The sequence below is a fragment of the Wolffia australiana genome, chromosome 3 (genome assembly GCF_029677425.1).
Source record: "Wolffia australiana isolate 7733 chromosome 3, ASM2967742v1".
In the NCBI taxonomy this organism is placed as follows: Eukaryota; Viridiplantae; Streptophyta; class Magnoliopsida; order Alismatales; family Araceae; genus Wolffia; species Wolffia australiana.
In genome coordinates this window covers 18,450,290-18,511,237 of record NC_135837.1, presented here as the reverse complement: position 1 = coordinate 18,511,237, position 60,948 = coordinate 18,450,290, and the positions used below count along the sequence as shown (strand labels likewise).

Here is a 60,948-nt window from a genome sequence, read left to right as displayed (position 1 = left end):
CTGATTTTGGTATTTCCTAACATTAGATTTATATAGAAAGTAATTTTAAGTTTGAATACTTTTTTTGTAATTTGTGACATTGAAATCATTTAGGTATTAATTGTATATGTCATTGTAAATTTTCTCAGAATTATTTCAAGTTTATATTTGAAAATGGGTTTTGTGCTATTAATAATGAACACTATGTGTGACCATCAAATTATTTTGATGGTATACAATCATTGATTTCAGACAATGACTACATGCATTAATCAGTGCAAAATGTGCTAATATTTCATTCAAAATTTTTATGTCATAAAACCACAATCATGGAATGGCATTTATTTTTTAATGTGCAAAGACATGGTGTGAGGAGAAAAAGGAGAGTAAAAATTGATGTGATTTCTAAATTGTGGTGGCACAAAATAATTTGGAATAAAAATTGTCATAAATTCTCCAAAGCTGAACGTATGTTTTGATGCAAGGTGATATTTCATTGCCCAAGATGACAAAATGTGTTCACCAAACACATCAACATTTCATGCATGAAACGCCAAATTAGTGTGTGTTTTCTTCAGAAGACGTTTCAAGGACACATGTTAAACCACAAAATACATATATCTGATGGCATAAAACTCAAGAAAGATAACTCAAATTAATGTTTTTAACGATGTCAATCCCTAGAACAATATGGCGGCAATGCTAATGAGGATAGATAAAAAATAAAGATACAGAACAACCCAAATTTCACCAGTGTCTATTGTTGATAACTGATAATCAATAACAAGGATTTAGCTGAAGTTTTGAGGGAAGCTTTATCCTTCTCTTTCATATGATAAATTGATGTCGGACGTCTTCAAGACGTCGTCCGGTCGACACCGAGGGTAGCAGCTTGATAGCGAATCAGGATCTTGATCGGACAACGACAATCTGCGTCGTCCAAAAATGCAAATGGACAGGTATAAATGATGACGTGAATGCGAGAAATCCTACGTGTAGTACGTGCGAGTGCCGAGATGCAGTGTTGCCGTTCCAGAGATTGACGGGATCGCTATTGGTGAGGTCAAACGGACCTCCCGAACCTCGCCCGAGAGGGTCGAGGGCAAGTACGTCGCCGAACGGGAATATCCCGCTAGTATGCTCACACTTGTCGGGCTCGCCCGACTCCTACCAGCCAGGTAAGACTCTCGTTGAAGTCGTCGTCGTTTTCACAACCTGTCTCACTCTCACCTACATCTAACACGAGCGCGGAGGAGGCAAATTGAAAGTATACTGAAGAAAGTAAGAGACATAAAGAGCAGCAGAGTTGAGGGGTACCTTCGTCGCGCTGGCGACGGATATCTCGTAATAATGGGATCCGGAGAAAACAGTTGGGACACGGACGTCAGTTGGGGATGCGGATGGCAGCGAGGTGTCAGCGGGGCAGCCGGGATGGTTGAGCGGGTGCTGGGTGCAGGGCGAGCGTCGACGTCGGCATACAGGTAGGCCGGGCGCGGACGAGGGCGATCGGTGGTGAGGCGCGGTGGTTGGGCCAAGCAAGGGAGCGGCGCGGCCGCAATGCACTGCGCGGGCACCGGGCGCGGGTCGGCCTGGCGGCACGGCATAATGCTGCAGGCGCTGGGCGCGGCTGCAACGGGGTGGGCGCGTAGAAGCGTGCACTCTCAGTCGTGGACGCGCGCGGCTGCACTGGCGTGCAGGATGACGGCCGAGGGGCGAAGTCGCGTGAGCAACGGCATCGGCGCGCGCAGACAGCAACTCGCACAGCGCGCGCAGACGGCAGCTCGCGCGGAGCGTGGAAGCGGTGGCCGCGGCGTGAGGGGAACGGCGAGCGACGGAGTGTTGAGTTGCCGTGCAGCAGCGTGCGCAGAATCGGCGAGAGAAGGTGTGAGAGTGGCGGGTGATGGCGCGAGGCTGGCGGCGGCGGCGTGAGAACGATGAGCGGTGGCGGGGGAATGGCGAGCGGCAGCTTGGGAACGGCAGGCAGCGGTGAGAGATGGCGAGCGGCGGCATGGGTACGGCGAGTGTCGGCCGTTATCCTTCTTCTCCTCCTTCCTCCCTTCTTCTTCTTCTTCTTCTCTCTCTCTTCTCCTTCTTCTTCTTCTTCTTCTTCTTCTTCCTTCTTCTTCCTTCTTCTTCTTCTTCTTTCTTCTTCTTTCTCTCCTCCACGAACGTGACTCTTCAACTTCTAAACGTTATAATTCATAGAAATATCAAGAGTGGTCTGGGGGGGCGCCCACCCCTCCCTTATATAGGAAGGATGAAATGGGCCCCTTAAACTACAAAGGGAAAAAGAAAATAAAAGGGCTTGTAAGGCCCACTAGGTATATGGGAGGGGAAGATATCCTCATATGGGTTCTTCCCCTCACTACAACGACAAAATGATAAAGACGAAAAGCGATGAACAGAAAATAAGAAACGAATAAGTCAAACGATCCAAAGGTGGTGTGTCATCACGCCGAATATCTGAACCCAGGGTTGCGCGTTGATGCTGCAGCTCATCGTGTCGGCTGGACACGTGTCGGTGGCAGGCTCGATGACGGTGCTGGCTCCTCGAGTGACGGCCCTGCGGTGTCGGACGGTGCCGCGCCATCATATATGTCCTGAAATAAATAAGAGGACATGCAAAAAAAATTAAACTATTTTTAAATTTCTCATAATTGGGGCAGGCCAAGTGAAGCACGGGGAGTTTGAGATCTATCAAGGTACTCATAATATTCTTAAATGATGGAAGAGAAGAATTACAAAATACTAGGATCGCTCCTTCACCACTACATCACCTTTATCATGGTGAGACAAAGGACCTATGTTCTGCTTCCTTTCCTTGCATTTGTTTCTCAATCACCTATCTAGCTTATAACATCCATTTATTCAACAAAAATCATATTTAAAGTATTTTCCACATACTGTGGCCTTTCAATATGAATAATCTTATCATCCCATGTTTTCCAATTACCATACCTATTTTATTTACACTTATACACATATACCTATCGATATATATCTTTATCCCTTTTTCATCCTTCATCATTTCTACACTTTATTATCTAAAAATACTAATCCACAACCACATCCACAACCTCCTATCTTTCATATCTCATATTATCTAAAAATACTAATCCACAACCTCCTATCTTTCCTATCTCATATTATCTAAAAATACTAACAATAATCTTCTAATCTCACTATTAATATACTCTCTACTTCTTATCTTACAATTACTCTTTGTTACCTTCTTAATCATGACTAAAATAGTACTAATTCCAATCATCGTTCAATGTGGAGATGACCTAAATCATCAATAAAAAGTCATATTTCAGTGATTGAAGGTTTATGAATATCATTGAATAGACTCAAATATTATGGACAATATAACATCTGAGTAATGAACCCTAAAATAAGGCATAAATTATATATTTTTAAGACAATTTTAGAATCATTTTATGAGTGTTATATTCAATTTTAGAATTAGTTAATGCTCCCTCTAGTATGTCACTTAATTAAAAATTTTGGTTGTTAAGTGGGCAGCTAGGGCTGAGCCAGGGCGCATCAGCACCCAAGCTAGGCGCAAGCAGGTGAGCACACGACACTTAAGCCTGACCGTAACAGGCAAGTGGCAGTGCTTGGCGCAAGCCCCAAAAATCCAATAAGGACACCAAGGAGCCTACTGGTAGCCCACAAAGGCTCACCAAAGTCAAGCATGTGCAAGCGAAAGAGGGTATATATCATTTTATTTCATAGTTTAAGTGGATTTATATAGCAATCGTGTTTCTAACATTTTCTAATATGGGATTATATCTCATTGTTTCTTTCAGTTCTGCGATGGGCCGAGCCGAGAACTAACAAAGGGATTGTGGCCCAACGGGTCGCAATATTTATAAAAATTAAAAAAGACCTATGATTGGGCTTCAAACCACTTCGGCCTGAAGCCCATTTCATATCAATCGTCCAATTAGGGTTCGCCCGTCCCGATATCCGTCCGATATCCGATATCGGACAACCGATATCCGATATCCGGACTAAAGAGGGTCGGTATAGGATCTCGGATATCGGATATCGGCCGATATCCGTCCCTTAGGTGGTGGATGGATATTGATATCGGATATCGGAGGGGTAGGGACGTGGCAGATCTCGGATACCAGATATCGGTTTTGATATCCGGATATCGAAAATCGATATCCGGCGAATTTTTTGTACAGTTTTTGCTATCACATACCGGAAAATTTTAAATTCCGGGGAAAGTATAAGTACGGGCGGCCCACTTTTTAATTGAAACGCATTTGAGCCGCCTCGTGGCCCATTAATAACGATGTTAACATTTCAAAATGACCTTAAGGAGTGTGGTTGTAATTAATAGAAATAATAATAATATTGTATTAATTGAATCAAAAAGTAAATACAATTTTCATTTACGTGAACAAACTCACGTGTTGTAGTTAGTGTATTTGGCAGTGTAGATGTAGATAACAAAAATATTTATAAATGTGTTGTACTGAACAGAAACAGTAAAAAATATTATTAAATTGTTTTAATTGAATTAAGAAGTAAGAACAATTTTTATTTTAAGTAAACAAAATTACGTGATGTACTTAATAAAAATATTAATAAATATTTGTTAATTGAATTAAGAAGTAAAAACAATTTTTATTTTAAGCTAACAGAATTACGGGTTGCAGTTAATAAAAATACTAAGAATTTTAATGTTATCTTGGGAAAATTCATGGCATTTGATATTTAGTTAGTGGAATTAATAAATTAATGGAGTTTTCACTTTAAGAGAAGTAAGTCGCGTGTTGTAGTTAGTGTATTAAGGAGTGTGGATGTAGTTAACAGAAATATTTATTAACGTGTTGTACTGAACAGAAACAGTAAAAAATATTATTAAATTGTTTTAATTGAATTAAGAAGTAAGAACAATTTTTATTTTAAGTAAACAGAATTACGTGATGTACTTAATAAAAATATTAATAAATATTTGTTAATTGAATTAAGAAGTAAAAACAATTTTTATTTTAAGCTAACAGAATTACGGGTTGCAGTTAATAAAAATAATAATAAATTTTTGTTAACTGAATTAAAGATTAAATACAAATTTCATTTACGTGAACAAAGTTCTGTGTTGTAGTTAGTGTATTTGGGAGCATAGATGTAGGTAACAAAAATATTAACTAACGTGTTGTAGTTATAAGAAACAGTAAAAAATAGTAATAAATAATTCTTAATTGAATTAAGAAGTGAAAACAATTTTTATTTTAAGCTAACAGAATTACGTGATGTATTTCATAAAAATAATAATAAATTTGCGTTAACTGAATTAAAGAGTAAATACAAATTTCATTTACGTGAACAAAGTCCCGTGTTTTAGTTAGTGTTTTTGGGAGCGTAGTCAGTGTATATGGGAGCGTAGTTAGTGTATTTGGGAGCGTAGAAGTCACGTGTTGTAGTTAGTGTATTGAGGAGTGCAGATTCAGTTATTAAGAGTAACGAACATATTAAGTTAATTGAGTTTATGGTGTTTCATACGTAGTTAATTGAATTAAGAACTGGAAACGATTTTCATTTCAAGCGAACAAACTCACAGGTTGTAGTTAATTTTCATTTATGGCGTTTGATAGTTAGTGAATGGGATGAAGAAATTAATGGCAAGTGCATTCAACTGTATTGTCGTAGTAAATTCGGGATATTTAATTACATGACTGGCCAGTGCATTAAAACTCTACTAATACAAAAGACACCATACAGTAGTGTTCGCCGGTATCCGGTTTTTCGATATTCGGTCAAAAAATTTACGGGTAGGCTATGAATGCAGCCATGTCAAAAAAACATAAGCCCAACGTCTCTGTCAAAGATTTCTGCTCACCTGATCGTCACCTGCGTTGCATAAGAGAAGTGATAAGTAGTGATAAATATGTATAAATAACATTTGGTTGAGTTATGTGACATGTACCTCGAGAACAGCTAACCCCACCATCTTCATCGTCCTCAATATCCTCGCCTAGCTCGACGTCATTGTACCAACGTTTGTTGTCCGCACGGAGCCAACACTTCACGGTGATGAGTGTTTCAATGCTTATCGGCGAGAGTCGGGAACGCTTGTACGTGACAATAGCGTTGCCAACTGAGAACATGCGCTCAGCGGGGGCGCTCGTCGCACATACGGATAACAAGTCTCTCTCGACGGCTGCAAGCAAGGGGAAACGCTTCGCCCCCGTCGTTGCCCACCAAGACAGTGGAGTGTAGACACCCTCGTTCGGCACAGTCTCCGCAAGGAACTGGTTGAACTCATCCCAGGCCGACCGCGTTGTCAACGGTGCCGGTTCCACGTGTCGCATAGTGGTGCTAAGCCACCCAACCAACTCTGCACCTCCTCGCCGCCCCTTCTGAGCGGCCATTCTCGAAACACGGCTCGACCTATCACCGGGCAACAACGACTGTACGTACGCGATAGTCGCCTCTCGAACCGCCGGGTGGAGCATTGACCCTTTGTGGATTGGGTCCATCAACGCTGCGGCAGTGATCGCCTCATTCGCCCACAATATCTCTGTGTACTGTTTAAGTTTGGAAAGCATCGCTCTACACGCCTGTGCCATATTCGACCGATCTCCTTCGTGCAAACGTCGAACAGATGTGAAGAATGTGCCATCTTCAATTTGCTCTACCACTTCCTCCATGTGAACCCTCAGGCCGTCAATGAGATGTAGGACATCGCAAATCGCTAGCGTCACGGACTTGCAGACATGGTCTGTGGATACGGCAAAACGGCCAAGGATGCGACAGAACTGTCCCACCAATTCCCACTCGTCCTTCGACAGCTTCGAGGACGTCGCCTTCCAGCTGAAAGTCGTCGAGACTTCGTCCAGCACATCACGCTTCTCTATGGCGGCCGTCAGCATATCGTACGTGCTATTCCATCGGGTGGGGCAGTCTAGGACAACCATGTTGGTGTCCTCAACTTCGGGGTCGTCTTCACATGCTTGGGTGTACAGTTCTCGTCGTTGCGTAGAGCTTCGAATACTCCGCACTAAGTTGCGTACTTTCGCAATTGTGTCACCCAGACATATTGGCTTCCGCGGCCCGTCAACCTCATCGGATACTGAGTAGACATCTACGAGTTCATTGTCCTGGTCGCTGTCATACTGCTCTGCGCTCATCATCACATCGCCTTCTTCAGGTTCCACGCTCTGGGCCGAAGGAATGTTGAAGCTTTTCAACGCCGCTTGCACGATAATGTTTAAAATATGTGCGACACAAGGGACGTGCCTCCTGGCAGTAAACGTCGGGTTCACGCTCCTGACCTTCCGCGCCAACAAAGCCAACATCTTCTTGTTCGCCGTCGCATTGTCCGTAGTAACAGCATAGACCTGCATTATTACGTTAGACAAGAAAACTAGCAAGTTCTACTAATAGAATGATCAACACGCTGAGTTCTGACCTTCGTCTGCAAACAGAACTCATCTAGTGCTTGGAGAACAATGGACGCCATGTTCCCCCCGTCGTGCTTGCCGATGATTTCACGAATGGCAAGAACCCGCTCTCTGTACGTCCACGTGTCATCCACCCAGTGGACGGTGATGCCTAGCAACCCGGTCCCGTTGTCCGCAGTCCACGCGTCTATAGTTAGTGATACTCGGGCCACGGTCTCCCAAAGCTTCCTCACACCAATCTTCATTTGGCCGTGCATTTGGATGGTCTACCTCTTTATGACCTTCGCACTTGGAGGATCCAGGTCTATAAGCGTAGCATACCGCCACATATCCTTGAATGTGACATTGTCAACGATGCTCCATGGAGAATCTGTTAGGCATATGAACCGCGCAATGCAGTTCTTCGTCTCGTCTGGGGTGTGCCCCTTGATCGGCCCCCGTCGACTTGGCTCTCCCTGTTGCCTGCTCTGCATTCTGTCGGTGATGCGTGTCTGACCACGTTCTTCGGGGACTTCGCCCTTCAGTTCAGCATGACGATCTGGATGGCATGATTTGAAGTGGCGCTAAAACACATTTGTGCTTCTGTCCGCCTGCCTCTTACTGTGCGGGTTCAACTCCCGGCACAGTAAGCATATATAGTACCCATCTTTCGTCAGCTCGAAGTAGTCGATGATGAGGGAACGATTCGTACGAGGCCGACTCTGTACGACACGGGAAGTTCCCTCCTCTGTACGTTTGGGACGTACGACTCCTGACCCAGCTCTTTCTTGGGCTGGGTCACCGCCTCCAGTTGGATTCATCTTTCTGCACAATTTCAAGTTAACCTACATGTTTTGGACCAATTAAATTCAAATCTAGATACATTAATAATCAATCGAAACAGTGGAAGTACAGAAAACTTGGCATAATCAAAATCACGACCTCCATCTTCATCATCGTAATTAACATATTCCCCACAATTTCAACGTTTGTTTTCAGAATCGTGAAGTGATAAAATATGGACGAAAAGTAGATCTAAGTTAACCATAAAAATCACATTGCCTAGACTGACACCTAAACACCAAATCAACAATAAAATCCATAGTGTAATAAAGGATTTTAGGTGAAGAAATACCGTTGAAGAGCTCTTCTTCAGTTGTAATAATGCCCATATGTGGGTCTTCTACTCTGCCGGTCCTCAATCAGACAAGCTCGTCTTCAATTAAGAGAGGGAGAAGAAAAAATGGAGTTATGAAATTGAGAGAGGGAGAAGAGAAATAGAGATATGAAACTGAGAGAGAGAGAAGATAAATAGAGTTATGAAATTAAGAGATGGAGAAGTAAAATGGTGATATGAAATTGAGAGAGGGAGAAGTAAACTAGAGATATGAATTTGAGAGAGGGAGAAGTAAACTAGAGATATGAATTTGAGAGAGGGAGAAGAGAAATAGAGATATGAAATTGAGAGAGGGAGAGCAGTAATAGAGTTATGAAATTAAGAGATGGGGAAGAAATAGTGAGATGTTATTGAAAGAGGAAGCAGTAAAATAGAGATATGAAATTGAGAGAGGAGAGGAGAAATGGAGTTATCAAAATGAGGAGGAGAACAAAATGGAGTTATGAAATTAGTTGATGGAGAAGTTAAAAGGAGATATGAATTTGAGAGAGGGAGAAGAGAAATAGAGATATGAAATTGAGAGAGGGAGAGCAGTAATAGAGTTATGAAATTAAGAGATGGGGAAAAAAATAGTGATACGATATTGAAAGAGGAAGAAGTAAAATAGAGACATAAAATTGAGAGAGGGAGAAGAGAAATGGAGTTATAAAATTGAGAGAGGGAGAAGGAAAATGTAGTTATGAAATTAATAGATGGAGAAGTTAAATGGAGATATGAATTTGAGAGAGGGAGGAGAAATAGAGATATGAAATTGAGAGAGGGAGAAGTAAAATAGAGATATGAAACTGAGAGAGAGAGAAGAGAAATAGAGTTATGAAATTAAGAGATGAAGAAGTAAAATGGTGGTATGAAATTGAGAGAGGGAGAAGTAAACTAGAGATATGAATTTGAGAGAGGGAGAAGTAAACTAGAGATATGAATTTGAGAGAGGGAGAAGAGAAATAGAGATATGAAATTGAGAGAGGGAGAGCAGTAACAGAGTTATGAAATTAAGAGATGGGGGAAAAAATAGTGATATGATATTGAAAGAGGAAGAAGTAAAATAGAGATATGAAATTGAGAGAGGGAGAGGAGAAATGGAGTTATAAAATTGAGCGAGGGAGAACAAAAATGGAGTTATGAAATTAGTAGATGGAGAAGTTAAAAGGAGATATGAATTTGAGAGAGGGAGAGAGAAATAGAGATATGAAATTGAGAGAGGGAGAGCAGTAATAGAGTTCTGAAATTAAGAGATGGGGAAAAAAATAGTGATACGATATTGAAAGAGGAAGAAGTAAAATAGAGACATAAAATTGAGAGAGGGAGAAGAGAAATGGAGTTATAAAATTGAGAGAGGGAGAAGGAAAATGTAGTTATGAAATTAATAGATGGAGAAGTTAAAAGGAGATGAATTTGAGAGAGGGAGAAGAGAAATAGAGATATGAAATTGAGAGAGGGAGAGCAGTAATAGAGTTATGAAATTAAGAGATGGGGAAAAAAATAGCGATATGATATTGAAAGAGGAAGATGTAAAATAGAGATATGAAATTGAGAGAGGGAGAAGAAAAATGGAGTTATGAATTTGAGAGAGGGAGAAGAGAAATAGGGATATGAAATTGAGAGAGGGAGAGGAGTAATAGAGTTATGAAATTAAGAGATGGGGGAAAAATAGTGATATGATTTTGAAAGAGGGAGAAGTAAAATAGAGATATGAAATTGAGAGAGGGAGAAGAGAAATGGAGTTATGAAATTGAGAGAGGGAGAAGGAAAATGTAGTTATGAAATTAATAGATGGAGAAGTTAAAAGGAGATGAATTTGAGAGAGGGAGAAGAGAAATAGAGATATGAAATTGAGAGAGGGAGAGCAGTAATAGAGTTATGAAATTAAGAGATGGGGAAAAAATAGTGATATGATATTGAAAGAGGAAGATGTAAAATAGAGATATGAAATTGAGAGAGGGAGAAGAGAAATGGAGTTATGAAATTAATCGATGGAGAAGTAAAATGGAGATATGAATTTGAGAGATGGAGAAGTTAAATGTAGATATGAATTTGAGAGAGGGAGAAGAGAAATAGGGATATGAAATTGAGAGAGGGAGAGGAGTAATAGAGTTATGAAATTAAGAGATGGGGGAAAAATAGTGATATGATTTTGAAAGAGGGAGAAGTAAAATAGAGATATGAAATTGAGTGAGGGAGAAGAGAAATGGAGTTATGAAATTGAGAGAGGGAGAAGGAAAATGTAGTTATGAAATTAATAGATGGAGAAGTTAAAAGGAGATATGAATTTGAGAGAGGGAGAAGAGAAAGAGAGATATGAAATTGAGAGAGGGAGAGCAGTAATAGAGTTATGAAATTAAGAGATGGGGAAAAAATAGTGATATGATATTGAAAGCGGAAGATGTAAAATAGAGATATCAAATTGAGAGAGGGAGAAGAGAAATGGAGTTATGAAATTAATCGATGGAGAAGTAAAATGGAGATATGAATTTGAGAGATGGAGAAGTTAAATGGAGATGTGAATTTGAGAGAGGGAGAAGAGAAATAGGGATATGAAATTGAGAGAGGGAGAGGAGTAATAGAGTTATGAAATTAAGAGATGGGGGAAAAAATAGGGAGATGATATTGAAAGAGGGAGAAGAGAAATAGAGATATGAAATTGAGAGAGGGAGAAGAGAAATGGAGTTATGAAATTGAGAGAGGGAGAAGGAAAATGTAGTTATGAAATTAATAGATGGAGAAGTGAAATGGAGATATGAATTTGAGAGAGGGAGAAGAGAAATAGAGATATGAAATTGAGAGAGGGAGAAGTAAAATAGAGATATGAAACTGAGAGAGAGAGAAGAGAAATAGAGTGATGAAATTAAGAGATGGAGAAGTAAAATGGTGATATGAAATTGAGAGAGGGAGAAGTAAACTAGAGATATGAATTTGAGAGAGGGAGAAGAGAAATAGAGATATGAAATTGAGAGAGGGAGAGGAGTAATAGAGTTATGAAATTAAGAGGGGGAAAAAAATAGTGATATGATATTGAAAGAGGAAGATGTAAAATATAGATATGAAATTGAGAGAGGGAGAAGAGAAATGGAGTTATGAAATTAATAGATGGAGAAGTAAAATGGAGATATGAAATTGAGAGAGGGAGAAGTAAAATAGGGATATGAAATTGAGAGAGGGAGAAGTAAAATAGAGATAGGAAATTGACAGAGATATGAAATTGAGAGAGGGAGAAAAAAAATAGAGATATGAAATTGAGAGAGGGAGAAGAAAAATAGATCTACGAAATTGAGAAAGGGAGAAGTAAAATAGAGATATGAAAGTGAGGGAGGGAGAAGAAAAATGGAGTTATGAAATTGATGGAGGGAGAAGTAAAATAGGGATATGAAATTGAGAGAGGGAGAAGAAAAATAGAGATAGGAAATTGACAGAGATATGAAATTGAGAGAGGGAGAACAAAAATAGAGATATGAAATTGAGAGAGGGAGAAGAAAAATAGAGCTACGAAATTGAGAAAGGGAGAAGTAAAATAGAGATATGAAAGTGAGAGAGGGAGAGGACAAAGAGAGATAGAAAATTGAGAGAGGACGAAGATAACGGGAGAGAAAAGATAGAGAAAAAGAGGAAGCTGAGAGGAAAGATAGAGAGAGAGCTGAAAATCGACTTACCCCTGTTGCCTTCTGCCGCCGTTGCCCGCCGTTGCTCGCCGTTGCCCGCCGGTGCTCGCCGATGCCCGCTCCCGCCGTTGCCAGAAAACAAGGTTCAAAACTTTAAAAATTCGAAATACGTAACTTATATGAAATTTCATAAAAGAACTAACTTATATGAAATGTTTATGAAATTCGATGCGGATATCGAAAACCGGTATCCGCATCCGATATCCGATACCGTCATCTGTCCCCCTGAGACGGGAGACGGATCACGGTATCGGACGGATATCGGTATCGGATATCGGCACTGTAGCAACCGATATCCGATACCGATATCCGGTATCTGGATATCGGAAAAAACCGGTACCGGAAGTTTACGGTACCGGCATCCGTCCAGCATCCGTCCCGATACCGGTATCCGGTACCGGCATCGGGACGGGCGAACACTACGTCCAATCTTTCAAATTTTCCAATCTGAGGATTGGAAAACGAGATCTTCTTAGCCCGAATAATTTTTTTTAGGCTTCTGCTTAGTTGAGCTCACTGACTAGAACAAATCAAGTAGGCGGACAATGGCATTGCAAATATGGTTCGCCAGATAAATATGGGTCCACGACTACGATTTATTTGCAGCTTGTGGACAAGTTACCACACATATTGGATGACCAGGAAAGATATGTCCATCTCCGCCCCTGCCTGTTGACATTAGCAGCTGGACGACGGATTCCGGCAAGAAGGGGGGATCTTTGGCCATCTAACGGCCCTTAGAGGACCCTCAAAGGCATACCAAGTGATCCACAACAACTGGAGGTCCTCCTTGGTCCGTAAAAGGGGCTTACAACCCCCAATTTATTATCTTCTAATGGAAATACTCAGCGGTGGGAGACCCATCCTGAGATCATCTGGCCAAATTGGAGAGGTTGACGACTCCAATGAGGTTGGGCTGGCTCAAGAAGGTGCCAGAAGAGGTCAAGAATGCCACAGAACATGCCAGCACGATAGAAGAAGAGCTGAATCACACACTAAAGTTAGGGGGCAGTGATCGGTGCCCCCATCCTCTACTTGCCAGAATCAGGGCATCTCATGTGCTTTTCTAACCTTTCTCTGATTGATAATGAATTTAACAGCAATTCTGAATACATAGATCTAGTCCTAATTGTAGCAGATGTCGTATTTCATCCTGTTTTAGAATTGTGGTCTCTTTGAGGCATTTTATCAAGCATGTTCTGCTCATGTAGCATTTTACACTATTTTCACTATTTTCTCTGCATTTTAATTCATAAAAATAATATATATATATATATTTATATTAGATATTAATACAATATAATTTGCACGCTACTATTATAATCAACCTATTAATCATATGTTATTGTATATCTTCCCTTAAACTATTTCTGTCTATCTTGATTATTAAACTAATTTAAATAGTCTCTCTGTTTAGCTACTTAATTCTCTTATATAATAGAAAATACATATTCTCTCACCTAACTGTCTTAATATTAAACTCTTAGGATTAACAAGTATTTATCTAGACCAATAATCTATATCATAACATATAATCCCTTATTTCGCCTATCATAAATATTACTTCCTTCTTCTTCATTCTTCTTTGTATTACCTCTTATTTAATTGAAATTTCATTCACTATCTAACCTAACCTTAACTAAACTATCTACCTCTGATCTTAGATACAACTTACTGTTAATTAAATAAATAATATTATTCTCTTATATTAAGAATAACATAGTATTATTCCATCTATCACACTAATCTTCTATACTTCTTCCATTACCTACATTAACATCACCCGTAATTATAATACCGTTAATTCATTTCAAATATCCTACTTTATCATCTCTAATATATATAAAAAAGATATAAGTTTGTATCTTATATTATCTCTCTCTTTCTCTAATTCTCTCCCACACCATTTACTATTCATTATTATTATATGTAATCTTAAGCATAACTTGACAATTAAATTCACCTTTAAATGCCAGTCCTTGTGGAGATCACCTCGCTCCTACTATAAAATGACACTACAATTAACATACGTAGGTTCCCTTTATCAATGCGTTTATTAGCAACCATGCACACCAGCCGCCTAGTTGAGTTAATCAATAAAGTTCTGGGGATTTAATTTATGTTTGATTATTGATAGAATCAATAAAATTAGTAAAACATTTTATTTATTGGGAGATGAGAGAAAATATATTATAACTAGGAAATTTAATTTCTATCATTGCTTATGTGGAATAAAGAAGCACAGAGGATGATGATGACACGAGCATTAGATATTGATGGATGTGTGTGGATAGATGTAGACAGATGGAAGTGGATGAATGGTTGTTGATAAGAAAATGAAAATTTGCGTGCAAGGAACTCATTTTAAAACATTGTATTATGCTTACTGTGATTTTTCAGCTACAGAAGAGCCCACCAACAAATATTTTTTACCTTTCAAATTCAACCAATGTTTATATTAAGAAACTTGAAGCATCTCAAAATCACTCTCTAACTCAACTTACCAATATACATGGATACAAGATGTTATAATCATAGATCCAACTGTAAGGATTAAAATCCTCAAAATGATTAAATATTCCTCGTATTTATACTTATTTTTCTTGAATTTTCATGTCTTTTTCCTCACTCTGGTTTAAGCTCGATACATGTTTCCACAACGCATAAAAGTAAACTATGTTTAACCACAGTTAATGCATGACCTGGTGATGAGGCCACATTAGTGTATTTTCCTTGCTAATGAAGAAATGTCACTCATGAACATGTTTTTGGCTTTGTACTCACATTTACTGTTAGTTCAACCTGTTTTTGGACATGTGTCGACATGTTCCAGAACATTTATTGCAAATAACATTGATTCTTTTTATCCTGCGCAAAAAAAGAAAATGCTCTTTTGTGATTGGCCTTTTATGGCATCACGAATTGAGATGTCATAATGATACATTTTGCCATGATTAATGCATCTAATTTTGGCAAGATGGTTGCTATCCAAATAAATTGGATTGTGGCAGAGCTGAGTGCGATTAATGGAAGAAAAAACCATTGAAAACAAAATAAGACCTTTCAATAATGCTAGGGAAATATGTTATTCATGAGAAAAATAATATATTTCACGAATTAGGTGCTATAGAATTCTATATATATACTTAGATAAATTTTATTTCCAAATCTTATGTTAGAAAATTCCATAACGATATATTCTGACTTATAAATTTACTTTCTCTTTAGTGTCACAGATTCCATTAAATACATAAAAATACAAAAAACTCAGAATACCATTTTAAGAACGATTTTATCATTATACATTGGACAACACACATATATAATTATTTTAATGCAAATAAACATATAAAATATATAAGATTAGTCTAATAATTCTTGTGTTCTCACCTGGCACCCGCTGTCTACCGCCTCTATCTAATAGTTCATGCATGCCTACTTTCTCAATAGCGCTCTAAAATATGCACATCTCATTGATCACACCTGTGCTACTACCTGCAATTACCACATTTGTGCTCGCCTTGTTCCACAGTGTGTTATTCAGAATGCACGCCAAAGTCTAAAAGCATAGTTAATAGCATAAATTGAATTTTCAAAGCTCCATAAATAGTTGATTATTCCATTTGTTTTTTGTATACTTAACCAGGATAAACTCCAAATTCATAAATTATTATTTTTAGTCATCTAGAATCTTATCCTCTCTAGAAGGTTTGTTGATTTCAGTGTCCTACTCCTTGTGGATTCAACCCGTACCCCACACTCACATAGAAAATATAAAAAATTGTTATGAAATTGAAAGAAGATGTGTGGCAAAGTTCTGTCTCAGAGAGAGCTTCAGCCTTAGGCATACCCTTCTGCTCCACTTGCCTTCCTGCCCATGAAGAACCAGACGAACTCACCATCAATTTTGGGGATTTGTTGCGAGATTAATATTTTACTTTGTAACCATAGGAAAAAATTACAAACTTGATGAATAAATCAACAATGGGGAGGATGTAATAATGAAACATACCTTCAGCGTCCGCATCAAGCTCTGGGGTAGCGCTTCGATGCCTGGAGGTGAATGATTAATCGTATCAAAAATTTTGCGGAAGAATGCGAACGTGAACTTTCATTGACAAAGAACGGAGAAAATTACAACTCATCGAAGGGTGATTTTATTCTCAAATGCATGTTTATGAATGAAAAACGCCACTAACGGCTAGACATGTTGATGGCAAGACAAATTTTGTCCAGATGGCTAAAAATTTTAATATGTCAAGGAGACTCTTCCGAGAGGGAGGATGGATTGATGAATTGAGAAACTCCCTTACCTAGATCGAAGACTCTTTCTCTTTCTCGACACCAGAATCCATATCTTCCTCAGATTTTGTCTTCCTCAACCCATCCATCAATCCGAGAACAATGAACAAATTCGTGAGGGTGAGCAAAGATTCGGCTCCACCGTGCAGCCAATCCACGTTAGATAATGAGGTCCCAAACTGCACTTTGGCTGCATAAGATTTGAAATCTTTCATAGATCGACTGGTGTGGTTGAGAGAGAGCAAGAAAGTAGAGATTCATACCATAGATTCCGGCAGGGACTGCACAAGGGTGGGATATAATGTTGGAGAAACATAGAAGAGAGAATCAGTACTTAGGATAGAATCTTCCAATTAGTGGAGGACAATAGCTACTGCAAATCTGAGCTCTAAAAATCGTAATTACAACAAACGCATGCTCATTTTGAACTGGCACGCATAAATCCAAATGCGATTGAAAGTTTACCAAAATCGGCGCTTTCCGTTTGTGAAATCAGTGAAATTGAAACCATAAATACGATCAGACAAGGGAAGGGGTCGAGACATCACTTGTAGCACCAACGAAGACCAGCAAGAAGTAGAAGCCGAAAAGGGTGAGCTTCGGCGCGGTCTTGGACTTGGTGATGAAGTACAGAAAACCGATATAAGGGAATAAAGATGAGGCAAACAGCTGCGGCGCAACGCTCTGAGACTCCATACTCGGCGCCCATGGATCCACAGGCAACATTCCCGAAAGCGGTCTGACATTCCGAGCTCTTCCGCTATGGTTTGAAACCGAAATTCCAGTCCTAAAGCTTCCTTCCCATGACCATCTGTGCGGAATTCTACAGAATCTACTACAAATACTTTCAGGAGCTGAAAATTTCACCACCGAAGGAGATCGCGCCGTCGCTGACCAGAAGCAACTGCTCGACATGGTCGATTCTCGGAAGAACAAGGCGCAGCGTGCAAGAACAGAAAATCAATTTAAATCCACATAAAGGAAAAAATATATTTACCGAAAAACCCACAAAGCCTGACAAAGTATTTTTTCTCCTGACATTCTTGTATTTTGTGGGAATCGGCCGACTCTCCCGGGAATCAAAATATCTACGACGCCCCTTTTTCACCCACTTGTTATGATCAAGGGTACGTGGCGCGACGCTGTCCAGAAGCGTCTCCGTACGCCACGTGGCAATCCGCGCGTCATGATCCACATCTACGGCTTGCGCAAGAGCCACGTCACTGTCTCCGGAACGGCTCACGTCCGCAGTATTCTCCGGGGATGGGATTTGTTTTGTCGTTTTGTCCAGGTGGCGTGTTTTTAGTGGATATGCAGGGGAGACGTGCCTTGTGGTGCGCACGAGGTTCGTTCGAGAAGCTCGAATGGCTTCCGCGTGGACGTTGGTAGAACGGGGAAAGGAAAAAAAATCTATCTCCGGTCTGCCCCTTTCGATTTCTTCGCGCTGCCGAGCTCGTTCTGATCCGTCTTTCGATTGTTCTTCGCTCCGCGTAGCAGGATTGATAATTTGGAGAAGCATTTCAAGGCGTGGAGATCTTGCTGTAACCCTAACTGCGAGGTTTTTGTTATTTTTTGTGGTTAGATTCTACGCGTCCTGTTCGGCAGCCGCTCGTCGGCTTCGGCAGGCAGAGGTTGATTTTGTTCGTGGATTTTTCGGAAGAGTGATGGGCGTGCCCTACTGGTCTCCGTACCCGGTATGTTTGCTCTATTTCCTTGTTTAGGCCTTGTTTTTTTTTTTCGTTGTTCCTGCTGGTTTGTATCTTGGTTATGTTTCGTCGTTGTAATCGTCGCGCGTGATTTTGCTTTTTGGTGCGGCTCTTTGATATTGGCGTCTTTTTTCTATCTACATTATCATTTTTCTCCGATGAAATAGTGAAGGATTGCCTGATCACTCGCGTCTAATTAAGCGCGAAATTTGGAATCTTATGTTAACTCAGGACCGATGTTTCTGTTGGCTTCTCATCTCTTTCTGCGTTCTTTTCCTGTTCTTTACTGTCAAACAACCTGAATTTATTGTTTATTTCTACTTCCAGGCAACCAAATCTTCAAATTTCATCTTGAAGATCGCGGAACAATGATTCATCTCTCAAATTGCGTTATCTCAGTCAGATCCAGGATTTGCTTTCTACCTTCGGTTTAAGTGCTAAGACTGGGATTCATGGACAGACCAAATGAAGTGAACGACACAATTCTTAACTCGACAGCTTCTCCCCCTGTGAAAAACAAAGAAAACATTCGATCGCCGAAACCAGAAACATACGATGAGATGGAGACCCCGGCGATATCTGGATCCCAAGATAACAGATGGCTCTGCATATCTAAAGGAAAGAAACTGTTTAATCACAGAGGCAAGAAATCTAGAACGCGTCAGCATTACCAACCCTATGTTGATTACAGGACAATATACGGGCCCCAACACCAGTGTCCGGTGAGATCGGCGGAATCGTTATCGGATAATTTAGGAGGAAAATCTCAAAGTCAGTTTGAGCACAGTGGATTGCGTGTTTGCCCTAATGAAGAGGTTGACGTAGTTGCAGAGTTGACTCTATCAAACTACAAGAACCGGAGATTGCTCCAAGATGGCTGCTCAAATAGCACAGATGATGTACTCGAGAGAAAGGATTATCATGGCCCAACCGCTGCGCCGGATGATTCTATGGATGGGATGCCAAATGGAGGGACAACCAATTTATATCTTAATTCGTTCAATCCCCAAAGATCAGGCCCACGCAGACAGGAAGACTGTAGTAGGGTTATAACACATACATCAGAAGCTGTGGAAATATCTGGCCCCGGAGAATTCATTTCAGCAAGTAACAGATGTAAGACATCAGCTGGGTATGGTCTTCCATTGCTTCATGCAACAAATCCATTGAAGGGAAAGGGAATTGCTCAGGGTCATCTTGGTGGGTCACATGATTTTGTTAGCAAATCGGGTTGCATGAACCGGCAAGCTGATGGCAGTGATTCTAAATCTGTTGTTCAGCATGAAATCACTCTGAGACAATGGTTAGCTACTGAAGTTCACAATGTCCACAAGTCTGATAGGTTTCTCCTGTTTCGAGATATACTGGAGCTTGTTGAGGCCTATCATAGTCAAGGCCTTGCTCTTCATGATTTATCCCCATCGTATATCATTGTAAAGTCTCCAAAAAATGTTAGATATATTGGGTCTTTTTGTCATCAAGGTTCCAACATTTCACCAGAAGTTATGGTTGACCGCGATACATTTTGCTCTGGGATTCAGTTTGGGAGAAGGGGTAAGTTGGAAGCTGATAAGCAAGTTCCTGTGGCTGTGTCAGTCAAACAACAGAAACGTGATGAAACCTTAGAATATGATTTCCAGTTACACTTGTTTCCCGGAATAATTGAGCAGAAGGAGGAATCTAGAATGGATGATCGTTTAAGATTACCAGCGCAGGAACCTACATGCAACTTTTTGCCGCAATATATCATTGATGGAGAGCAGAGATTTGGTCGTAACATCGAGCAACCTGCATTTGAGAATTTTCAGCTTGAGAAAATTTGGTATACAAGTCCTGAGCAAATGAGCGGCAATAATTCGTGGATTGCGTCAAATATATACAACCTTGGAGTTCTTTTATTTGAGGTATCTTGAAATGATCTTCTTATATTTCTTTGGTTCAGTTTATTTCTTAATTAAATTATCTTTGGTATTCTTTATGCATTTTCGACCAACAAATTTATTTATTTGTGTCTTCATTTCTGGAATGTAGTGGCTTTCGTATGAAGACATCCACAGGAAAAGAGTTCGATCCATAGTTTTCTTTTTTTCTTGTTTTTACACTTATCTATTTGTATGTGTATGGTTTATTTTCCAAGACCACGCTGCAATGGACTTCAGCCCATATGCCTTCTACTTGCATCACTTATTTTAGTCAGTTAGTTTGTATAGGATAAGGCCCATTCCAGTATGGAAGCTATGTTACTTGTCCAAACGACCATTCCTGAATTAAATGGTGTGCACAAAATTAGGGAAAATTAACTGATGTGTTTGTCTCAGAATGCTCTCCTGTCTTCATACTCGTGCAGCCGCCACTCTGCTAATTTAGGTTTTTGCGAAAAGCCTTCCTCAAACTGACGAGTAGCTTCTATAAATTCAGGCTATTAGACTACTCCCTGACCCAATCCGAGTCACTAAGAGGATCCCTCGTCTGTGGATTGTCCGAATTTCTTCGAGTATGGCAAGATATCGGTTTTAAATAATATTGAACTCAGAAATAGGAGCTTATCTTAAATAAAACATTAAGTCTAACCCAAAATAAATTATAAATTAATTCATCTTTAACTTCTTCTAACATTTTGTCGCGACCCAAAATAAATTCTGCAATAAGCATAGAAAGTCATTAATAGGAGGAGGCCTAAAAAACTTTGAAAATTATTCTAGCCCTTTCATTTGTTCTCTTATCTGAGATCGTCATCATTTGGCTATCATTAAGTTAATATTTGTCAAGGGCACCAAAAGACGAGAAAAGGTAAATATCACACAAATGACATAAAAATTTGCATTAAAATATCCACATTTTCATGTCATCTTGTGTAAAACTAATTACTATGGCCTTTTGTGTGATTTTTTGAGTTTTCCAGATTTTTTATGTTTTTGAAGGAAGTAAACAGGCCAATGCTTTCATTAGAATAAATAGAAATATACAGAATGGTATTGGGATGGGCGTCAATGGCTCAACAAGAAAAATTATGACGGTTAGATTTTCTCAAACTGTGTAGCATGAGTGTCATGTAATAGATCATGATACGTCCTTTCCATTCCCAGCTTGGGACACAAGAGTCTTTTGTTGTTCTACAGACGTCCCTTTTGTCGAAAGATTGGCCAGTTGCTGTTTAATCTATATAGTCTTAGTCACCTTTTTCTCCTTGATGAAATGACAATTAATATCCATGTGCTTGTTCCTATCATGATGGACAAAAGATGAGCTAGGTAGATGGTGGACTTGTTTACACGCAGCAACTTTATAGGCTTGGTGGATGATAGTGCCCATCTGCGAAGGATTCCCTGAAGCTAAAGAGCTTCACAAAGCGCCGGCACCAGGGCTTTGATTTTGGCGTCAGTTGTGCATTAAGCGACCTCTTTTTTCTTGCTACGTGCGATCTAGCATTATCCTAGTTGGTATAAACCTCTAAAAAAAAGGGTTTACCTCCACTGATGTTCAGACCAAGTTCAATTATCCTGTTCATGTAACTTAACAAACTGTAGGCTGTCTGAGAGTGAGATGCTTTAGGAAAGTATGTCAATTTTTCTGAGGATATTAAGAGTGCAAGATACATCTGACCTTTTATGAGGTAGATCGAGAAATAAACCAATAAGTCTGCTAAGCAGTCACTGTCAGGCTATCTTATTGAAGTTTGAGATTTACCTACGAAGGGGTAGAAAGTGGTTGATGCTGAAGGTGTCCTGTCTCGATCATAAATATATTTTTGCAGATTTAATATAATGATGCTGGGAGAAGGGGCCACCTTGGCGCTTAGGAAGCATTTAAGGACGCCAAAGCTCTCAATGTCATGCTAAGTTTCTGACCTGAAGTAGTAATACCGAAGGAAATCATTCACAGTGAATAATAATGTCATTATGCATACTATCATAAAAACGACGTTCCCAGAGGAAGTACGTTGATACAGTTAAGTCTGTTCACCTTTGCACTGATGAAAACCGTGAGTATTCATTTCGTGAGTAAAATTTTCGAACCATGCTCTGAGTTTTTTCATCTCTGATTACTGTTTTATCATTTATAGGTTTATTAATCAATGTAAGATAATAGAAACAAGCAGCGCAATTATTTTGATTTGCAGAGACCTGAAGAAATATCTCCTGGCCATTCTTTCGCAGCTGTTTTGTTTATTCAAATCCTGGGATATGCGTGCTGCTGCCATGGGTAATCTCCGTCATCGAATTTTGCCTCCAAGGTTTCTTTCCGAGAGCCCTAAGGAAGCTGGATTTTGCCTTTGGTTACTGCACCCAGAGCCATCTTTGCGCCCAACCTCTAGGTAAAAATTCTTCCATTTTCTTGAATACCGTCTTGATGGGACATTTTAACTCCTTGCGACATTTGTTTAAACTTGTTCAAAACATTCTCTCACCCATTTTATGTTGCCAGGGAGATTCTTCAATGTGAGTTTATGTGCGAGACACCAGATCGCGTGTCCGTTGATCAGGCGTTAAAAACAATTGATAAAGAATGTGCAGAGACGGATATGCTTTTGCATTTCCTCTTATTCGCAAAAGATCAAAAGGAGAAAGGAGCCGCAAAGTTAGTGGAGGAGCTTCGCTGCTTGAGTGCAGACATTGGCGAAGTAGAGAGAAGAAATCTAAGAAGGATAGAACGCTCAGGTCACTCCAGAAGTTCATCCACGTACAAAAATTTCGCTGAGTCTTTCCTTTCAAGAAAGAACAATAAAATATCTTCTTCTGGAGAAAAGCAGGGAAAAGTATTAAGGAACATTAGCCATTTAGAGCACGCATACTTCTCCACAAGGTCAGAAATAGATACGAATCGTACTACTTCTGCGGCTTGCAAAGGCAAAGATTCCGTTCCAAAAAGAGACAAGTTCCAGCTTACGTCAAGCAAAGAGAATGATCGCCTTGGAGCCTTTTTTGATGGACTATGTAAATATGCAAGATATAACAAGTTTGAAGTGGTTGGAACCGTGAGGAATGCTGATATCCTTAGTTCTGCAAATGTGATTTGCTCTTTAAGTTTTGACCGGGATGAAGATTATCTCGCCACTGCAGGCATTTCAAAAAAGATTAAAATATTTGATTTTGGTGCGCTCTTGAATGATAGTGTGGATGTTCATTATCCTGTCGTTGAACTGCACAGCAAGTCAAGGTTGAGTTGCGTCTCTTGGAATAACTATATCAAGAATTATTTGGCTTCAACTGACTACGACGGCACTGTTCAGGTTTGTTCATTTAAGTTCAAATTCACCATTTTCTTCAAAAAGTCTTTTTGACTTGACTTTATTGCCATGCCAACCTGCGACCGTGAGCGTGTAATATTAAGTTGTACTTATCTGTATTGAAGTTTGTCGATATCTTTATTTCCTACTGTCTTCAGATATTCTTTTCGTCAATTGTTTTTGTACCCGTTCTGGTCCACTTAAATTTGTATGCCTTATTTCTCACGTGGGAGGATTTAGTGGTTCCAGTCTACTTGCATGTTTTCATTCAGTCATTTTTTTTTTTTCAAAATGATTTTCATGTTAAATCTTGTACCTTTTGATGATTTATCAACTATTCGCTTACGCGTCAGATTTCGTGCTTCTGCTTTTACGGTGATTCTATTGAACCAAAGTATTTAATGGTCGACAGATATGGGATGCTAGCACAGGACAGGGTTTCATGAAGTTTACCAACCATCAGAAAAGAGCGTGGTCTGTTGATTTTTCTCCGGGAGATCCTACGAAATTGGCCAGTGGAAGTGATGATTCTTCCGTAAAACTTTGGAGCATTAAAGAGGTACGACTACTTGAGTTGACTGACTTTTCCGCTGTCGGTTGGGGATCCACGTTATTGCTGGGTTTTTTAGTGGTTTCATAAGATAACATTTGCTGTGACCATTTATATTTTTTGTTTATCATCAGAAAAATTGCATCAGCAGCATCCGAACCGTTGCACAAGTTTGCTGTGTCCAATTTTCTCCTAATTCCAGCCATTTACTGTCGTTTGGATCTGCCGATTACAAGATTTATTTCTATGATCTCCGGAATACGAGAGTCCCTTTGAGCACCTTGGCTGAGCACAGGAAACCTGTCAGCTACGTGAAATTTGTGGACCCGCAGACGCTAGTTTCTGCCTCTACTGACAATACCCTTAAACTTTGGGATCTCCACCAAGTCAATTCCAATGGGCTGACAGCCGAGTGCAGTTTAACTCTGAGAGGCCACACAAATGAAAAGGTTGGTTTTCGGTTTAGTTCCTTGATCAAAATTTAATGGTTTCTTAACTCAGTTCCATCAATCCCCAGAACTTTGTCGGTTTGTCTGTTTCCAACGGGTACATTGCCTGCGGCTCGGAGACGAATGAGGTGCACTTAGCTTGTTTGTTGTTGATCGTGTTTATATTTTATTTCTGGTTATTAATTTCTGGGCCTAATAAATTGCTTGTTCTTCAGGTTTACGCATACTACAAGTCCTTGCCCATGCCCATAACTTGCCACAAGTTTGGATCGATGGATCCTGTCACTGCCATGGAAGTCAACGATGACACCGGACAATTCGTCTCGAGTGTCTGCTGGAGGGGAAAGTCAAACATGGTGGTAGCAGCTAACTCGACCGGCTGTTTAAAGCTTCTGGAGTTGGTCTGAGGCCATGCCGCAATTTCCAAAAATCAACCTACCACATGCGCTTAACGGAGACCTGGTCAGTCTCTAATCACAGAAGTCAGGTGGATTTAGAGCTTGATGTGGGTTGACTCTGTCGATTGGGCTTGTCTGCTCGCTGGTCAACTCGCAGAAGTCAACATGAAGCCCGATTCCGGATGTTTATAGAGTACATTTTGTTACTTTCCGGGAATCAATTGTAAGTGTACATAAATTCATGCGATTTCCTCAATTCTTTTTCCCCTCGGAGGAGATGCATTATTCAATTTTAGCCCAACTTTTGCAAACTGGAGTCCGACTCCTTGGGTTGCAGTTAAGGTGCCACCATTCAGATAACAGTTCTGAAAACATTCATCGGATATTGAATATTTAAGATTTTGTCCAAATTTTGTAAGATATTGGAGGAACCATCTTTGATAACAGATATCGATAATGGGAAATTATCTGTGAGCTTTCTTGTTTAAATTGATTTTCAAGAGATAATCCATGTTTGAAAATGGATAACGGATATCAGATATTTTAACTTATCTATATGTTCAGGCTGAAGATTTTATCTTAATTCATATTTTGCAACTTAAGCTTTGATCTTTCTTAATTCAATAGTTCATGCTTGAGTCTTGATTCATGACGGATGAATAGCGCTTGAGACTTGAGAGTTGAGGTTACAGCAATGACGGAATGAGGTGAGCAGTTGTGTGAAGCAATGCCATTGGCAGCCGCTGTTCAGTGCCAGACTGGATGACGTCAGCTTGTTCGTTGACCTGTTCTTTCTCCCTCTCTTCTTCCTCTCACCCTCTTCCACTTTCTTCTTAGTGCTCATCTTTCCTTTTCTACCTCTTTCCGTCTCTCTGTCTCTTTATCTCAGTCCTTATAAACTTTACACTTGGCGCATTATTATCCTCTCAAAATATCCATAATTGACATGTTTGAGCGTTGATCCGTTCCCTAAATTTAGCAATGATTTTTAATGCTCCTTTCCTATTATGATCAATAATTAGTTTTAAAAACATCGATAATAGGCTGCTTCAAATTTGTTCATCCTAAATAACATGATGAATCATTTGCAACTCTGTATAATCAATCTGGTAGGAGATGGGACGTCAGGTACCTTTGGCAGAAGGAAAACCTTGAGGAGATGAAGGATGCCATGCCATTGGGATGAGGTTAGCATGTTGCAGGAAACTTGGTGGTACATCACACAAGCTCAGGTGGATGCACCTAGTGCATGTGTCATCAAGTCATGGTTAGGGAAGGTCCGTTCATGCAAGCGAACGGGCGATTGTGTGAATGTGCAGTTGCGGTGTGGTGCGAAGTTTGCACATCGCACCGCACACCATTTTCGCACAACGCACTGCACACGGGTCTGTGTGGTGCGGTTGTGTGCGATTATATCAAAGCCGCCCCCAACCCCCCCCCCTCCCCCGGCCGCCCGCGCCCCCCCTCCCCACCTCCCGGCCGCTGCCTCCACCTCTCTTTCTCTCTCTAGAGCCTCTCTCTCTCTCCTTCTCTCTCTAGCCCGCCTCTCTCTCTCCTTTTCTCTCTCTAGAATGCCTCTCTCTCTCTTTAAGTTAAACCCTTGGCAGGTCGACATATCCCCTTATGACGTGGAATCCAACGTGGCTGCCAGGTGGGTTCCGCCAGGTCAAAATCTGGCCGAAGATCCGCCTGGCAGCCAGGATAGACTCCACGTCATCACCAGAATATATCGCAGACGACTTAGTGAGTTCGGGATATACCATGCCAAAAAAAAAGCTAAGGTTAACTCGCAGACTTTGGACATGGTTTGGGATGTACCATGCTATTAACCCTGAAGTAATGTTAAATATACTCTACCTGAAGTGGGTGCCCACAGATGGTAAAATATATGGCTTCTACGCTGAACTCAATAGAAACCTCTCCATCGAGTGGGATGTGATATTTTTAGAATTTAATAAAAAAATATTAAATAAATATTAAATAAAATTTCCATTTCCAGTCTGGTTTGACCCTTGGACCTAAACCTGTTTAAAACCAGTCCACCCTCAAATGGAGGACCTATGGTCGCCGTTCGGTCTGGTCAAAGCGGTCCGTGGTCCAAAATGTCGAACCCTAGACTCAACCAACACAAGGGCAAAGTATTAAGCTCTTTACACAATACTATTCTATTTTATTATCTCTGTTCTTCCTACTTTGTATCTTCCCCTTCTGACAGGGGGGAAAAAGATACTGGCCTCAGATTCCCGATTGGATCGGGTCTTTGAGACTTCAAGCAGATCAAATTGACCTTTCCCATCGGATTCGATCCAATCTGCTTTGTGGCCGAGATGTTGATCAGATGAGGTTTTTGAATCTCTGATAATGATTATGGGCTGATCACGGTCATGATTGCCAAACCCTAATGGGAACATCCATTTTCTTTCTAAATGAGTATGCTCTTATCTCAACATGGTTTCTTTCTGCTTTACTAGGTACTCAGTTTGGGGGTTAGAAATAAACAGACACCGTAATTTGTGATTCTAGAATTGTGATTGGTTCATCATATTGGGGGGAATGAATATATACCGAATGCGATTACAAATCTGGACTATTTTTAAAACATAATCCCTAAGTAACAGAAAGAAATCAAATCCTAACATTTTTATTTTAAGTGATTAGTCAAGCTTGTTAGTATCAGTAAGGTAGAGTATTTTCCCAATCACCATTCCATTTGTTTTTCCCTTTTATATGGTTTTGATGCCAATGGGACCCAACTACCAAAGTTTAGGTTTTGAAGTTGGGACGGGACAGAAGCCAGCCTTAGCTTCTGGCTAATGTTTTCAGAAAAAAAATAAGGCCATTACCAAGAACAAATATCCCTAGCAATAATCTTCCGAGCAGCACAGTACTAGCCCATTACGCTTAATGGGCCAATTCTTTCTACTTACCAGACTTGCCACGTGGCATCCATTGATTGGACACCCTAGTCCATTCCTCTTAATGGGCCTACAGACTCATAGAAAACCATCCAAATGATAACTGATCGACCGATTGATCAGAGACCCTTTGGGCTGTTCAGAATCCAGTCATTGATATCATCTTATTCAAACATTATCAGGGACTTAAGATGAATGAAAACTTTCCATCAGATTAGAAAAGATCCAATTGGATTGCTTGAAATCTATTCGACAAGCTTGAAAACTACTGGAACCTTAATTGACCAACTTTAAAATGAAATGCAGGAATTTCATTGCCATGGGGTGATGACCAACTGCAGTTCAGGGGAATGAGCTTTCTTTCAGAGACATGGATAATCATACAAATGATCTCAAAGTTCTGGATGGACACAAAGGGAAAATATCCACTTTAATCTACATGGAGAAGGGAGGAAGAGAGCCGTACATATTCTTTTACCCAATTTTCTTGAGAAGTTCTTTCTGATGGTGACGAACAGGCATGGAAACCCTAAACTAAGTCCAAGAACTTAGCCGAGGAAAAAATAACCCCCTATGGCTGCGCGGGGCAAGGGGAAGATGGAGGCTTCAGGTCAGGATACTGCAAGGAAAGAAAGACAAAGATGAACCCAGTTACGAGCCATATTTTCTTCAAATGCAAGAAAGAAAACCGATTAATTTTCAGGATTGGGCACACATGAAAAATAATGATGTCATTGATGAATTTGGATGATGAACAGTTGACGTCAACTTTGCGGCACATTGTACTGTCATTTTTTGCTAAATATTGGTTTAAAGTTGAGATGTGCGTCAAGTCATTGACTACGAAGTCCACCCATGATGCAACCGTTGACATCATCGTCATCGTCGCCAGCCAAACGTGCAGAACCCAACTAGATTTCAATAATTCTATAAAATTGAGATAACTGGAGGGTGGAGAACTCACGTATGGGTAAGGTGACAGTGATCGAGGGGTCACAGGGGCCGACTCAGCTTTGACTTCTTCAACAGGGGCAGCGTTGACTTCTTGGGGAGGCTCCGCCACTGCTTCCGCCTGTACGACGGGGATTTCAGGTTCTTTGGGAGCTTCAGGAGGGCTGACAGGTTTCTCCACTGGAGGTGCGGGCGACGTTTCAGGGATGGTCTCCACTGGAGCAGGCAGGCTAGCTTTTGCTGTAGTTGATACTGGAAGAAGAGCCTTACCAATTGTCTGAAATTCCAAGAAAAATGAGAATGTGAAATGAAAAGCATCAAGAGAACAGTTTTTCTGATTATTGATGAGAAGGGTATCGAAGAGCACCTTAATCTCATCAACAAGCTCTTGGGGGGCTACTTTGGTGTTTAAGAACTCGTCAAGTTGCTTAAGGGTGACCTTCCGGTCCTGCCAGAGGGAGAAAAATTGGATACAGGTAAGTAAGCCTAATAAAAAACAATAATTCAAGTAATCCAATCTTCGATAGAGAATGGCTCGACAGAAATTGTATGGAAGAAAAGTCAACCTCTGCAAATAATAGCTTCTTCGTGGCAAACTGAAAAATCGCAGCAGAACCCAGCAACTGGAGAACTGTCTCAATCTACAAGATTGAACGCCGGGGTAACTATCTTCCATGTGAAAAAAAATTAATTTTAAGTCGGATTCATCTCCGGCTAAACCACCTCTGAGAAGGCCAAAAATCCCAGGCCAGTAGCAGCTGCTAATCCGAGAGTAGCGGGCAAGCCATCGGCGCCATCCTGGAATTAACAATGAAGAAGAAATAGAAAAATTATAACGAGAGTGATTCGATAATTCAAAAGTTGTCTCTAATGGAAAAAGAATAACTGTTCTCGGAAAAAAAATTACTAATCCAGTCGTTTTATGAAAATTTGAAACGGCACTGTACATGATTGATAAAGAGATGAGAGTTATACCCCTAAAACACTGCTAAATACTCCACCCAAGTCACCAAAATCGACTCCTTTTTTTGGTGCTAACCATGGGAGCCCGCTTCTCTGCAGTCGATGATTTAATATTTTTAAGATTAAAATACTCTCCAGACGAGTTTCCAGAAATCCAACAGTAAATTTACGCGTACCTGCCATCCTCGAGGACCTTCAGCCCCATCTTTAATAGCAACCGCAGCTTTGAACCCATTCGCCGTTGCCAATTCCGCGACAAATTCGGAGTTGCCATCAAATCTGACTTTGGTAGTATTCATCACCGTTGGTAATAAAAGTCAATATATTGCAAATGCGAGACACGACAACGATGTAAGCAAACGAAATGCGCAAGAAATCTGTTGTTTCATCATGATCTTATGAAAGCAGTTTAATTCTTCTAATTTCCGGGAAATAATCGAGACAGCAATCATCGAAAACATAAAAATTGAAAACGTAGAATAAGCGCCGAGGCTTACTTATCGAGAACAAACAACGTGGTGTTCTCGGGGTCCTTGAATTTCAAGGAAAGCTTGTTCAAAAATCCCGGTTTGTCATCAACCGTGTAAGCGATCGCCGTTGATTTCTTCTTAATGCCGCGTAAATCCGGGCTACCCACGACTCTGATATCTTTAATCTCCCTAATATCAAGCAATTGAGCGCCAGAATCTTCAGAAAGCTTGGCAAAGGCAGATTTCGCGCTCTCCACACTCCAAGCCTTAGGCTTGGATTTGAAAACTTGCGAGAGAACAAGAGGAATCGCAAGAGCCAACGCTCCTCCGCCGATCAGAAGCGCGTTCTCAGATCCAAAGCTGACGATCCCATCGAAGGCTCCCCCAATATCGACATCCTGGGCATCATTCGAGGCGCTGGAAGCGCCAACAGAGAGCCCCAAAGCTTCTTCATACGTCAGACTTCTCGCAGAGCCCACGGAGCTAAGAACGGAGCTGATGAAGGCCAGACCTCCGCCAATGGCTTTCCCCACCGAAGAAGCGTTCAATTCAGAGATGGAATTCTGCTGCGGGATTCTGAAAGGAAGAAGCTTTCTGGGTTCTGCCCGTCTCTCGTTGGCGGAGCTCGAACCCTTCTGAATCGAGACGGGGCTCAACTGGGCAGCGTTGAGAACCTCCATTGTTGAATCTCCGCCTGGGGGAAGCAAGAGTTCTCTCGAACGAAAGGGTTGGAGAAGACGAAGAAGAGGGTGGCCAGGTGTGAGAAGAATCGATCGCCCGCCAATCAAATCTCGACACGTAGAAATTTTGGATCAAGCTCGAATCCCCCTCCGCGTTTCTGCGGCTGCAAGAGGCCTTTTGGAACGTACTATCCGGCGAATTTTCTAAGGCTGATGTTGCCCCTCAGTCAGTACTAATGCTCCGTACTTCATTGAAACTTGCATGTTCTTCTAATTTGGTATACTTCATATTCAGACTTTTGATCCTCTTGTGGTCATGAGACTCATCTGTTCTACATTTTTTTGAAATAGTCTGTTCTTATGATGTTTAATACTGTACAATTCTCTTGTTTGTTGGATCATTTTCCTCGAGATAAATGACCCTCTTGTGGTCATGAGACTCATCTTTTCCACATTTTGTAGAAATAGTCTGTTCTTATCATATTTTAGTACAGTACAATTCTCTTGTTTGTTGGATCATTTTCTTCGAGGTAAATGACCCTCTTGTGGTCATGAGACTCATCTTTTCTACATTTTGTAGAAACAGTCTGCTCTAATAATGTTTAGTACAGTACAATTCTCTTGTTTGTTGGATCATTTTCCTCGAGGTAAATGATCCTCTTGTGATTATGAGACTCATCTGTTCTACATTTTGTAGAAATAGTCTGTTTTATGATATTTAGTAGAGTACAAATTTCTTGTTTTTTGGATCATTTTCCTCGAGGTAAATGATCCTCTTGTGGTCATGAGACTCATCTGTTCTACAATTTGTAGAAATAGTCTGTTCTTATGATGTTTAGTACAGTACGATTCTCTTGTTTGTTGGATCATTTTCCTCAAGGTAAATGAGAAGAATTGTAGAATGGGTTGCTAATTATGCCTTGATCTCGGGTAAATGGAAGTTTTATTGATAAGACCTTTTCAGTTGTAGCTGATATCTTATTATGAATAATTGCAACAAGTTCAGGAGAAAAATAATTGTGACTACGTATTACAGAGATGGTGTGATTTGATTTTGTTTGCTATCAGTCTCACTAGAAAGAGACATTTCTGGTGTTCAAGGTAGAAAGAAAATATTTGGGTATGCTCAGTCTATTGAGGTTTTTCTAGTTGAGGGGAGATTGTGAGACAGCACTGGAGGTATTATCAAGGTGGATGACCAACTTGTAGCTGAAAGATTGAAAGTAAAAGGTATATAAGTTAATAGATGCATACATATTTTTCCCCTAAGTTAATCAAATTTTGGACATCTGAACCATTTAAAGGTGCTACAAAATGAAAAGTTAGGATGAACTGGTCAAGATGTCAGACTGATTTTTAAAAAAAATTACCAACAAGATAAATGTACAAACTAACTACCTATCATAGATTGAGTCAAGGCTGTGATGCTTCAAGCAGAGAAGAAGAGAGAGACACAAAAAAAGAATAAATGTGAAGTTCTATAGAGGAGAAAATTTCTTGACCTACGGTGGTGACTTATTGAATTTGACTTTATCTGTTTGTGGTTTAGGAAAATTCCTTGAGACAATCTTGACACGTTTTTTCAGGGCATGGCGCTAACCTTTTCATAGTGGAGTAATGGTAGGCCTTTGGTGAGAATGTTGAGCTTGGGAAGCAGAGTGTACTCATATGAGCTTGAAACAAACAGTGTCAACTTCCTTGTATTCAGCTTCAGTGCCTGGTATAGTAGCTTTCAATTATCTATTGAGCTGCTATATATGAGATTTTTGCCCAAAAATGTACGGAATTGATGGAAAATTTGAAGGACAAGAAGAAAATATGTTTTATATGACTGGTATAAATTTTAAATAACTCAGACAAGATTTGAAAAGTAAAATAACACAATAAACACAACCTTTTATGTGGTCGATAATGATAAAATTATATAACCATTTTTCACTCAAGAAAATATAATAATGATTTTTCTTTGAGGACAAAGTGTAGTTTCTACAGTGATTTCATGGAAAATTTTCAGAGTAAACTTTTTTAGAAAATGATGTTATTAAATTTATTTTTTAATCTTTTTAATATTTATTAAATTTATAAATAAATTAGAATTAAATTTTATTGTGCTGATGCCAACACTATTTTCACTGGTGGACTAAAGAATGAAATGCACTCTAGATAAGATAATCATTAGTTTGAATAAAGTATAAAATTATCATGATGGGAATCAAATTTAAAATAAGGCATCAATAATTAAACATTCAGGATGAAACCTCTTGCCCCAAGATAAATTTTGTACACATAATCTGGATAAACCTCCTCTAAGATTTATGATGACCGAGATATTTAAAAGTCACTGATATAATTATACATTTTATAAAACCTTAAATTCTCTCCATCCAAAAAATATCCTGCTTCCATCACTCACACACACTCTCTATCCAGATCGAAGAAATTATACATTTCAGTCCAATTATACATTTTAGTCAAATTTAAACCTCAATGGTACTTTTTAGTCCATCTGAACTTCAAGTGACCCACATTTTATCTAATTTTCAAATCTGAAACTTATATACAATGTTTAGATATTTTAAAAATTATTATTGATATTTTGGAATTTTGGGCATTAATTTGATGTAGTTTTGCCCACTTATCATTGAGTTTTGTATTTGTTGCAAAAAAACTGATATGGGGCCTTTAATTGGATCGATCCTGGATTGGATCATCCATTCAGCATGGCATATTGATCAACACCACGAGATTGACCTAGGCTATACCATATTGACTAAACCAGTCAGCGGTTTCTCTTGAGCTTATCAAGGGACTCCCTAAGCGGACCCCAAGATGTCAAAGTATGACGTGACATAATTTTTTTCCCAATAGGAGCGATGGTTCACCCTTTGTCTGAGACACTGGTTACCATGTGGTGGGCTCATGGGCCAACAAGAAGCATGCGCTCAAATAAGTTTTTACTTACTGTTACCTAACTTTCATATCTCTTTAATTTTTATTTTTTGGGATGGTAACTTTATTGGTCAACACCAAACAGAAGACAACCCAAATGTTTGTGATTTTCGATTTTATTATATGTAACTGTACTTTTAGGTCATAAACTCACAATAAAAATCGTGAATGATTTTTATTCACTAATATTGTGTAAGAAAAAGCCAAAACTCAGTGTGTTTGTGCTTCATGTTTTTGAATGATTGTAAGTATTGTTTCTCTTAATAAGCATCAAAGTATTTGACTCTCAACCAATCCTAGCTCAAATATGTATTCAAATAAAATACTTAGTTATGTTTTTATGTTTTTTAAAACAAATTTATTAGGCCCTAATTCATGGAAAATATTGGTATCGTGATACTATTCAATTTTTATTTAAGTAACTTCTAAAATATTGATGTAGCATGCCTGATTTTACTAAACTATTAGCGGATAGAAAAAATCATTTCCAACCAGAAAAGGTGGTGAAATCAAGAGCTTATGTACTAGATCACTAAATTGGCACCTGGGACAGTTAAGTTGGTCTATGTGTGCTCACTGATTGTTTTATGTGCTGCATATCAATTGGAACATTATCATTCTATATTCCTTTGTTGGTGTGTTATGAAAAAAACATTAGAGACTTAGAAACTTGGTGCCTGGGATAAAACCTTTGGGTTGTCTTGATGAATGTATTATGGCCCATATTTACTAAAATCTTGCCTTCAATTTTTTCTTATTATGTCTCCGAGTAGGTCCCATTGGTGATGTAAATGACATTTTGAGATAGGCTTATTGGCTGTTATACAAGGCTCAGAGGAATTTAAAAATACTTTTTTCAAGTAAGAAGGAGCCGCTGCCAAGGAACTTTTGTTTCTGAAGATTAAACATTAGCACATCATAGTAAAATTGCCTATTTTTTTATGAATTTTCATTTTTCTTATGATAATTCAATAATAAATCAATGTGTTTGATGTCATATCCCATGTGTTGATTCATGTTAGTGAGTGTGCATACCTTCGGATGGTATGAATCATGAAATTTATGGATGCCTTTAATGAAGTTTAGAGTGACCTTCTTCATTCTTACAAACATAGATAATTTTTCACCATCAAGTAATTACACCTAATCATTGATTTAGGACTCAATTTTTGTATGACATTTATATAAATATATCATCTACCATTGATGCAATATTTAGCATGTGATAGTTGATGCACTCTCATCAACTATGGATATTTTATTTCCAAGTTATTTGAGTTTTTTTCATTCAACAAATATACAGAAAAAATGTTTTTCTCTCATATTTAAATAATATAATGTCATAAAACTAATTAAATTCTTCTATAATTCTCATATGTCTATTTCATGAAGCAACTAAAACTATCAACCCTATCTTATCATTCATTTGCGGGTCAATTGGATTGAAAATCCCTAATTTATCTTTCACAGTAGTACATTTTACCATGTACAGTTGTTATGCTTGGTGAAATAAGAATTTTAACTTCATAACTCTACCTATAAACTGTGACGACCTAAATTCTCAATTCCTTCTCTTCCCTCCTTGTAACAAAATCATGCAGCAACAGGAAATAAGAAGGTTTTCCCCTTGAAGAATCCTAAATAATGATTTTGAATTTTCATTCAATTCAATAATTATAACTCAAATAAATATTAATACAGAGGATCTGGAATTCCTTCTTGTCGCTCAAATTCTGTGGGGTTACAAGTGAAAAATATTTTTTTATAGAATGGCAATGTCAACAACCTTTGTGATTAGAGCATCTTCTATGGATTTTTTTAATATTTCTTTGGGTTTTTATTCAAGAGAAAGTTTTAAACGTGAATAAAATCACAATATTCTATAATCATACCTGCTAAAGTAGGCTTTAATACGGCACATTTAAAAACAGATTTTACAACCGTGTTGTGTTTGCATTAGATCGAGTAGAAATCTCATGTGGGGGAATTCCCAGAGTATAATCATAATAGAAAAATAAAAACAATATAATATATAATTATTTCATGAGGTGGAGGCATTAAGTAGAAATCTCATCATAAGTTTCAAGAGTTTGATGACATGGTAAATCTGTTTTTAGAAAAGAATGTGCTGGAAAAAATAACCAAATAGAATAACATGTTAAGATAAAGGGATAAATATGCTGGAATTTGGTGGCTTTCACTGATTCAATCAAAACTTAATTTTTGTAGAATATCAAATAAAAAATGGATATAATGACCAAAAAAATACATGGACCTAATAACATCACCTTTGCACATACAAAATATGTGATTTCCTAATTCCTCAATTGAGCGTATCTAAGCCATTCAAATGTCCAACCTCTAGATATATCCACACAATCTTCTGAGCATTGGATCTCCTCGTTCTTTGTAGACTATGATGTTGGAAATCTTATTTTCTCTCCATTCAGTCTCACCAATCAGCACTAAAAATCACTCGCATAGCTATCAAAAGAGGGTTTCCTATACTTAAACTCCAAAGGAATTTCATAAAATTATTTGGGGAAATTTCATTAGCGTTCTCATCCCCAGGAACATTTAATAAAGCCCCCAAACCAAGAGTATATCCATCAAAGTCCTTAAATCTCATGCATGTATCAGTCTAACGAACAACTTGAATGCCCAAATAAACTTTCTCGGTCGACCTTATTAATTATTTTTGTCACACACAGATTAAGTAATCAAGGATTGGTACAGCCCAATTGATTGGCTAAGTTTCAAGTATGTGGGGTGCCAAGAAACATCGCGTGATCTATTCAGCCATGTAGATTGCCCTCACTATTTTCATTTCGTTCTGAAGTATCCTATGAATAATAATTAGAATACATTTTTATAGACCACTAATCATTTAGTATGATATTTTCATAATGCATTTATCATTTCACATGTCATCAGACTTTATTACATGCATCATGCTTGAATAATAATGCAACATAATTTGTATTAATGAACTTAAATGAGACGTAGATTTTTATTGAGCATGCATGCCATATAATTTTATTATATCACCTGGAGAAAATCCAATCACTCTCACAGAACTAGTATGCAGCTTTCTAAATGATTCTGAAATAAGCTCGTTATATGTTATATAGTTCATAAATCTAATTCCACCATGATATTGATTATGTCAAATTTAGGGTAATATTCTGTAATCGGAGTTAATGAATAATTTTTTTATATTTTAATCATTAAATAAATTGACTAGTTAGTGAATTTAAAGGGTCCTCTCCACAAAAAATATATTTTTGGATGATAATTAAATATGAGGGAAAAAAATATTAGGAATTTAATCTTTTATATGGTGATTAGGGTAGAAAAACTATATTTTATTTACTAAGAATAAGAGGAGATGAGAAGGATGATAATTAACTGTAAATGTACAGAATAGTTATATATTCATATAAATGAATTTAAAAAGTGGGTGCAGAGAAACATGATGACGTGTGAAAGAGATTTGGATGGATGGTTTTATGGATTCTAACGATGAGATATATTTGGATGAGTATGGATTGATGAGGATGTATGTGGAAGCTGTCGAGAAGAAGAAGGCAAAGTAAGTGTAAGAAGACTCAACGTAGATCCTCGTACTTTTTAGGATCAAGGTGCTTTGCAATAGTGGGAGATCCCCTCCTCTTCGGTTTCACTTTCTAACATCAATTGGCAATGAGCACCAAGAAAGCTTGGTGGATATTAAAATCACTTTCTTTCACTCAGCCTACTAGAGTAGGATCAATCCTTGCATGATTTTTACATGAATCAAGGGATCTACTTATAGATATAAAATTATGGATGTAACAAATGAGGGAAACCCAAAGTAACGTTTGAAATTTTAGCCCAAACTCCTGGATCACCGGATATCTTGTTTTGAAGTTGCATCATTCTAAGCCCTCCGATTTCTCTCTCCTGATAGCCAATATGGCACAAAAAAATAAGAAATCTTGAAAAGTCATAAAATGTACTAATTAATTCAAATTTTTTAACTCAAAAAATATTAGAAATGTATTTTTTGACTTAAAAAATAATATATCCCCGAATTTAATTTGGAAAAAATAAAAATATATTTTAACTTTAAAATTTTTTGTCATAAATATGATATCAATAAAATCTATAGAACTAATCAAATTTCCATCAAAATCAAAATATCATTCTAATAATAGATTTTATTATTTTATGCTTGATAACATGCATATGCTATCATTTAAGTACAAATAAACATAGAAACGCATAATATTAATCTATTAAAAAGCATGTTATCAGAGATATGTTATATAAATGATATCCGTGAGTAAGTAAAAATGTCTCAAGATATTTTATAACTTCTTATGACACAACAAAGGTTTTGCTTATGGAATGTCATAGTTGGTGTCATAAAAAAATTGAACATGGTCTAAGATATAAGGAAGTATGTTTAAGGTTGCTAAATAACTTCATCACTGACCCTTTCGCTTGGGAGACATTAGCTATAGTGATGTACCCAGTTCTTATTGTGCATTTAGGGTTTTATCTGTGGAATTTTGTTCATCCTTCAATAATGTCAACATCTCAGGATTATTTGGGAATACTACTAAAAGACCATAAATTCATGCATCATTACTATGAGACTGATATTAGATAGACGTTCCTAAATGTTGGTTGCTTCTCCAAAATTCTTCATGGAGAATTCTTTGACATACATTCATTTACTAATTTCTTTTCACAAATCATTCCTAATGACTAGTACGTCTTCTACATATAGGATTAAGAAAATGATCACACTCCCATTGCTCTTTATGTACACAGTCACCTCATCTAAATTATTAATGAAGTCATATGATTTATTGCATTCTCAAAACCAATATTCATACATTGAAAGGGTTCGTCTTATCCATATATGGATATTTACAACTTTCACACCTTTTTTGGATTTTTTTTGGATTTATAAGCTTCAGTTTGTATCATATGTGCATCTTTATTTTCCACCAAGTAATTATTGACATCTATTCAACACTTTTGATAATCATGGTATGCTGCTGCGGTGGAAGAAATTCTAACTGATTTTATCGTAGAATACACAAACTATGGGGTAATTGATTTTATGGTAAGATTCTTTTGTTATAGTCAACCATGTTTGTTTGATGATAACCTTTCTCTGTCAACATCACCTTGAAAATGTTATCTTGTTGATAGTACACAAATTATCGGGTAACAAAAAAATCATCACATTCCACCATTGTATTGTGCATGTATACTCTTTTATCATGTCTCACCATTTTTACATCATTGTCTCATCATAATATTACTCATCATTCACCTTATACGACTCCCTCTTTATGTTGCTCCAGTGCATTCTTCTCGTTATTGTCACTTCATCTTTGCTCGATCTCCTAAAATCCTAATAATCACTATCTACTATAATCACCTTAATTATAGAATTAATTATCAATGTCTTTCCTTGCATTTTCCCATTACTCGACTTTTGTATTTTATATGTATCTCCTCTCATCAGACTGATAACACCCTAATTTCGGTCTTTATTTCATGTTATTAGCATGATTTATGCATTTAAAAGGCTTAAATTTGGGTTGTTATCATATATTTACACAAAAATAATGCTTCCAAGTAATTTCTGATTTTTCCCTAATTTTCTGTTAATTATATGAATTTTTAAGGATTTATTGAAGCTCGAAATAATTATTTTTGGATGAAAATGGCACATTAAAAAGTTTATTTCGACATTTATCAACATGGGAATTAATCAGGGAATTTTCTAGAATTTTCTAGAATTTTTTACGAATTTTTAGGAATTTTCTGGGATTTATTTCAAGAAGAAATGCATTTATTCTATGAAAAAAGGGCATATTTATAAGAGAACAAAATGTATTTATGGCATTTCTAGACTTTTCGGGGCCTTTTTGCAACGTTTCGTTGCAAAAAGACCCTGAAAACAGCTCTCGGTCGCCACGGCAGGCGTAAAGATCCTATTTAAAATCATTCAGGGTTTTATTGCAATTTTTAATATATATTTTTAATGTTTTAGGAGAAATCGGAGGAGAGAGAGTGCGCCAGGGGCATATACGCAATTACTTTTGGGCGGCGTCCAAAAGCAATTCCAGGCTTTTTAAGGACTTTTCTGCAAAAAGGAGGATTCAAAATGCGCCAGCCAATGAGAGAGCGACACGTCATTGCGTGTTTAAAAACGAAACTAATAAATAAATCAATTTTAAATCCAATGGATTAAATTGGTTTAAAATTGATTTATTAATAACTTTTGATCCTGAAGTCCGATTGAGATGATTTTTTATGGATTTGTTCGTCTTGATCCCCTCTTTCTATCTGTACGGTTAGATCATTCAGATCTACCCTACATTGATAGATAAATATTAAGTACTAAACGGGGGTAAAATGGTGATTTTTACCCTATAACCTAAGTATAAAAGCTAAATTTCGAGAGGGGGAGCTCATTCTGGATGGTGCTCTATCACAGCTGCAAGACAAGGAGGAGCTCTAGCTTGGATCAAGTTATCTGGTACTTTTTTTCCTTGATTGTATTTGAACTTTTATGCATTTTGAATGAATTAGGTTAAGTTGTTTGTTTCTTCATCTCTATTCTGATCTGAACTTCCAAATCGCTTGGCTTGAGCGGCATGTACAAGCCCTGATTAGGATTGAGAGGAGAAATTGAGGGATTTACCTTGGTATTCAATTGCATTCCAAAACAAAACTCTAAAAAATTTAGTTTTAATTCTTAGGAGATTAAGATTTTCCCTTTTTATTTCTGATTTAGCAAATTCTCAAAACCAACCAAAACTTAAATCAAAAATTTCTTCCAACCTCTCTAATTGAATTCTCTGATCCATCCAATTGGATCAATTAATTCAATCTAGAGCCCACATTTCTTCTTTTCATCTCATCTCTTCTACCCCCCTCTCTAAATTCTCACCTAATTAGGGTGACTTGATCCTCATTGAAGATCAAATTCACTCTAATTAGGATCTAAAACACCAAAAATAAAATCAAATTGAAATTCCTACTTGCCTCCCTTGGACGACACTCATACTTATCACTATACATATTAAGTAGAGTTTTATAAATTTTATTGCATAAGCCAAAAATTCACAACGACAAGGGCTAAAAATTTTGCGTAATTTTCACCCCTATTTTTGGCTTATCACAGACTAATCGCTATTTAGATAATATTAAATGTTTATCACTATTCCCAATGGAGACAATATGTACTCTATGCTAGCTAAATTTATTTAGGTGAGTAAAGGTTTATATTTTTATTGATAAACTCACTAATACCAATGATGAATTAAAACCCTAATTTTTTAACACATGATTTGTCCAAGATCACCTTTCTATGTTTAAATATACACTTCATATGAATGGGGAATATAACTTTGATAAGGGCTACCAAATTCGAAACTTGGTTTGTTTGGATGGACTGGATTTCACAATCCATCACTTCTCCCCAATTTCTATTATTTTAGTCTCAAATGCCCTCTTCGCAATATAGAAGTTACCTGAATCAATGCGATATAATTTTTAAATGAAATTAATCAAATGTTAGAGCATATCAATTAGGTTGTATACTCATGCAATCAGGATATATTGGTATTTAGATCTGGATTTTATTTCAATATATTCTCGTGGAAATCAGTGTATTCTAGGAAGATGGCCCCATTGACAATATTAAATTTAATTACTAAGAATGGTAAAAGTATTATTCAACCCTCTGGTTTGGATATTGGTAAAAACCCACCCTTCCTTGTCCTAGAATCTACCTTATCCAGGTCATGCCTCTTTATTATGAGTTATAGTCCCAACACTTCAACACATTTAAAGTTGGGTTTATTTACTTTAACAAATGATATGGAATGAAAGACATGGATTTACCAGGTAATATTTTTAGTAGATATACAACTGCTTCAAGAACATATCTGATGGCGCACGCCATCAAGGATCACCGACGACATCGTCCGTGGCACCGACCACCGTCATCGAAAGCTGGGTGAAGAGATGCTCGATTATCCTGTTTTGATTTTTCGTCATTTTTCCTAGTCGTGTCTCGTGTCTTCTTCGCAGTCGCCTTGTTTTTGCCGCACTGCGATGCGTCCCGTGTCTGCCTTTTATCGTCATGGAAAAGGGGCCTTCCTTTTCCCCCTTTTCCTATCTTATTTTACTTTAATTCCCCCTCCCCTTCTATGTGTAATGGGGGGCCCAGTTTATAAGGGCCCCCTAATGGACCCTCTTTATGTTTTCAGTTGACCCACTAAGGGGGGGGGAAGGGCCCATTGACCTCTTCCCCGTTATAAGGGAAGAAGGGGGGCCACCCTAGCCTCCTTAGACCAGGTAATTTTCATTTGGAGGTGTTATCGTCTTACTTGGTCTCACCGTGAAGGAAGCAACAGCGAGAGTGAGGAAGAGGGAGATCGACCAAGAGAAAAGGAATTCGTGAAGGGAAGAACGTCCTGGAAGGGAAAGGGTGAGAGGAATCCTTTCTTCCCACCCCCCATCCCCTCTTGATCGACCTCCTCAGTTTGCCGATATCCACCGTCGGCCGTTCCGGAAAATTACGCATTGTTCCCCGCAGGGAGGCTCACCGCAAACGATCGCAATTCTACCCTGCAAGATTTGATCAACCAAAGTCTGGGGAGGCGCCGATTCGCCGATTTGGGTGGCCGTTGATCTCTCGTGACACGTGAGAATTTTAACCCCTCCCCATTCTCCTAGCTACGCGTGGTCTCTGATTGGGTCCCGAAAGGCGTCCGATGGACGAGAGCAACGAGCCAGGTTGCTCCGCTACGGTGACCGCCACAGGATTGATCGGGGTAACCGACGGCCATGAGCGATTGACGACACTTGCCTTGGTCCGTCAAGGCGACTCTGTCATGGTTGATCAACCAAGAAAGGGGCAGCAAGCGTTCGATAAAAATCTCCCATCCATCTGCATCGGACGTGTCGCGAGGGGTGTGTGCTCAGGCAGGCAGGTACCGTGAGCTCCCTGTTGCCGTCGCTCGTATTGCATCCGTGCGCTATTGCCTTTGTCCATTCCCCGGTCAGCAATTCTCCCGCTCCCATCTCTGCTCGCCCCGGCTGCTGACTGCAGTTCGCGTCGTTCCCCCGCAACAGGACGCGCCAGCTCCGCCGGCCGCTCAGTGAGACATGTATGTCGACTCCCTCAACTCCTCACGCCAAGCTCCACCAATTGCTCATGTGCTCTATCGCTAGTCGAGCACGCCGACCCTCTCCGGCTTCCCTCCATCGCACCCACACCGGTTGCAGCCTACAACAAAGAATCTGCACAATGAGCCGCCCGCCAACGAGGTACGTCATCCTCCGCAGCTCATTATCTTACCTTTTGCAGTATATTGTCAAACTGGCTCCACTACCCTCGGGCTAGATAGGTGAGAAAGGAAAGAATAGAGAGAAAATTATGACATTTGAGTGTCTTACCGGTACGAACGAGCTCGTCCATTGCGTGCGAGCCCAACAGATTGACTCCGTTCGGCCGTAGATGCCTACGTTGCTCCGATGACGTTCGAGAGGCCACCGTCACCATCACTCGCCGACCCATCCAAGCTTGGAGCTCGGTGCCTCCCTCGAGTCGGAGCCTGCACGTACGACACGTAGAACATTCTTTTGCGCATCATAGTTGCATTGACCCATTAGGGTTCATCTGTCGGATGACAACACCATCGCCATTCGATACCATCATCTCTTATCGGCACCGAGCCATCATACTCGATGTCAACCGGACGACGTCCCCGACAATGTCCAACATCAATATCTCCAAATGAACACTACAAATCATGAGAATATGATCATGATAGCACCATGTCCTTGAAGGTGTGTGATAACATGATAAATTCATATGTATTTCCATAAATTTTATATATTTTTTATCTTCTTATTTTAAAATTTATCATGTTATTATTTGAATTAACCAAATACTTATGCATTATCTAGAAATTCCAATTTTTGCACATTATGATTGTTTTTTACTAGCCTCCTTGACTTCTTAGAAGTCAAAAAGTTTTAGTAATGATGAGTATTTTAAAATTTTACATGTGCACAAATTTACAGGAATGAGAAGATACAATTCTTCAAGAGTTGGAGAATTTTTTAGAGTTACATAATTTTCAAAAGGGGCTTGAAAGGAGCAAAGGGTGTTGTGGGCCTTCAAAAGAGAAGTATGAAAGAGATGGGCTACATCCTGGCATGCCCATTGGGCTCTCAAAAGCCTTACGAAGAAAGAAGCTGAAGATAACAAGTGGAAGCTCTCAATCCATGGAGAAGAAGAGGCAAAATGTCAAGAAAAGATAATAGAAAATGCCCAAAGGGGTATTTAGTAATTCTTCCAACATATAAATACTCTTTTCCCCGTAATTTCTCCTCATTCTAGAGGTGCCCCAGCAAGGGCCAGCAGGACAACGTATAATTCAGAATCCAGGTTGCTCAGCCTGATTGATGTAAGTTTATTGAAGTTTTCACTCAATCTCAACTCTTGTTTACTTTCGAAAAAGTCTAATCTGGAAAAATATGAGGATACAGACTTTAGAGGAATCATTGAAGATTCAATAGGCTTTCATTGAGGTGTAAGGAACCTGTATTTCTATTTTACCATCATTATCTATCCATTTACCCTTAAATCCATCACTTTCTCACTCTAAACACTCATTTTTCCTATTTTATCTCTCTAGAGTCAACTATTTCTCTCTAGACCTTCCTCCATATCCCTAGTTTATTCACAAAAATCATCTTTAAAATCTCCTTCATTTGCACCTTCAAATTCCTTTTGAAACACCTACACCCCTTCTTCATTTTATCTCTCTATCTTCTCATTTCGACATTTTCTAACTATAGATCAGTTCTGTCTCTCTCTAAAATCCATCTATATATCTTTCTATATCCCCCTTTATTCTTCATTTCAAATTCCAAAAAAATGTGTTTGAATTCCATCATTTAGGGCAAAAAAGTAGGATTTTTGCTCTTGTCGCTGCTGTCGGGCGCTGTCGTGCGGTGTGTGGGCGGCATGATCACCTTTCTGCCCACCGGTCCATGCGCAGGCAGCACGCACAGAAGGGAGGCCAAGTCAGGGCGCAGGGAGCGCAGTCAGCAATAGCAAGAAAGGGCGGCGGTGACGCGCAAAACCAACGGCGTCGTGCACAGGCTGGCGGGCGCGGCAGCAATGGGCAGCCGCGGCGAGTCTCGCGCGCGGAGGTAGCAGTGGTTGCGGCTGGTGGTACGGCCTAATCCCCTTGTTTTCTCTCCTTCCCCTCCCTTCTTCTCTTCCCTTTCCTCTTCCCTCCTTCCTCTTCTCTTCTTCTTTTTCCTCTTCTCTTCCCGATCAAGAGCGGCCACCTCCTCGTCCTAACAGAACTTCTCAAAAACAATACTTTGTCAAAAATAACGAGAGGTAAGTTTCTCAGGGAACCATCCTGTCCCTTTTATAGGGGGAATTGGATGGGCCTAAACATAACAGGCCTAAGCCCATAAAAGGAGATAAAAGAAAAGGGAAGAAAGAAAACCAAAGGGAAGAAAAGAAAAGATAAAGGATGAGGAAAGAAAAGGAGATAGAAGGGAATTGTCTCTCCCTTGAATGGAAGTGGAGGGGAATTCCTTATAGATTGGATTCCCCTCACTATAATGAGTGAGATGAGAATAGAAGATGGGAAACGAGAGATAAAAACAACGGAAAGGAAAGAAACACGGAAAAGATAACGAGCCCGTTACCTGGAATACTTGAATCTAGGCGTACGTATTGTCGCCTTGGCTTCCCGGGTGGGCTGGACGCAAACTGGTAGTGATGTCGATGACAATGGTGACGTCTCCGAAGACGTTTCTGGGGGCTCGGGCTGCGTCGTGCCATCACCGCCTATTGCCACCACCGCACCTCTCGTGTAAGACCATCCAAGGTTGCCTTGGGTTGCCTGCCGGCAACATTCGTGTTGCCACCCACGATCTTCCTGATGCCTCTGATGCACGCATGCAGTCAACTGTCGTCACTCAGTGTTGACTACCGACCGCCAATGCATTCGTGAGACACCCTTGATGGCCCTGACAATGACCCTCAAGAGTGTGACCCTCGATGTTTGTGATAAAGCAGACAGCCCTGAAGACGACCCTCGAGAGTGCCCCCCATGATGCACCGATCGACCATCCTACCACCAACCAAGCCAAACACCACCCACACTGCGGTGGGCACGACAAGCCTGTGCTGTCTCACCGACATGTTGATGGTTGCTTCGTGCCCGACGAGTTACACCACTCGTGCACCTGTGTTGCCAATTCTGCTCGCTGGAGATTACCATGTCCTCCAATCCTGCTTTAGACGGATATGCCACTTCGCTACTCGACTGCTGCTGAACTGGCCGGCACACAGTCTCTGTGCCGCCGGCCGCTACTCGCATCCGTCGTGCAACTCTGCCGTGCCAATCCATGTAGGATTGCATCCTACAGACCCGGCCGTTTGCTCGAGCCACTTCACCGCCGCACGTCTCTCTCTTCCTCAATCTGACTAACCTTCCCCCACACGCTCTAGCACCGCATCCTCACCGCTTGTCGAGCTAAACCGGCCCCTTCCCCGACACCCTTCGCTACTCCTAACCGCATCGGCTGCTGCACCGAAAAAGACATTGATGACAAGTGTCCCTCCGACGAGGTACGTCGTTCCTTGATCGTCAGTTATATTACGTCTTTCAGTATATTTTCTTCTGCACTCCTTTCCGCTCGAGATAGATTAGGTGAGAGAAATATATATCGAGCCAACAACGATTTGAGCAAATTCCCAGTTACAGTTCGAGTCCGTCCGTTACGTGCGAGCATCAACGGAGTTATTCCATTCGATGACGTAGTCGCTGTCGCCACTCCGACGAGGGTCAGAAGGTCAACGTCACCATCACCGGTCACCCACCTCAGAGCTTAAAGTTCCGCGAATCCCACGGGTCATGGATTGCACGTACGTCCACCTAAGGTTCATCATGTCACGTAGTTACATCTAATTAGGAAATTATCTGTAAGACGACGTCACTAACAATGTTCGACATCCTCTAGGTATCCTAGAATCATCTCGATATCGACTGAATGACGTCCCGGACGACTTCTGGCATCAAAAACTATGGAATTTTATTTATGTTAGGAACAACTACTGTGCTAATTAAAAATATGAAAAATTCTAGTCAAAATCACTTGAAGATTATATCAGCACAAAGATCATTTATGCCAAAATTTCAAAAGGATAATTTTGCTTCCCTTGTAACTCCACAAGCCTGTACCATAGAGCACTATTGGATATCCTATGGATTTGTATTTATTTTTTTAGAAATTTTTTTTAGTAATGAATAGAAATTGTGTATCCAGTGCACAAGTAGTTTTGATTTTAATTTTTTATCAATCATAATATTTATGTTTAATGGAAAATCAAAAGCAGCATTTAGGATTATTCAAATGGGAATTTTTCTGTATTCCATGCTATAGTGTTTGTCCAACCGATATCCGTCCGATATCCGGTATCAGACAACCGATATCCGAGAAAAAATGGGACGGGGCTGGATATCGGATATCGGTAGATATCTGTCTATAAGAGGTTAGACGGATATCGGTATCGGATATCGAAGGTGGAGGGACGCGACGGATACCGGATGCCGGATATTGGTTTTCGATATTTGGATATCGGAACCGATATCGACAGTAAAAAACACAGTTACAATATCAATCTATGACTTACGTACATAAGAATCAAATGGTTTTATTCTATATCAATCTGAGTTAATATATAGAGTTTAAAATTTTTAATTTTTTCCATATGGGATAACAAGAGGGAGGGGGTGGAAGAAGGGGCCAAGCAGGGGGAAGGGGGGGCCGATGAACGTGACGTGCGAGTACAGATGGGTGAGGCAGAGGACGTGGGGGAAGTGGATGGCGGAGATAAGGGAGCCCAAGAAGAGGATGAGGCTGTGGCTGGGCTCCTTCACCACGGCGGAGGAGGCGGCGATGGCCTACGACGAGGCCGCGCGCCGGCTCTACGGCTCAGAGGCGTACCTCAACTTGCCGCATCTCCAGCCCAACTACGCGGGGGGGAGGTTTCGCTGGCTGCCCAGGCTCAACCTCGGCGCGCAGCACAACGTGCACGTCATACACAGAAGGCTGCAAGAGATACAGAGCGCCACGGCGGCGGAGAAGCCGGTGCCGCCGGTGGTGTAGCAGAAGCCGCAGATCAATTTGAAGGAGTTTTTGCAACAGATGGGGGTGCTGCGGGAGGAGGTGGAGGAGGAGGAGAGAGTTGAGGAGGAGGTAGCGTGGGAGGAGATGCTGGGCGTGCATGGGTTCGAGGACGTGCAGGTGAGAGACGTGCATGAGGAGATGGGGTTGCCGTTCTCTCTTTGGGATGCGTAGAGATGGGCTTGCTTTCTTTCGTCTGTACGAGTCGGTTGCCAAGAGATAGATAGATAATCCATGCCATCATGTGTCCTTCGCAGTGTGGCAACCTGTAGAAAGAGAGTGCGAGAGATTGACACACATAGAGAGAGATAGAGAGATCGAGAGAGAGAGAAGGCGATAGAGAGTAAGGGGTAGATCGAGAGAGAGGGAGAGAGATCGATAAACGGAGTGAGAAATAGCGACGTAGAGAGAGCTAGCAAGATGAAGTAATAGGATGCGTAGACGGGGTTTCTTTTGGCTGTAGGAGTCGCTTGCCGAGAGATAGATAATCGATAAGAAAGAGAGATAAGGATAATAACAGGATAACGGGATCCGGTTATCCCATATGGAAAAAAATGAAAATGTTTGGCTGTATATATTAAACGAGATGTATTAACCATTCAAATTTCCCTTATATCTCTCTTGCCCACAATAAACGGTTCTAATCACTGAATAAATATCGCTTAATAATATTTTTAAGTATCACATATTGATGTGGATATCGAAAACCGATATCCACACCCGATACCCGATGTCGTCATCCTCCCCCCTGAGACAGAGATGGATGCCGACATCGAGACGGATATCGGTATCGGATATCGGCACTGTAGCAACCGATATCAGATACCGATATCCAATATCTGGATATTGGAATGAACGGATACCGGAAAATTGCCTTTCTGGTATCCGATACAGCATCCATCCCGATACCAGCATCCAGTACGGGTATCGGAACGGGCGAACCCTACCATGTTATAACATAATTATCACAAGGAGAGAGAGAAACAGAGACAAAAATTAGGACTTCACTTTTGCTGATATGGAGTTATGAAATGAAAAGTTTTAGGTTAAAGATATAAAGACAATAAATTTTTTAGTGAAGTAAATTAGTAAGATAAAGGTATTTTTATTATAAAAGTCAAATAACTTGGACCTAAAACTTTTGTGCTCTATGAAAACTCTATTAATTTTGATATGAATCTCAATATTTGATGAGTCTCCATTGGCAATCATATTTTATTCCTGAAAAAATATTATATATAATATTCAATCAATGATAGAGTGCATACTTACACGCATGTCACACAGATTCTGTGGTAGAGTAACAGTTTGGCATGTTGACATGATGGGCAGGACTTAGATACCTCTATAAGTTTGATATGGTCACCCTAAACTCCATAAAATGCATGTGTAATTTGTATAATTAAAATCATTTAGGACATGCAAACCTTATGACTTAAATCAATGCGTGATATGAAATCATACCCATCGATAAGGATTGAATTGGCATAAGACACTTTTAAAATTTCATCAAAACCCAGGTAATTTAAATAAAGTTCACTAAATTTTAATCTTCAAAACAAAAGTTCCTATGCCAAGGGGCTCCTTATATTTTAGAGTTATTTTTATATGCTTCTCCCGCTTACAAAATAGCAGATATGTATGTCTTAAAGGGCCATTTCCATCGGCAATGGGTCCTACTTATAGAGTGAACAAGAAAAATATCAAAAGGTAAGCTTTCTAATTGATATAGACTAGTGCCAATTTAATTGGTCACAACATGCCTTTTTCTTAGAAACCCACATGCCAAGTGTATAGAGAACTCTACTGATGGATTTTTTGGCCCACCAATTTTATGAACAGGATAGCTGGTGAGCATCACAAAAAGCGGTTGTGCGCACATGCATACAAGCTCAGTAACAACAGCCACCAACAAAGGGATTTGTGTCGTTAGTTATTGAAATATTATAGATGATTCCTGGTGCATAATATATTCACTGCACCACCCAGTCAGGTTTCAAGGTGGCAACTACATCAGTAATGATACGGTACAATCAAACAAGATACATCAAGATGTTAAAAGTTTCATTGAATAAAAAATAGAATACTACAACGACACCAAGATTTTGTGTAATCATATTATGAATCGTAACTAAAATTTTTGTTTAATAAATATGTTGCCTCTGATTTATTTCTCTCTTTTTTTATTACATTTGCATTTTATTTATTTTTTCATGAAGAAAAGTTGCATGAAGAATTGTTTTTAATTTGAAACTTTACGCTTATTTTTCAAACAAATAATGAAATCCAATCAAATATAAATAGGACTGTAACTCCATAAAAATATGAATTTCTGATAAAATGTGATATCTGCTCCAATAAAGAATCTTTGGTTTAGCAGAATCATTAAATAAAATATATAGACCTCTCTCTTCCCCTCCAGTTGGTGGATCTTCTAAATTATGAAGACCTATTATATTGATAAACACATTCAAGTTGATTGAGTTTGATTGTATTTTTTATGTTGCAAATGTGTGCATTAGACATTGTACTAGAACTAAAGGTAAAAGAAATCTATCTATTCTACTTCTATATATTTATCTAACTAATATATAATAGAACTTAAATTGTATTTCGTTTGGATTTATAATTAATTTATGTGTATTGATGGTATTTTTATAATGATTCAAATTAAGCAATAGTGCTTAATTTTTTAAAAAATACTGAATATATAGAATTATTGATTCCATGCTAATTGAGGGAAATAATAAATAAATAATTCAATAACACGACTAAACTCAAAAGAGATAATATTGACAAGCACTTGGATGATATTAGTTTTGGGGTTTTTCATCTCGAATGACATAATCTGAAACTGACTACACACAAGAAGACTTAAGTGAAGACTGATATTAAAACCATGAACATAGATGATCATATCACCTTGCACTTTGAATATGTGATTTCCTAGTTCACTTAATGAGACTCTTCAAGCCATTCAAGATGTCTCACTTTTAGATGTATCCAAACAACCATTAGAGTATTGGATTTCATCATCATTCATATTGGGTTCTTTGGGCTCAATTCACTGTTAGATATGATTTTGGCTGCGGTAAATTTCACTTATTGAATTGGATTGAAACTATAAAACCATGAATGATCACATCAGCTTATGTGGAACATATTTTACAACAACATGGTTCTTAGATGAGTTTCTTAAATTTGTTCGATGGATATTATGTGGTAATCAAGCCAATCACACCTCCATGTTTTATTTAAATTCATTAAAAGAAATGATTATTCGTTATTATTAATGTGTGATGTTTATAATGAAGTTCATGAGTATGTGAAATGACGTAGATTATTATGAAGAGATCATAATACGGCGATCACGGGTCTTTAAACATGTATTCTAAATATTCCTATTTAATTGATAGTCAAGATAAACATCGAATTATGCCGATAGAATAGCATGATCTACTTATACTATAACTATGGATAATCTTGTGGCCACTAGTGTGGTGGCACTAAGGACAGAAGATGGTTGATCTTTAGAGAAAGACTCCACTAAATTGATCATTATGAATCCCTGAATAGAATTGTCTAAAAGTCAATCAAATTTATTCATGTCACTGTCGTATAAGCGATCCATTGACTTGAGACACTAAGGAAAGCTAATGGATGGAAGACTATAATTCAATTACAATTTACGAGTCTCTAATCATACAATTCAAATAAGTCTCAATTTGGATGTAGTAAAAAGTACATGGAAGTGATTGAGTGGTCAAGATGGGGCAGTTCATCCTCAGTATAGGAGGAGATCAACTCAAGGAAGGCAACATAGTTAAATCCCTCATCAGGTTAGCGAGGATGTTGGACAAAGTGTTCTCCAATGATCCCCGTTATGCATCAGTCCTTACCAAATAATGGATTTGGCTTTGAAAATTAACCATGCCCCAAGTCATTGGCGAGTCTCACACGAATGAAGGATTATGATTATACAATAACTGATATTAGCAAAGGTTCCGTGAAAGAGTTCATTCAATACTTCGTATCTTCTAGAGTACAAGGTATATATTGACACCCCATAGACTCAAAACTTGACATAGCGATTGGTTAAATAGATACATCTTAAGGTCTTGTGGACTTTATCAATCAAGTTGGAATCATTTTTCATCTTACAGCGCCTCAAAAATGTTTTCAAGGGATTGATCCATGGCACTAAAGCCTAATAGTGTCACATGTCTAACCTCTTAAAGAATCCGCACAATCTTCTAGACATTGGATTCTCTTAAACACCTCTTAAAAAATGTATAGATCTTCTCAGCATTCAATCTTACTACAAGAGAGATGTTCTTGATAGTAGGCCGCTACTAATGGTATCTGTATCAATTATCCGTTATTGGATTTATGATATTCGTTATATGGAAAAGTCCAAAATGTGTCTGATAATGATAACAAATACTGTTAACAGATAATGATTTCAGATTGGAGAATGGATAACATTAATGTATATCATTAAGTAGATGAAGATACCGAACGCAGGATAACGATACCAATCATGAAATGAAAGAGTTTTCAATAATCGATAAAGTTAGGTCTGTCTCTCTTGGTATCTCTCTCTCCATTGCTTGTTCTCACCCTCTCTCTTAGTCTCCATCGCTCTCCTTTCCGCTCTCGCTCATCTTCCTGTTCTCTCTCTCTCTCGCTTTCTCTCTCCCACTATCATTCTCTCTCTCTCCTGCTATTGATCTTTCTCTCACATGTTATCATGTTCCCTCTCTCGCTACCACTCTCTCTTGTTCTCCCAATCCCCTCCCTCGCTCTCCCTTCTCTCATTCTCCCCGCCTCTCCTTCCATCATGCACGTTCATACATGCTCTCCTCTCTCACTCTCTATCTCTTCCTCCCTCCCTCTCATTTTCCCTGCTCTCCCTCTCTTTCTCTTCTCCCTGTCTCTCCCTCCCTCTTGCTCATTCTCATGTGTTCTCCTTTCTCGCTGGCTATCTCTCTCTCAGACTCTCTCCATCTAGCTCTCCCTCCCTCTCTTTGACTCTCTCTTTCTCTCCCGCTCTCTCTCCTTCTGGCTCTATCTCTCCCTCTCATTTGTATGTCTCTGATTGTTGCTTATCCTCACGCTCTCTCTTTCTCTCGCGCCATATAAAGACACATACTATTATTTGATATGTGAATACTAGTATGTTATATTATTAATATTATTTGATATCTGATAAAAGTTTGCCATATTGGATATCAAAACACAAAAACCTCCAAAATTTAGAAATGCTCCCGGATTACGGAAACGATAATGGATAATGTACAAAAAAGTTATGTTATCCATTAGTGTTATCCGATAACAGATTACCGATAACAAATATGTTATTGTCAATAACGAACGAAAATGAAATGAAGTAACTCCCGATGTCCTTATCCGACATCCTTCTCGTATTCATTATCTGAACAGTAGCACCCAATGGATAGGGAGAGAAGATAGGGAGAAGCCTCGACCTGGTTTGCATGGACACTTGAAAATGGGTGCCCCTTTATGTATACTATTTTATATTATTATTATAGAATCCCTTATGATTTGAGTATGTCCACCAACACCCAGGGATCTAATTATTACTCAAATGGTCCAATTATATTTGTTGAACAGCCTTATTAATTAAATATATAGACATAAAGATGAAACCAATGGTCGTTTTAATCTAATCAATATGTTTAGCCATTGGCCCATGGATTGCCAAGCTACACATTGATGTAACACGACAGTCAGAACTGACACTTCGTGTTACGTTCGGTAAGTAAATTCTAAATGCGATGTTATGACGAGAATTAATGCATTTGATTTGAGTAAATAATACGAAAAGTAGTTGAATCGCAGAGTGACCCGAGACGCAGATCAATTGGACGACCTGTGACAGGTTTAGTCACGATCAAGCTCCCAATGACCTGTGCAAGCAGATAAAAAAAACGAGTGGGGAACATTTTCGTCCAAGAGCGTCCGCACCGACAACGTAGTTGATCAAATCCGACAGTCAATAAAATTCTCTGGCACAAATTAGGTGGCCAATCCTAAATTCACGTTTAAATTCACTCGAAGGCGATGAGCAATCTATAGACCGGCACTGAGAGAAATAATTAATAACCATGCACCATCGTTGGCACAATAAAGAAAACAACGAACGCCTCTTTTGCAGTTCAGAAGATTTGTCGGGGTACGGCCGGTATTATCACTGTGAGACTGTCTCCTCCGGTTGATGAGACCCACGATGAAGTAGAGATTCGGGGAAGCTGAACGAATTCCGTAGCTTCGGCGATTCAAAGAAAATACAGACCTTGCATGGACCGACGAATTCACAGAATGCCGATAGAGATAGGGATGCGGACATAATTTTTTCAGTACTGTCCGCCTGGTCTGATGGAGAGTCGCAAGAGAATTGTTGGAAGAAGAAGTCTGCCGGCCATGAGGATTTCTGTCAGCGTCTCTTCCACTCACATGATCGGCACGCCTTCATGACTTCTTTGTTTTCTAAGATAGTAGAGTGGATGGAATTCCACGAAGCTACCAAGAAACAGAGAAGTGTCTTCTTTTAGGACGAACTCGGTAACTTTTGGCGTCGTGATCGAGTCTCCGATCGCCGAGAAGGTGCGCGAACCGGCGACGGTGAACAAAGAGAGGGAAAGATAATGTGACCACAGTAATGGGTCAATCAACAGTCTTGAAATAGGGATGCGGTGCTGCTTCGACCCGGATTAGAACCTTGTGTGGTGGCCAGAATTAGAAGATGAAGAACTTCTCAAACCAACCGATGGGGCGAGTAAAAGACTCTCCGTTCTTCCTGGCCACGGGTCAACTGGATAATAATGCAGCCTGAAGAGGAACGGTGTCGTCGGTCGGATCCGCACGGATGGACTCTAGAACAGAGTGAACAAAACACTCTATCTTTCTCTTCGATTCTCCTTTGATGCTATTCTTCTTCTTCTACTTCTGCGACGATTTCCAGATTCTTCTTCTCACAATTCTTCATCTCTTCTTCCTCAGAAACCAACACGATAAAAGAAACTGTAACTGCCGAAATGGAAATACAGATCTGGTTTTTTTAACAAATGATAAAGCCTACATCCCACGTCCACTTCTCCCCCTCTTAAGGGAAGTGGCAGTTGTGGGGTGGACCAATTGGGCCCCCTTTTAAGGGGAAAGCCTATTGGGCTATCCCTTAAAAGGGCTCTTTAGGGGGAGAAGAAAGTCTAATATTGATTTCATCCCCCTAAAGATGGCACTAAAATAAAATTAAAAAAATGCACAGGAGGCCGGTACTCACGCAGGAGGGGCCTCCCAACAATCCAAAGATGACGAACTGAAAGAACATAAAGATGTACAACTCGAAGCAAGACGACGATGCCACTTCTCAAACCTGATAATGGAACTGTAGATTCTTCATGTTGGCTCGGGCTCTGTGACGTGGCTGGCGACGGGTAGGGGCTTGATCGACGGGATGGCCCTCCATCATACATCATGCTTTAGAAGACATAGAGTACTATATCCACTCTCTCATGGAATCTTTAAAATCATGGGTTATCATGTATGTATAATCCTTCATCGATGCCAGATGCCAAAAATTAGGGTATGCTCTGTCACAGATCCAATATTGGAGAAGGTTTTCTCTGGTGATTTATGTTTTGCATCCATACCAATGATTCTATGTCATTCTAGTTAGTATGGATGCAAAACATAAATCACCAGAGAAAACCTTCTCCAATATTTCCACTAGTATGAATAGAGTATTAAATGTAACTTCTTTCGTGGGTAAATATCTTCTCATATCATTGACATTCATCCCGTCTCTACCATCTAATCACCCTTGAGGATTTCTTGATGTGTCTTGTTGCAGTAAATCACCATCTAATTCATCATTCTAGTAAATTAACTGTATGTTATCTTTTTTATTACTATAGGAGAGTATTTGGTTTATCATCTGTCTTTTACGCCAATTACTACTTAAATTTTATCCAACGATAGGTGGTTTGATTACCAAAGGTCATTTGATCAAAATTCATGTTTCATTCAGACTGTTTCAGTTTAAATAACGATTCTCATCATGATATATTTACTAGAAAGACTAAGGATATATTATCTGGATGGCACGTTGTTCTATTTCCATAAGGGGATTTTAATTTTAGTGAAATGTAATGCTTCTTTTAATCTTATGCAATCTATTAATAATATTGATTTATCTGCAAAATTTGATTCGCATAATTATCGATATTGATGTAGAAATTACATTTTATCATTCATAATCTAATCATCCAATTAATCATATTTTTTAGGGTTAATAGCACGGTACATCCCAAACCATGTCCAAAATCTGCGAGTTAACCTTAGCTTTTTTTTGGCACGGTATATCCCAAACTCACTAAGTCATCTGCTATATATCCCGGTGATGAAGTGGAGTCCATCGTGGCTGCCAGGTGGATCTCCAGCCAGATTTTGACCTGGCGGAACCCACCTGGCAGCCACGCTGGATTCCACGTCATCACCGTGATATGTCTACCTGCCAAGGGTTTAACTTAAAGAGAGAGAGAGAGAGATGCATTCTAGAGAGAGAGAGGCGGGCTAGAGAGAGAGAAGGAGAGAGAGGTTCTAGAGAGAGAAATAGAGGTGTTCTAGAGAGAGAGGCATTCTGTAGAGAGAGGCGCTCTAGAGAGACCCCACCGAATCAAATCGTGAGAGAGAGTGCGGAAAAGAGAGAAAGAGAGTGAGAGGGGGGGAGAGAGAAAGAGAGTGAGATTTATCAAGGGTTCAAGAGAGAGAGAGAGGGAGGGGAGAGGGGAGGGAGAGATTTTCCTTCACTCTACGACGGAGATTATCCTTCATTCTACCCTGCTTCGAACGCCGTTGTTCAATCCTACAGGCCATCTTTCTCTCACGAAGATCGTTTTACTCCATTTTCTTTGGACTGGAGCACCGTCGTCTTTCTTCTGATTGGAGCACCGTCATCTTTCTTCCATGAATAACAGTCGACCGTGGTTCAATCTTCACAAGGCAATTTTCTGATTGCTTGACGGCGGCGGTAACCTGGTAAAGTCAATCGACCCTTGTATTTCGTCATCTGTGAAGATGCAATTCAATAGTGTTTCAAAGGCGAGACCAAGTAATGCAGAATTATGCAGAATTATTTTACCTGTGAACGCCGCGAGAATGCAGTCATACGGTGAGCCTTTCATCTGCATCTGTCTCCTTACGGATCACCTGGACGAAAGAGAGACATTCTCGCCGTCACAAAGAATAACAAGGACGTTTTGACACCATGGGAAAATTTTTAAGGTAAAAAATAGTGGGTAATTTCCAAAGGAAGCTACCTGCGGAAGATTACCCTTCCCGTAACCCTTGACGCCTTCCTCCCTACCGATTAAAGAGAAAGCATGCGACGCATTCAAGTCAGCAACGGACGAAAAAATGGACCAGACGATAAACTTGCAAGAGAGTTAATTAAAAGAGACGAGGGGCACCTCAAAGAAGTTAATCCCCTTTGTGGTGCTTTGCCCAAAATTCCGGGCGCTGTGAGTCTGTAAAGAAGTAAGAACCCAAAACAAGATAAAGGGCGTTCAAAAATCCATCGAGAGGACAAGGACGAATTAGCATTATAAATAGAAAGGGGGTGCTGGAAAGGGGGCGAAGCTCACCTGCATGAGGAGCTTGATGCGATCAAGCGGCGCCGTCAACGTCTTCCCAGCGGCGCCGGCGGCAGCGGCAGCCATGAAGAGGGTGGCGTCCTTGGGACTGCGCCGAGGAGGACCACACCTTGACGTCGTCCTCCAGCACAAGGGAAGTATCGTCGTCATCAGCGCAAGGGGCGGTCAGAGCCTTTCTCCTTTGCCCTACAACATGGGATGCGAAACCACCTCTGCCGCCAGCCGCCGAGGCCCGCGAGCTCTTGGCGGAACCCCCCTTCTCACTCTCTTTCTCTCTCTCCAATATCTACGACGATCACCGATAACCTTCCCCTCTTTCCCTGTCTGTCTCTGTTCAAGAACGCTTCACTCTCCCGAGCGATTTGGTCGGGTCTCTCTAGAGCACCTCTCTCTCCCATTCTCTCTCTACAGAATGCCTCTCTCTCTAGAACATCTCTCTTTCTCTCTCTAGAACCGCTCTTACCTTCTCTCTCTCTCTAGCCCGCCTCTCTCTCTCTTTAAGTTAAACCCTTGGCAGGTAGACATATCACGATGATGACGTGGAATCCAGCGTGGCTGCCAGGTGGGTTCCGCCAGGTCAAAGTCTGGTCGGAGATCCACCTGGCAGCCACGATAGACACCACGTCATCACCGGGATATATCGCAGACGACTTAGTCAGTTTAGGATATACCATGCCAAAAAAAAAAGCTAAGGTTCACTCGCAGATTTTGGACATGGTTTGGGATGTACCATGCTATTAACCCTATTTTTTATAACATTTTCTCAGATGATAAATGTTTATATGTAATTTGATTGCAATTGAACAAAAAATGCACATTAGGGTGGTTTTTATCATTTGATTGTTACAATAAGCTATGGGCGACTTCTTACATTTCACTTTCTTACCTTAAGGATGGTTTGCTCGGTCTTATATGTATGGTAACATTGAATACTTGTAAATCATCATATGAAGATACTACATTCCCGCTATAAATTGTACAAAACTATCGATCTGCAGTTTCTAGATAGCTTGTGAACCTAAGTTGGGATCCTTGGGATGAACAGCTTCAGACTCCCTCATGGTTGTATTAAACAATTTACTGATTCCCTTTGTATACGCCGCGTTTATATGTATTCTTCCAAAACTAGTTATCCAGAACTGTCAATTAAACTAGCATTGTACATTCTTCCACCATTTGAAATTATGTATACATTTACCCGTGGATAAAATATTGAACGTTAATAATTACTTAAAGATTGAACACACCGTTCTGCTATAACCTAGTCAGTGTATTAAAAAGGTTGCACAATGATGAGTTCAATATCCGTCCTCTGGTTCAAAAATCAACGTAACAAAAGTTTCTAAAAACCACCACCAGTTCTAGAGTCCGTCATATTTACTCATACAATCGTCAAAGACTCCTTACAGTAAGATTACTTGGTCTTCCATTGGACAAGCATAGAAATCTTCTTAGCCAATTGATCTCTCCCCTAGCCTTAGTTTTTAAGGTCCTCGATCTAGCTGCAAACAAGAAAGAGAACACTGAGAAGAAGACATTTCACTCCGATGAAGGGACTGTAAAACCTGCGAAAAAACATAATGGCGGTTAACTATTGAAAACAGAAGATACTCAAGTAAAAAAGAAAACACCACGTCACAATACGAAAAAAATCAGAAGCTGATTTAGTAAAGAAACGAAGAAACCACCATGTCAGGAAATGAAAGTAAAGAGAAGATAATTTAGTAAAGAAAGAAGAAAACCACCATGTCAGGAAACCAAAGAAAACAGGAGATAATTGAGTAAAGAAGCGAAGAACACCACCATGCCAGGAAACGAAAGAAAACAGTAGATAATTTAGTAAAGAAACGAAGAAAACCACCATGTCAGGAAACCAAAGAAAACAGGAGATAATTTAGTAAAGAAACGAAGAAAACCACCATGCCAGGAAACGAAAGAAAACAGTAGATAATTAAGTAAAGAAACGAAGAAACCACCATTTCAGGAAACTAAAGAAAACAGAAGATAACCTAGCCAAGAAACGAAGAAAACCACCATGTCAGGAAACTAAAGAAAACAGAAGGTAACCTAGCCAAGTAACGAAGAAAACCACCATGCCAGGATACGAAAGAAAACAGGAGATAATCAAATCAACAAACGAATAAAACACCATATCAGGAAACGAAAGAAAACAGAAGATAATCTAGCCAAGAAACGAAAGAAAACGGAAGATAATCTAGCCAGGAAGCAAAAGAAAACAGAAGATAATCTAGCCAAGAAACGAAAGAACACAGAAGATAATCTAGTCAAGAAATGACGAGCAAAGTCAACGAGGGAGCTCCCTTCAGTCCAAGCGCAGCCAGCGTAGAACCTGCGCTATCTCCCGCGCCACTCACTCATTTCCTACGCTCGCAGCCGTTGCCCAGCGTGGGAATTGAATGAATGAGTCGGCAGACGGCGTAGTTCTACCGCCGCCGGAGAGTGGGATGAAGGAAGCTCTCTCCCCCACCCTAACTATCGTCGATCCTCCCAATATAATCAATATGATGCCATAGTTGAGTGTCTTGCAAGTGTTTAAATAGCTCGCTTCTGTCCTCGCCGAATTAAAGATAAAATTTCGAAAAATCTCTTTCTTTGACTTGCACCCGAGCGATAATCGACGCTCTTTCTACGTATTAATTATCAGATCTTTGCTTGACAGTTGTAGTCTACGATGGAATCCTCCTCATGCTTGTTTTGTCCAATCAAATGCTTTCAAACAAGCATTTGCAGTCAGACTTATCATTGCCAAAGTCAAGGCCTTCGCGTTCACGTCAAATCAATAATCAAATCCTGACATCAAATTAGCATGCCTGGTCTTTCCCCCATTACGGTGTAAGAGTCAGTTTTTTTCTCTACTTTCTTTTCTTAATTGCAAAAGCCTGCGACATCTTATCAATCTTGAAACCCTGTTCATCAATATACGTAACGTACGATCGCAACCTGAGCGAAGATCTTCATACATAAACATGACAATCAAGAGAAGAACATTAGTCCTCTATTGAAATCTCTTAGTTTTGATCTTCGCGGGATTCACGGGGGCAGAGCTCTAACCGGTCAACTCAAACCTCAGCTTTGTCGTCGTTTTTCTTACCTCGAAAAGACACAATTAATTTCTATTAATATCCTTAAATTTTGATGTTTCTGACGTCAATTTTGATGGGCCCATGGTTACAGCCCATAGACTATTATGTGGCCCAAAGATAGAACTGGGCCAGGTGGGTACCCATCAGTGATATCAACAGT

The 60,948-nt window shown here is 39.6% G+C and overlaps 4 protein-coding genes, 1 long non-coding RNA gene and 1 pseudogene across 7 annotated transcripts; 2 read left to right on the top strand and 4 right to left on the bottom strand.

Moving 5' to 3' along the window:
- Positions 1–5,651: 5,651 nt before the first annotated feature.
- LOC144700420 (uncharacterized) lies at positions 5,652–6,552 on the bottom strand. Its single transcript, XM_078571840.1, has 2 exons — positions 5,924–6,552; positions 5,652–5,847 (listed from the first exon to the last, which is right to left on the bottom strand). The coding sequence occupies exons 1-2, from the start codon at positions 6,543–6,545 to the stop codon at positions 5,819–5,821; spliced, it is 651 nt and encodes a 216-aa protein (XP_078427966.1). The 5' UTR covers positions 6,546–6,552; the 3' UTR covers positions 5,652–5,818.
- A 1,477-nt stretch (positions 6,553–8,029) lies between these two features.
- LOC144700453 (uncharacterized) lies at positions 8,030–12,276 on the bottom strand. Its single transcript, XR_013580777.1, has 3 exons — positions 12,201–12,276; positions 8,515–8,595; positions 8,030–8,204 (listed from the first exon to the last, which is right to left on the bottom strand). It is a non-coding gene; the product is annotated as an uncharacterized LOC144700453 (long non-coding RNA).
- Positions 12,277–15,943: 3,667 nt separating this feature from the next.
- LOC144701191 (1-acyl-sn-glycerol-3-phosphate acyltransferase) lies at positions 15,944–17,472 on the bottom strand. Of its 3 annotated transcripts, none has more exons than XM_078572931.1 (5): positions 17,060–17,472; positions 16,775–16,792; positions 16,523–16,719; positions 16,222–16,262; positions 15,944–16,080 (listed from the first exon to the last, which is right to left on the bottom strand). In XM_078572931.1, exons 1-3 carry the CDS (start codon positions 17,424–17,426, stop codon positions 16,523–16,525), a joined length of 582 nt encoding a protein of 193 aa, XP_078429057.1. In that variant the 5' UTR covers positions 17,427–17,472; the 3' UTR covers positions 15,944–16,080; positions 16,222–16,262. The 3 variants fall into 3 exon arrangements, with proteins under 3 accessions (XP_078429057.1, XP_078429058.1, XP_078429059.1); XM_078572932.1 differs by having other exon boundaries at positions 15,944–16,076; XM_078572933.1 differs by having other exon boundaries at positions 16,523–16,701; positions 17,060–17,469.
- A 415-nt stretch (positions 17,473–17,887) lies between these two features.
- Positions 17,888–25,142, top strand: LOC144701190 (protein SPA1-RELATED 4-like). The gene is made up of 8 exons (XM_078572930.1): positions 17,888–18,205; positions 18,545–20,121; positions 22,375–22,532; positions 22,643–23,447; positions 23,857–24,003; positions 24,129–24,443; positions 24,512–24,571; positions 24,659–25,142. Exons 2-8 carry the CDS (start codon positions 18,670–18,672, stop codon positions 24,848–24,850), a joined length of 3,129 nt encoding a protein of 1,042 aa, XP_078429056.1. The 5' UTR covers positions 17,888–18,205; positions 18,545–18,669; the 3' UTR covers positions 24,851–25,142.
- A 2,955-nt stretch (positions 25,143–28,097) lies between these two features.
- TROL (thylakoid rhodanese-like protein) lies at positions 28,098–30,890 on the bottom strand. The gene is made up of 8 exons (XM_078572929.1): positions 30,168–30,890; positions 29,847–29,949; positions 29,683–29,763; positions 29,431–29,505; positions 29,274–29,348; positions 29,075–29,155; positions 28,721–28,984; positions 28,098–28,375 (listed from the first exon to the last, which is right to left on the bottom strand). Exons 1-8 carry the CDS (start codon positions 30,818–30,820, stop codon positions 28,328–28,330), a joined length of 1,380 nt encoding a protein of 459 aa, XP_078429055.1. The 5' UTR covers positions 30,821–30,890; the 3' UTR covers positions 28,098–28,327.
- Positions 30,891–47,653: 16,763 nt separating this feature from the next.
- Positions 47,654–47,992, top strand: LOC144701432 (dehydration-responsive element-binding protein 2E pseudogene; annotated as a pseudogene).
- Positions 47,993–60,948: the final 12,956 nt, after the last annotated feature.

Coding starts and splice junctions, on each gene's coding strand:
- LOC144700420 (XM_078571840.1), bottom strand. CDS start 6,545: ATGCTTTCCAAACTTAAACAGTACACAGAGATATTGTGGGCGAATGAG. Junction 5,848..5,923: donor TGGGGTTAGCTGTTCTCGAG/GTACATGTCACA, acceptor TATGCAACGCAG/GTGACGATCAGGTGAGCAGA.
- LOC144701191 (XM_078572931.1), bottom strand. CDS start 17,426: ATGTCGAGCAGTTGCTTCTGGTCAGCGACGGCGCGATCTCCTTCGGTG.
- LOC144701190 (XM_078572930.1), top strand. CDS start 18,670: ATGGACAGACCAAATGAAGTGAACGACACAATTCTTAACTCGACAGCT. Junction 23,448..23,856: donor ACTACGACGGCACTGTTCAG/GTTTGTTCATTT, acceptor AATGGTCGACAG/ATATGGGATGCTAGCACAGG. Junction 24,572..24,658: donor GCGGCTCGGAGACGAATGAG/GTGCACTTAGCT, acceptor CTTGTTCTTCAG/GTTTACGCATACTACAAGTC.
- TROL (XM_078572929.1), bottom strand. CDS start 30,820: ATGGAGGTTCTCAACGCTGCCCAGTTGAGCCCCGTCTCGATTCAGAAG. Junction 28,985..29,074: donor AGCTTGTTGATGAGATTAAG/GTGCTCTTCGAT, acceptor TTGGAATTTCAG/ACAATTGGTAAGGCTCTTCT. Junction 28,376..28,720: donor CACTGTCACCTTACCCATAC/GTGAGTTCTCCA, acceptor CTTTCCTTGCAG/TATCCTGACCTGAAGCCTCC.